Here is a 72,089-nt window from a genome sequence, read left to right on the forward strand (position 1 = left end):
GCGAGGCGGAAATTGTGTGTAATCCTGTGACTTCTTCGTATGCGCTCAATTCATGGAGTTCGCCTCTGGAAAAAGGAAAAGCAAAGGAGATTAAACCAAACAGATCTACAACTCAAGTATTTACAACACAAGCTACAGCACAGCCAGATAAAGACAAAGCAAAGTCAATAAACACAAAGCTAAAGGTACCCTGCATATTCTGCAAAGATGAGGAGCATCAGTTGTCAAAATGTCCCAGCTTCACAGAAAGGTCACTCGACAACAAACGGACATTTATAAAGGACAATAAACTATGCTATGGATGCTTAAAGGTGGGCCACAATGCAAAGGACTGTCGTCATCGCCATACATGTGACTACTGCAAGAGACGACACCCCACTTGTTTACACGATGAAAATCACAAGACAAATGAAAGACCTCAGAGCTCGACTAACGTTACTTCAGCCACAGAAAATGATGCAAATGCAGCCACAGCTCTGAACGTCACAAAGGTTGGTCAATCAAGTAGTACCTCCATGATTGTTCCAGTGTGGGTTTCCACTGCCCAGACACCGTCTCAAGAGCAGTTAGTGTACGCTTTATTGGATACACAAAGTGACAGCACATTTATTTGTGAAGAGATCACTAAACAGTTATCAGCAGACTCCCATCCAGTTAATCTAAAGTTAACCACAATGCTGGGAGTTCACATGACTGTCAAAAGTCAAAGAGTGTCAGGGTTGCGTGTGAGAGGTTATAACTCGGATGTTATTATTGACCTTCCTCCTTGTTACACAAAAGACTACATCCCATTTAACTATGACAACATACCCACAAATGAAACAGCAAAGCAATGGCCTCATCTGTCAGAGATCGTTGATAAGATGCCTCCTCTCCTGAGCTGTAATGTTGGACTACTCATTGGATTTAACTGTCCCAGAACTCTCGCTCCAAAACAGGTTCTACACGGAAGGGACAATGAGCCGTTTGCGATCCAGACAGATCTCGGATGGAGTATCGTTGGCAGCTCCTTGGTGCCCAACGAAGCAGAAACAAGTCTGTGCCACAGGATCAAGGTAAAAGAACTACCTCCTGTTACACCAATGGATGTGCTAAATGTTCTTGAGTCAGATTTTAAAGATGCAAAAGCAAGCGACAAAACGGTCTCACAAGAGGATCTCATTTTTCTCAACAAACTTAAGGAAGGAATACAGAAAAACAAACAAGGACACTGTGAGATGCCTCTTCCATTCAAACAAAGGCCACACTTACCAGACAACAAAAGGCTTGCAGAAATCAGACTCCAACACTTAAAGCGGAAGTTCAACAAAGACGAAAATTACAAAAGGAACTATGTTGCATACATGGACGACATCATTGAAAGAGGAGACATTGAAGAAATACACAATGAAGGAATACAAGGTGAAAAGTGGTACATCCCCCACCATGGAGTTTATCACCCCAAAAAGCCCACAAAACTGCGTGTCGTATTCGACTGTTCAGCCAAACACCACGGAACAAGTCTCAATGATCATCTCCTCCATGGGCCTGACTTAATAAACAATTTGTCAGGCATTCTCTTAAGGTTCAGGCGACATGCTATTGCTCTAATGTGTGATATCGAAAAGATGTTCCATCAGTTCCATGTCAATGAAGGGGACAGAGACTATTTAAGGTTCCTCTGGTGGAAAAATGGCGATACAAGCGCACAACCTCAAACCTACAGAATGAAGGTACACCTCTTTGGTGCAACATCATCTCCAGGCTGTGCAAATTACGGACTAAAATACCTTGCCAAAGAGCACTGCTACTCACATCCTGCAGGCTCACAGTTCATAGAGAACGATTTTTATGTCGACGATGGTGTTACGAGCACTAACACAGTGAAAGAAGCAATGCAGTTGGCGCAGGAGGCCAGAGAAATCTGCAGCAAAGGTAACCTCCGTCTACATAAGTTCATTTCAAATAACCAAACTGTTTTGGAAAGCATCCCTCCATCAGAATGTGCTGTAAACGTAAACACAAAGGACCTGACATTCAAGGATTTGCCTCAAGAAAGAGCGCTAGGCATCCAATGGAACATTGAAAAGGATTGCTTCAGATTCGACAACACACTAAAAGTCCAGCCAGCTACACGCAGAGGCATTCTGTCCACTGTTGCGTCAATCTATGACCCGCTTGGATTCTTAGCACCATATGTTTTAAACGGAAAAAGGATCTTGCAAGAAATGTGCCAACATGGAATAGGATGGGACGACGCCTTACCAGACACACTAAAGCCTAGGTGGGAGAGTTGGCAAAATGACTTTGCAAACCTTGAAAGGCTGAACATACCTCGCTGCTACATACCTGTCAGTTTTGGTGAGCCGAAAGAAATAGAGCTGCACCACTTTTCTGATGCAAGCTCAAATGGTTATGGACAATGCAGCTATCTGAGAGCCAAAAATGCTAAAGACGAGATTCACTGTTCTCTGGTGATGGCAAAGGCTAGAGTTTCTCCAACTAAGCTGACCACAATTCCCAGACTTGAACTCACAGCAGCTGTCGTCTCAGCCTCAGTCAGTAACATGTTAAAAGAAGAACTGCGTTATGATGCAAAGGAATATTTTTGGACTGACTCAAAGGTGGTACTGGGCTACATAAACAATGACGCACGTCGTTTCCACACCTTTGTAGCCAACAGGATCCAAAGGATTAGACAGAGCACAAGCCCCCAGCAATGGTTTTACGTCCCATCAGAAGTGAACCCGGCTGACAGTACGTCAAGAGGTGAAACGGTCAACGAGCTAATCAAGTCAAGCTGGTTTAGTGGCCCTGACTTTTTATGGAAAGAAGAACTGCCCACATTTCAAACTGTTGAGTTGGATCTAGTCATTGGCGATCCAGAAGTCAGAAAAGCCCAGACAATGTTAACGAAAGCCACGACCACCGTGAGTCTTGCTGAACGTCTAAGTAAGTTCTCATCATGGTCCAATGCAATCAAAGCTGTAGCACATCTCATAAGAAGAGCTAAGCAGGCCAAGTCAAGTGCTCCAGCTACAGTAAGTGAACAGGAAAATGCTGAATGTGTGATCATTCGAGATGTACAGAGTCAAACATATGGACAAGAAATAAAACTGTTAGACAAAGGAAAGCAGCTCCCACATCACAACAAACTGTTTAAACTGGATGTTTTCGTGGACACAGATGGTCTCCTCAAGGTGGGAGGGAGACTCCGACACTCAACAAGTGACTCTTTCAAACACCCAATAGTGATTCCAAAGGATCATTATGCAGCCAGGCTCATAATATCTCACTGTCACAACAAAGTGAAACACCAAGGAAAAGGATTCACCATAAATGAAATCCGTGCAAATAATTACTGGATTCCTGGGATGAGTAAAACTGTTGCTTCATTCATCCGTCAGTGTGTGACCTGCCGCAGACTCCGAAAGGCTCCAGAAGGTCAGAAGATGAGTGACTTACCTCCACAGCGCCTTGAGCCCTCTCCTCCATTCACACACTGCGGCATGGACTGTTTTGGCCCGTTTGTGACAACAGAAGGAAGGAAACAACACAAACGGTATGGACTCTTATTTACTTGCTTTTGTTCTCGTGCCATTCACATTGAGTTATTAGATGACCTGTCAACTGACTCATTTATCAATGCATTGAGGTGTTTCATTTCCATCAGAGGTGCAGTCCGAACAATCCAATGTGACCAGGGAACAAACTTTGTTGGTGCTCAAAATGAGTTCAAAGCAGCACTAAAAGAACTAAATGCTCAGAGACTAAGTACTTACTTAGCAGAAAGGCAGTGTGACTTCGTGATGAACGCACCACACTCCAGTCACGCCGGCGGAGTGTGGGAGCGTCAAATAAGGACTGTCAGAAGTGTGCTGAATACCACCCTGTCACTTGCTCATGGTGCACTCAATGATGCTTCATTAAGGACTTTATTCTATGAGGCCATGGCGATAGTCAACAACAGACCGCTAACTGTGGACAACTTGAACAACCCGAATAGCTTAGAACCGCTTACACCTAATCATCTGCTCCACATGAAGTCCAACGCACCGCTGCCCCCTCCTGGTGCTTTTCCAAAGGAGGATCTCTACGGCAAAAAGAGGTGGCGCCGCGTACAGTTCCTGGCGGAGCAGTTCTGGAGTCGCTGGAGACGGGAATATGTTCACAACTTCATTTCAAGACAAAAGTGGCACTCCCCTAAAAGGAACCTGAAAGTAGGTGATGTTGTGTTGGACATGGATGAACTATCGCCCAGAAGCGAATGGAAACTTGCAAGAGTTTTAGAGACTGTCACAGGGAAAGATGGATTTGTGAGAAGAGCAAAGATCTCATTTGGAGACAAAAAGCTAAACAACAAAGGTCGACGCTCTAATAAACCTTCAGTGGTAGAGCGTCCTGTCCAAAAACTTGTCTTGCTGTTGGAAAGTTCCTAATGTAACCATTCTACATGGGTTTTCATTTGAGAAAATTATTTGTTGTTCTAATGTAAACCAACAGTCATAATTTTGGTGGGAGTGTAAATAACCCTGAGTGCATTTTTGGTTTGTTAAATACAACTTCCTGTTTCATGTTTTATTTTGAAAGCGCAACTTCCTGATCTCGAGCGCAAATGTGTAGCTTTACGTCAACGAAAGGACACGGAGAAGGAAGTTTCACGGAGCGTAATCACTGTATTATAAATGTTTTACCCCTGGCAGCCCCTTGATAGAGGCACAAGGTTTGTTCACTTTGTAATGAAATTATATTTGACTGTTTTATGGTTTAAAAGGTTACAAATGTATTGATTTTATTGTGAAGCTAAGAAAAAAATGTTAAAGCTGTTACGTTTATGCTAGGCTAACGGATGTAAGAGTATGGCTGTAAGTTCACGTGCAATTTCTGTGTGTATTCCCAGCTCTTACGGTGAGATTGAGGGTTTACTGCCATTAAACCTGAAATCCATCAGTAAAGTGTCATCCTTCATATCGGGGGTATGCTACACCGGATATGACGCCAAAAAGAAGTCATTCGCTGAAAAGACGCACATTTATCGTTTCTTTTTTCCATCTTTCGTTTGTCAACAGAAGGAGGATTGTCTTCTCATCAGGTAAAGATTTGCCTTGTTGTCTATATAGAAACGATCATCCTGCTCTAATAAGAAGCAGTAGTTTATCAGTGTTAATGAGAGGAGGAGGAGTTTTGTGGTTAAGTTAGGAGCAATGAAAGTTTAAGTTGTTCTTTCTATCCTCCTTCCTTGTTTTGGTGTATTAAGTGTCATTTCTTGCCTTGTGAAAACTTACTGCAGTAACTTTTGGTGTGTTAAGAGACGAATGTGCCGACACTGAACTGCACCAGTAATCATATCATATTGTACTAAAATGTGACTATTAATTAATTTATTATAATCAGGCATCTTAATAGGAAGCATCTATCTGGGATGAAACCTTTTATCAGTGTATTCACATCAGAACATTATTAAAGGTTATGAGAGAAATTTTAAATGTATAACTTAATGCAATGAATCATTTAGATGTTTGTCAATAAAGTTAAATGTTTAAGTCTGTGCCACACATACAGAGGACTGAAATTGCATTTCGCTTCACATCTGCCTTTAAAAAAGAATTTCACAGATTAGATTTCAAGGAAAGAGACAAACATAAGCAAACACTATAATGCTGTAAGTAGGGAAATTAGAATTACTGCCCATAAAAGGATAGGACATGAATTAAAAAAATTTAAAATGGAGGTCCTTCTGGAGTAAAACAACAGTAGCAACCTTTTAATGAAACAGTTTTAGTGTTTAGGTCACCTGGAATGTTGTGATCCTGTTGAACTGATATTATGCTCCTGTAACTTGCCTGCTACCTTTCCTTCTCTCCTGCAGCCTCAAAACAACAACAACAACAGCAGCGCCGGACTGGACAAACTTGCTACGAGCCCAAATGTGTCCCCCAGTGAGGAACGTGTCCCAGTGTCTCCTCTATGAAGACACCGAGGACTCCTGAGCTTGAGACACCAGCCAAAACAACACAAACTGACCTGGTGAGTTCAACTCAGATTGAACTGCACATTTACAAAAGTCTCATATGATAGATGTTTGACTTATTTTTCTGTCGGGTGTTTTTCTTTTAGACACCCGATATTGAATTATCTGAACTGTGTGAAAATGTCCAGACCAAAGTTCAGAAGCACTCCATCAAGCTGAGGCTCCTCGGGTGCAGTATACCATTATGACTGGAAGTCTTCCTCGCTCTCCCAGCTTCAGAAAAAGACATTTTACTTTTTAAATTAATTGATAAATCAGTGATTATTTGTTCTCTGCGACTGTCTTTTTTGTCCTGATTGATGTGTGAAGAGTTATTTCCTGCTTCATCACTAACTTTGTTGTGTTTCTCTTATTTAAGGCATAAATAATCCTGTCACCAACAGAGCCTCCTGCCACCATGATGTCTGCAGCAAGTATTTTTTCTTCTTTTATGTCTGCTTGTGGATGTCCTGTAAATATTCAGAGGTTGGAAGAGCCACACCGCTGAGGAGGTCATTGTGGGTTGCTGACAATTGTGAAACACCTAAATAAATTGTGATTCTAAACAACAGATGCTGCTGCTGGTGTGTTTTTTCCTCAAGTTTTCCTTGCTGTCAATTCACCTGACTGAATGGTACATCAAGGCTTCATTTACAATGAGAAGAATTGACATATCCTTAGATATCACTCTGGTTGAGGAATGTCAATAAATGCCCGATAAAGGTCAAGTACTGAACATTCCTGAATTATTTCTCCCACTAAATTACTTGTAAAGTGTTCATGTAATTGGAGTCTTCGGTGTAAATATGCCAGTTTGTTGCCGCCGTCAACAGCAGAACAGGAAAGTACCATTGAGACGAAGATTCCTTCCGGAAGCACCAGCCTGCTTCTCCGAACTGAGGACGGGCTGACCGTCGTGGACTGGAACGTTCCTGCAGACACAATCCAACACTTCATGTCCTTTAAAAGGGGCTGTCAAGTTCAAGGACAAAACCTCAGAGAACGTTCAATATGGCAGAACCAGTGAAATGAGGCTTTCATTAACAAAGCATAAAATGATTCCGTTTGTTGTCCCTCAAAAACGTGATCTTTCAAATAGTGACGTGAAGATTGCTATGTTAGGCTCCTGGTCACACCCTCTACAGAGACACTGATGATCACCCATCTGCTTTGCATTACCGCTATATTAGGCTTTTACTAAACACTGGTTGTATTCCTCATTAAATTTGACACCAAATGATGGCTTTATGGAGCAATGAACACACACACACACACACACACACACACACACACACACACACACACACACACACACACACACACACACACACACACACACACACACACACACACACACACACACACACAGTATTATCTTTGGTGATATACTGTATATGATTAGTATATTTGGTTGGTGCGCTCGGTCCAAACATGGCGACCCTGTAGCATCACCACTAGATGGAAGTATCACCATTTGTGTCAGAGCCGCAGTGTCCACAGTAGAGATCCTGCAGGCAGATGGACGCACTGTGTCTCAGGTGTCTCTGCTCCTCACCTGGAAAAACTTTGCAAGGAAAGTTTAGTCAGCGCGAAGCTCAGACTGGAAAACGATTATCTGTAACTAAACTAAGAGAATCTAAAAGAGTCCCTGGAAAATACGTCAAGCTGGCAAAAAAAAAAGTCGGGGGGTGAAACGACTTTAAATGATTCAAGTATTTCTGCAGCGGTTAAAAGAAAGCGCGCTTGTTGTGAGTTTGAAGGGTAGCCTCCTCTTCTATCTCCATCTCGCCTTGTGCCATTTATTTTCAAGTTTGACCATCTTTCCTGTGAGTGCGCGTCGATGACTGATCGTCACTTTTCGGCGAGGTGTGCTTGGTGGAGCCTTTAACACGCCCTCTCAGGCTGATCCACAGTGGGACACACTCCGTGCACTCGCAGCTCAACACTGACAGTCGCCAGTCGGACTTCTGACACTCAACAATGCAGGCTGCTCCACAAAAGTCTGAAACCATATCTTTACGCACGGGACTGGTGGTGGCGAGGGGACTCGGGATTGACAGCAGCTGTGCGCCCACGGATCAGGCTACATGTCTTGGTTTGGTTGCATCCCTGTGGAAAGTCATTTGAGGAGGTCGGAGGGGACCTGAACAGCCAAAAGAAAATCGAAACTTCCCCGGCTGGATTGACCACAACCTGGAAGGCTCCTAACTGGATTAAGCTGCTAGTTTAATACGTGCCTTTAAAATCTTGTGACAATTCCGTGGATAATCACCCACAGTCCGGGATCGCTACTTTTTGGAGACGCTGGATGAGAATTACGCGGGATTCCGCTAACAAATGACAGCCTGTACGCGGTTTGTTGCTTCCTCTCTTCCTCCCCTCCATCGCACCGACCCGGCGGATCACTCCCCTCAGCAGGGTCGACTCGGGGAGTAAAAAGCCTCTCTTGTCTCTTCCAGTGCGCCAGCGTGCGTCCGGGGGCCACCGGGCCGAACATGTGGGGAGGAGGTTTCCAGATGTCCGTCACCGTGCTTGTGACTCTGCTCCTGCTCATTATAGACGTGAAAGCCAGTGGGGAGTACTGTCACGGCTGGCACGACTCCCAGGGAGTCTGGAAAGAGTGATTCCAGTGCCCGGAGAAAATTGACGGGGAGGACGCGATCATCTGCTGCGGGAAATGCGAGCTGCGCTACTGCTGCGCTACTGCTGCGCCAGCACGGACGCACGACTCGACCAGGGGAGCTGCGACAACCACAGGCAGGCTCTGGATCCCGGCACGAGCAAAGACAACAAGGACTCCGGCGCAGGGAAAAGGGAAAATGAAAAATAAATGAATTCAATTCAATAACAATGTTATAGTTGTGTTTGGCACATATATAGCAATAATCAAACCAACGGAGGTGGAACAGATAAATGAAGAAGAATTCTCAAAAAAAAAAAAAAAGCAAAGCAATAAGGTGATCCCTGAAGCATTTTTTTTAAAATTCAAACTGTCTCACTAAATTCCCCCTCATCGTGTAATTTATATGAGCTTTATGTTAGAAAAATATAGAAATTAGACAAAGTGACCTGTTGCTTCAGTGAAGCGCTTCAGTCTATCTCAGCATATTGCAAACATCATATTGATATTTTTAAGTGTGTTAATTGCACACACAGGATGTCTTCAATCTGATCTGGTAAACTCTAGAACGATTTGGCTTCCTCTCATAAAGCCAGCAGACACAATAGCTCCCTGTCAATGGGGCTCATCTGCCTCCTGCACCCGGCTGGCATCGACAGCTGCACAGGAGACAGCAGACTCCTCCAAAAAAACCCAGTTAACTGCACTCACAAATGGCAATCTGTGCCGTGCTGCTGCACTTTATAAATAGCTGTGTTTGTTCTGTAACAGTGCAACAAGGAGTCCGGGCTCAGATCACGCTGTCCCCACGGGGATCAAGTTTGGACTTGACCGGATCTTGGACAGTGCTTCACCCGGGGTGCTGACAGCTTAGTTCATACAAAACACAAATTGCGTTATGTGTCATTTCCTACCAGGCTGGTGGAGTCTCTTTCCAGGCATCAAGCACCCCTACACCCACTGCAGTCTTCAGTGCCTGAGGCCTTTCAAACCCTTCACACTCACATATAAACCACATTGACCAGAAGCCTCATTAACAAAATCAAAGACAAAACAAAATATACATACTTTACAGTGTACAGCACATTGGGTGACAATACAAACGTCTCTCTCAACTCATTCCTACATGTTCATGTGTGTGCTTAAATCTTCATCACACCTTAGATAATAAAAAGGCCCATAATTGTCCAAAATCAGCAACTATGGGACCTGAGAGAAAAATGCAACACAGGCTTGTTTCATGTTTCCCTGGAGGATATTATGCCCTCACTGGTCTTCTAGCTACAATCTGTCATTTGCTAATACTATCATGCCTTATCACTCCAGGAAGTAGTATATACATTTCATTCATAGGCCAGCGGCCAAGACAATTTAAAGAGAAGCTGCTTTTTTTCCCCTCACAAAGAAATAGGAAGTGTTTTTTCATGGAATGGCCCATTGAGTTTGTGCATTTGAAACATTCTTCATTCACTTGCAGCCTAATTCATCATGGAGGAAAGATACACACTGCAGTGTCATGGAATAGCAGGCAGGAAATGATTAATGTGCTCAACATGAAGCCCTGATTGGTGGAGTGGTGGAGGTTACACCAGAGCATCGCTGCTAGTATGATTTGCTGTTTTAAACAAAGAGAAGGTAAAGGTCAGAGACAAGGAACTGGCTCACTCCCCCTGATTTAAAGGACTAAACAACCTCCCATTCAGCTACATTATTCATTTGCTTTTGATTCATCTATTTTATCTTTGCATTGTTTTTAATTCTTGTTAAAGCACTTTGTGTTACTTCACTGTACAAAAAAGTGCTATATAAATAAAGATTGGAAATTAAATCAGTCCACTTTAATACCTTTCTTTAAGCACATGCCAAGAGCTGTAGTTCAGCCTGAGTAACTTATTTTCAAAGGCTTCGTCATAAAACAGCAAGGAAAAAGAAGAGTCACAAATATCTGCTGGCAGCCGGGCTTGAGAATGTCACCCAATGCAAACACACACACACACACACACACACACACACACACACACACACACACACACACACACACACACACACACACACACACACACACACACACACACACACACACACACTCACTCACTCATTAGCATCCGGAATATTATCAAGAGGTGTAAAGTAAAGAATGACATTTACTTGCGTTACTGTAATTTAGCAGGTCTTTCATGTACGTCTCCTCTTGTAAGCAGTAGTATGCGGTGGTGTTTCAGTCAGGGCCAGCAGTTAAGCCCTGCAGCCACACATTATGTCCTACAGTAAAAACACAATCCAAATCCAATATAAGGCCACAACTATGCATCAGGACTTAATCCACACCAACATAACAGCTGATCAACAACCACAACACATTAAAACACCACTATGCAGCTTCACCATCAGATCGATTTCTAGTATTTCCAAAAGGTTTGCATGGGGGGGGGGGGGGGGGGGGGGGGGGGAGTCTCGCGCACTACTGTCATGCATGTGTGCTTGTCTGTATGTGTGCATGATTGTATGGGAAACACCACTTTACAATTAAAAAACTGCACAAAATGCCAACGCCTTTCTAATCCAGAGAAAGTAAAAGAAAACTAGCACTCACTATCACGTGTAGATTAAATCCGTCGTACTGTAAAATGCTGCACAAAGCCTTTGTTGGTCTGAGTTAGCTCATCCATTTCTGGTGTCGGTCTTTTTCTTCTTCCACTCACAATTGAAAAAGGTCCTGAAGCAGCTCCACTATCGTATCATCAATCTTGCTGTTAAATGAACCGCCATCACTCCAGAGTAGCAGATAATAACAGAGTCATCACCACCTGCTCATGAGCCAATCAGTCAAGCTCATTTCAGTGACGATACCAAGACCAGGGCTCGGAACTCTGCTGGTCTGAAGACGGTCCGTCAATAACACCTCAACATCTGATTGGCTGATGATACTGTCACTCAACATTTTAACCCAATAGCAGCGTCCAGCTTCCATCAGAGGGTATCAATGAAGTTCCTGCTGCCCCCAGCAGAGGAAAGGAGCTGTGGTGCGTTTAGAGGACATAGGAGATTTGAGCTCCACAAAATATAACCAGTCGTCTTCTGGATAAAGTTGCTAAAGTCACTAATTGATTCCAGACTCAGATTTCAGAAGCACTTTTTAATTATGAAAAAAAAAAGAAAATTAATTTTTGACAGGGCGAGCAGTGCTATATTCACCATTTCAAAAAAAACCATGTATATATGTATGTATGTATGTATTTGACCTATCTATCTATCTATCTATCTATCTATCTATCTATCTATCTATCTATCTATCTATCTATCTATCTATCTATCTATCTATCTATCTATCTATCTATCTGTTGAGATTGTTGTCATTTTCCATAGGAACTGTTGAACTAAAATGTGTCTGACACCCCTGTTATTCAGGGTGTTTTTTGTTGTTTTTGAGAGGTTTTGGACCTGCTTTGGTGTTTATCTTGTGTCTATGAGCTTGTTTCATTATCGTGATCTAGTTAAGTGGCAAGAAATTGTGACAACTATCTTAAGAAATATGAAAAACATTGATTTACTGAGTCATTCATGCCTTGTCTTGTAAAGTCTTCTGATTGTCGCTATTGACTTTTTCAAATGTTACATGGATTCTTGAAAATCTTTTTTTGTGCAGTTTTTCTGGATACTCTGACACTCTTCCTCCATTTGGTCCTTTGCTGCAGGTTCTGGGGACGCTGTTTTTCCTGGTAGCCAGCATCCTGTACAAGCCTCCTCCAGAGTCTCCGCAGAGCAGCTTCGAGAGCACAGACCATGGAACCGGAGTGCTGAGCGACCTGCCCGTCAAAAACTTTCATTTTAATAAGGATTAATGGTCAGACACTTTAAGAGAATCGCAGTGGGAGAATCTACAGTCGTCTCCTCGATACTGTATTTTGTGAAAATTGTGAAAAATGTAGTGTCATCAGATTCGGCACTTTCCATATACATTTGGTAATCTTCAGGTTTGAAAGAGAAGAAAGAAAAAGTCTGATTGCTCCTTCAACCCGATGTATAGATTCGTGTCTAGGGACACTTTTGCCTCTTTTTTTCATGTCCCACAATATGAATTTCAAACTAATACATTTCAATTGGACTTATCATTTGTGTAAAATAAAGCTATCTTCTTGGAATTTGTGATGAATTTCTGAATGGGTTGTCAAACAGTAACAACACATTTGCTGAGATTGGAAAAACCTTCAGAAGCTAAAAATGTTGTCAAGGTAGCATTAGACTTTGTGCTCTGTTCCACACACACTTGTGATGAAACCTTCTGTGGAAAACTGCTTGAGGTCATCAATCATTGATTTTAGTACGACATCCAGACAGAATTGTTGCAAATGTGAATAACGGACCAGCAGAGCCAAGTGAATGTGTTTCAGTCGACTTCGAGAGTTTACACTCAAATTTCCAATAATGTAGTCAAATGCACACATCTTATATTCCGTTCTCTCGGAGCCTAAAGGGTTAACATTTTCAAATGAATCTTCATAAAAATGAAGCCGCAATGCATCGGGATGATTCCTGAAAAACAAATGCTTCGTGAAATGAAGAGCATCTCTGTAGTCTGTCAAAATTATTTTCAGATAGTATTTGATCCCAGAAATCTTCATGTGAACAATATTTCACAAAAACTTGAGAGATGGGAACGTGTGAATAGTTTCCCATTTTCTTTCCAGAAGAGTCTCTCAAAGTGTCGTTTACAGGCTCAATATAGTCCATCTTAGCCTTACAAGTGTTCTTTAATCATGCGTGGAGAACAGACAACATTCAAAGCTTTATCAAAGAAATCAGATGAGTGCAGAACTTGCTGAAGTTCAGGGCACTTGAAATATATAATCCACTTTTTTCAAGATGATAAATGAATCATAGTTTTCTTTGAAGAAAGAAAATGTGACATCATCACTAATACCTTGTTGGACTGACAAATGTAAATGGGTTTTCTCTCTGCATTTAAGGACCAATCAGAATATGTGTAAAATCCTCTAATATAAAGTCGGCTCCACTCTTTAAGGATCTCCACCACTGGGATCAGTCTCTGACCTTTGCTGATCTTGAGGCAAAACATGTTCCTGTATGGCAGAGTCTTCACTTGGACTGTTATTTTTATTAACCAAGAGTCTAAATACAAAGTGTCTATGCTTCCTGGACACATGTTTTCTAAAGGAATGGAATCAAGAGAAAGATGAGTGGAAACCAGCTAAACCACAGGTGATACTGAAATTTGATTCATTGCAAGTCCAATGTGTTGAATTAACTTCATAAGAGTAAATGTCCTTCGAGTGCAGTTGAGGCATAATGACCTTGTACAGGAGGTTCATCTTTCTGAGTAAAGTTACTGGAAGGTGTTTGTCTCCTTCTTGCACAGTGAAGTGTGTTTTCAAACATTTGTTGATCAGACAGTGCCACCTAGTGGATTTAGAACATAAAGACAGTGGTTCATGAAGCTTTATTGAAGCTTCATTTGGTCATCACTACTCACAATGCACCGCTGAAGGGAGGTCATTGTATTTTTCAGGTGCAGTGGGTATGCAATGCTAAAAGTAAAATGCATATTGAAGCTGTCATGAAAGCTTCATCAAGGCTGGTGCACTAACACACCGACACTCCATCTACTTTCACCACACTGAAGCCTCTTCTGCTGATCGTAGTCCTCTAGTCATCATCCATGAGTTGTATGGTTAGATAGGGTGTGGCAGCCTGCATAAGAGAAACATTCAAAAGTACATTGCAACTTTTAACTAATCTAAGTAAGCTAAGTCAATCCAGTTTAGAACCTGGATGCTCATTCTTCTCCCTCCAGAGCACTGAGGTTCTCCTCTGGTTCATTTCCCTGTCATCACATAAACACACATATGCATGGCCTCCTCCTCTCCACCTTTAAACTGAGCTTTAAGTACAGTAAAACTAAACTCCCCACAAGGTACAGCACTTCTCCCTTGGAATATTTTCACTATGAATCCTCCAGAGTTTGTGCGTTTCCAGTTATTACAAACCATAACCTGCTGTTTTTGCTATCATCTCCAGGAGCTAAATGAAGGCCCAGAAAGTATCAACTCCAAAAAGTACTAGGTGAATTTACCTTTGCTCACCTGTATCATTTACAGGAGTGCGAATTGCCAAAACATACTGTTTAACGCAAAGCCTAGGAAGTCACACATTGATTGTTTACATGTGTTTGTTCGAAACAGGTGTTTTTCTCTTCTAAATGTTTGCTATTAAGAGGCCGCAGAGGAGTGGACAACGTAATGTAATAATGAACAGACATGGACAAACTAATTCCCCTGTGGTGTGTTCTGGTATGGCACCTCCCCTCTGCCGTCTTTGTGCTCGTGACCCGCGGCCATCCAGCAGATCACAGGCAAAGCAGTAGTTGAGGAATTAAAGATAGTGTCCAACCCTTGAGGGCCTTTAAATAGACCACACTCATCACTGACCGTATCTCTACTGGCTCCTTTACACAGTCTGTGACCCTGAGTCTGTAAAATTCAAGCCCACACCCTGGCTACTGTCCACCCACAACCCTCACCACCGCCCTCAGTCCATGAGGTGATGAATGGAGAATATAGGCAGCCAATATGCCATTAAATACCTCTTATTTTATAGTAGAGGTTATTCAACATTTCAGCCAGTGACCCAAATAAGAAAATGATGGTCTCGCCTCAGGTCTCAAGCGTATTAAAATATATTGGTTTCCATGACATCCAGGGACCCACTGCCCGCGATAGGCCTGTGACCTGTTTTGGTTCCTGATATGAAGTTTCAAAAATTACATATAATGAGGTACTTGGCTATTATTAACTTATACAGTGCATTATAATGCTTTACATTTTTATTGTATTAGTTGATTCGGTCAAAAATAAATGATCCCTTAAAGATGTATCTCAATAGGATTGGTTTTCATTCGTGAGGTGTGAACTGGTGTCGCAAAGCATCTTGTTTAAAAAGAACTGTGTTGATCTTCACAGACAAAATCTGTTATCCTAGAAACAGATTATCCCCCCTCCAGTGATGACCAATGAACCACTGTCTTTATTTTCTAAATCCACTAGATGGCACTGTCTGATCAACAAATGTTTGAAAACACACTTCATTGCCAGTCTTTCAGACTGGATCTGCAAACCAAGAGCGCCATCTGGTGGAGTCAGGAAATATAGAAAGTGGTTCATGAAGCTTTATTGGAGCTTCATTTGGCCGTCACTACCCCCCTCCACTTGGTGTGTTAACAATTATCACTTGTTGTGTGGTTTCTATTCAGGCTTTGTGTCTCTTCCAGTCTGTTTCTCATCAGATTCTGTCTTGAGATATGTGCTAATATATTCCCTCCGAGAATAACAGATGAGAGATGTTCTATTACGTCCTGTTTTTGAGTCCTTGATTTCATTCCAGCGTGACGCCATGACAGGTCTGGAGCCACCTGGTGGGTATATAGAACTGTATGACAACAGCATAAAACACACTGCAGACTCTAGAGATTTGGTGCCTCAGAAGTCAAATCTTACAACCTGACATTTCTATCAGTACATTATAATCAAAGAAAAAAACACCATCAGTAGAAATGGTTTCATCAGACACGTCTGTGAGTGACAAAGTTCGGCTTCAGGCATTACAGGTGGCGACTCACTATTTTACCCTAAGGGCTGCTGGAGGTGATTCTGCTTGCTGTTGAGTGCATTCATTCTATTTAGAGAGAAATTACAACCGGAATTGTTTAATCTCACACAGTCGGTTGTTCACTGTTTGCATCTGATGACTTCTCTCATTTTGAAAGTATTCAATCCTGAACAATTTGATTCTGATCCTGAACAAATTCAACAAAGTGCACCAATGGTCAAAGTACAGCAGTTGTTATCCACTAAATTCAACAAGGGCACAACACCAGGAATGGTTTCACCAGTTCTCACTTCTCCATCTCTCAGTTCACCCACTGCTTCAAAAATGATGTAACCTAGCTGACGTTGGTGTTGGACCCTCTTCACTTTGTCTTTTGGTCATTGTTTTGATACAAAAATAAATAGTGGGCATGAGTTGGGATTTGCTATATGATTCACTGATATCATTTCTATTGACCGGGACTTATTAATCTTATTTACTAGCCTCCAGATGGAAAGTTCTTCATTGAACTGACCCATCAGTAGCAGCTGCACAGCAGGGCACTCAGGGGAAGCGAATGCAGGTCATGTGTCTTGCTCAAGGGCCCACGGTGCATGTTTTTAGAACAATGGATTCCTGAGTGGAGAAAATAGAAAAACTGCCTTGGCTTTTCTGAGTGGATGGACAAGATGCATGAAAATTGTTTTGGCTGGTGTGGACGGAGCCTCAGGGACAACTGACAATAATGTGATCTGAGCATGTACCCAAGCCAGGGGTCTCGGGACACGGGAGCCCTGAGCTTTCTGCTTGACCACTGCTGCATCGTGTCTGTGCTGCTGGTCGGGGGCTGCTCTGAACGTCTGTTTTTGCGTTGTGTCCACGGTCAGTCCCCACACCGCACCTTCTGCCAAACCACCGGAGTGGCAGAGAGCCTCCCCAACCTCTGCGCCTGAGCAGAAAGCACAGATGTGATGCAAAGACAGACCCTGGCACGGTGCACCAGAGTGCGACCGGCAGAGCGGACGCAATGCAGTGCAGCATCACGTCCCAGGTTTCTGTTCACCACGATGCAGCAGCGCTGACCGTGTTGAAACAGAACGCTGACCGCTGCTGCATCGCGTTTGAACAGAAACCTCACACGCGATGCAAAGACAGAAGACAGACCCCGTGCGGTGCACCGGAGTGCGACCCGCAGCGCGGAGGTGATGTTGCCAACAGAAACCTCGGACAGGATGCAAAGACAGACCCCGGTCCAGAGCCCCGGTCTCCCCCTACCTCACGTCCGCTCTTTCACAACCAACACAAAAGTTGAGCAGCAAAGAAAAGAAAAAAAAACCAACTATAGTGCAAAGCTGACCATGTTCACAGCAGAGGATTCATACAGCATATTAAAATATTGAGGGCGTGTAGTAAATCACTGACCAATCAGCAGACGGCTCCTCCCACTAAAGCCCCACTAGTTGCCTTTGGAGCGGTTGTTTCCGGAAAATCACAAATTCTTGCAGTGGAAAAAAACAAGCCAGGGGTGTCCAAACTCAGTCCTGGAGGGCCAGTGCCCTGCAGGATTTAGCTCCTCTCAGTTGCAGCACACCTGATTGCAATGAGGGGCTCATTATTGGGCTTTTTCCCAACCTTGGTGATGACATCATCATAAGATTCAGGTATGCTGAGCAAGGAGCGAACTAAAACCTGCAGGACAGGGTCCCTCCAGGATAGAGTTTGGACACCCCTGACCTAAGCTACAACTATTTTAATATTTCATGTCTTTATTGAACAAACTGTGGCTGGCACAGAAGTCCAATAACAGAACACCACTCGGGTTCAGATCGGGGAGGCCGTTCCTCCCAATCACCCCCTTCCAGGTCTCACTGTCATTGCCCACGTGGGCGTTGAAGTCCCCCAGGAGAACAATGGAGTCCCCATTTGGAGCACTATCCAGCACCCCTCCCAGGGACTCCAAGAAGGTCGGGTACTCTGAACTGCTGTTCGGTCCATAGACCGAGACAACAGTCAGAGACCTGTCCCCTACCCGAAGGCATAGGGACACGACCCTCTGGTTCACCAAGGTGAACTCCAACACATGGCAGCTGAGCTGTGGGGCAATAAGCAGGCCCACACCAGCCAGCCGCCTCTCACCGCAGGCAACTTCAGAACAGTGGAGTGCCAAGCTAAGTCCAAGCTGTGCATGGAGGTGAGCCTGTCTAGATCTCAACGGTATCTCTCAACCTCTTGCACAAGCTCAGGCTCCTTCCCCCCCAGCGAGGTCACTTTCCATGTCCCTAAAACCAGATTTTGTGTCCGGGGGATCGGGTCGTCGAGGCCCCTGCCATCGACTGCCACTCATTCCAGACTGCACCCGACCCTTACGGTAGCCTCTGTGGGTGGTGGGCTCACAGGAGGAAGAGGAGGAGGGGCTCATGTCATCCCTTCGGACAATGGATGAATATATTGTGAAAATATTCACATTCTTTTTTATGGATTTTGAAAGCGTTGAACAAGTTAACATTTCTGAAAAAATAAAATTCCATTGCAAAAAGTGAAATGTCACAAAGCCAAGTCCTGTATTTGCAGCTTTGTGCAGCTTTCATCCAGCATGTTTTTAAAAATATATGGTTAGTGTTGCTTTGTTGAATCTTCTTTATTAAACAGTCAATATATTAGCAACAATGACATTTGTGGGGGGAGGGGGCAAATACAGTAAATGCCTTAAATACACTATAAAGTTACTGGACCAGAAAAAATGTTCTTCCAATAAACTAATAAAGCAATACATGAAAACAAGACCATTACCACTAATTCCACACATTTTTAACCTTCAGTTTCCTAAATCAATCACACCAAAGTCGTTCTGTTTACAAGCAAACCAGAATTGTAGCCATTAAAGTCTATTTTGTTTTTGCTAACGTACACCTGCCGCTAGGGTTCCTGGGATATCAAAGATGGTGTTGTGACAGCTCAAGCAAAAATATCCACATTTGACCAATTTAGCTCGAAAAAAGCCAGGCGTTCTCAAAAAAAGCATCTTGAAGCCACGAGAACAGTCTTACATGTTGTGAAACTGATTGTTAATCATTTTTCCAGTGCAAATCAAGATCTCGCAAGATTGAGTAAAGAAACAGGATCTGGAATCGGGATTCGTCGAGCGTTTCTTTGACCGCAAGATGTCAACCAACCTGGGCATGTTTTGTGAAATATAAATGCTGAAAATATGTGTAATGACGAATTTCCTTCAGAAGGTCTTGACAACATATTAGAGATGTTCATCAAAAACTACAACTGGTACCTAAATTTGTCATTTTCCAAGTGTGGATTCAGGGAGAGGAACTTCAACAACATGCAGGCCACATTGGACCTTCTGGGAGGCCAGGTTTGGTCCCTGGGTTGTGTGTTTGATACCTCTCTTTAGGTTTTTATATGATCAGTTTTAATAAATGGTTTTCATCTAGAATCATGACCATGTTTGAGTTTGCGTTTACTTTATGTCAAACCTTGGTGCTTTTCAAGCAACATGACGTGGAATAATGTGCTGGCATCATTAGCTTGGTGCTAATACAGCAGGAGCTGGTGTCCAGCTATTGAGTGGTGCATCATTTATTGGAATTCATGATGGTGATTATTTCAGATTGAAATGGATGTGATCCTGAATTGTCCTGCTCCAAAGCTTGGCATTAAATGAGTAATGAGCCTGCGGACTGGGGGTGGAGCAGGTTGGACAGGCAACCCAGAGATAGAAAGTGCAGAGACACTGGTGCGTTCAATGTGTGCTTTAACTTGGCATGGAAAGTGCTGAAAATGTAGATATTGTTGAGGAAGTTTTCCATCAAAAATGGATTTTTGCACTGGTCTGTACTTCTTGGAAAATAAGTAAAGTCCTGGCCACGAAGAAGTGATTCGATTAGGTACAGTTGGATCTGGTTGAACTGCAAAAATGATACATCTTTAGTTCTGATTAAAAGAAAAGTAAAATGAAAGAGATACTGTTCACAGTATTTTTCTCTCCTCAAAGGTTTCCCGCTTGTTCTTCAAACATGCACATCCATCAATGAGTGAACGTGAGCAGAACAGTGGTTCCGTTCGCCGCCACCGCTGTTCCTGCAGTGTTGTCACAGGCACACTGCGAGGAAGAAGGGAAACAGGGAAAGTAATGGGCACAGATTCTTCAATTTAACTCCCTATCCATTTCTCTTGTCTCCACCTCTCTTGTGTCCCAGTCTATCTACCGCAACAGAGCTGACAGACGGAGAGGAACTGTGTCTCAGCTGTAGTGGCGAGAGGAAGAGGTTAGTATGTGATGGAAAGTCTGTGTCGGCCTCAGTCCTGCTTTCAGTCCTCTGCAGGAAACTTCGCATTACGACAACAAGTGAAACTGAACAGAAACCTGGGGAAACAATGCAAATGTCATTTCTTTTCAGTTTTTCTCCTTTTTTCCTTCTCTTTCCTCAGTGAAGAAAATGGGTATTGAGATATGATGCACAGTTTGTAATCATTTTTTATGGATTGATGGCAAAATCCATTACATTTATGTATATTCACAACGTTTTGAACACTGACATGAATTGAGTATTGATCATCATAAAACCATCTGTTAGTGTGTGAGATTCACTGACAGAAGATTCTTGAAGTTTATTGAAAAGCAGGAAGTGTAAGTGGGAGAGCACGAGTCACCATCATCAATGATCTGTGGACAGATGGCTGATTGACCAGCAGGACGGTCATGGACACCTCAGACATCTGATGTGTGTGGAGAGTCACTGCCAACCTGCCGTCAGACAGAACACTAAATTAAACTAACAGTTTCTCTGACAGAAATTTGTCAGACGTCCCAGGTTTAGGTTTTTCAGAGGAACATTTTGTTTCACATCACAGAATATCATCGACCTGGAAAAGAGTTTATCCCGGATTTGGACAACATTTATTTGAAATACAAAAAAGTCTCTTCAAAAACATATTACTTATACATGATCATTATGCAGATGATACACAAATCTATTTATCGATGAAACCAGATAATATTGATCAACCTCTCGATCTAGAAGCTTATTTTTAAGACAGGGGTCTCAAGCGCCCAGCCCGCAGGCCATGACACTATATTTTGTGGCCCCCCTTGATATGAAAGTATAACATTAGAACGGCCCTCTCAGGGAGCGGATCTCGGATGGTGGAGTGCGATGGAGTTGTGACGTTCACAAATGAACCAAATCTTTTGACCGGCTCATTAACATGAACCATGTCTCAAGTGAATTATTTCCATTATAGCTAATATTTTGTAATATTGTGCGGTTTTGTACTGCTTCCTCTCTCAAGACAAATGTGGCCCAAATATGTGAGGAGAAGTGCTGCCAAATTTCTGGCAGCAAGGAATAGGCAAGGGAAACCATGTTAAGAAAAAGTGTTCATGCTCTTCATTCAATGTTTCATTTATATTCAGGACACATCATGTTGAGAAGAAATCCTTAAAATTGTTAATGATGTTGGAGGATCTTTTGTACAACTTTGATTGTGGAATCCCTGATGGAGCCCAGCCTCACTCAGACTCTGCCACCAGCGGCCCCCATGTGAATTGAGTTTGAGACCCCTGCTGTGGATCAAAAGTAGGATTTGCAGAGTGAGGTCTGTGCATGGCCTTGATAATTGTGAGGTGATCTTTTTATTTGTTTCTATGATTAATTAGGATATTCTCCTGTCTGCTACTAATTATGATCATTAGTAGAGGATCATTAAATGATCTGATCTCAGTGTATGGGGGTAGTATTGTAGCAGAACTATTTGTCTACGTTTATGGAGCGTAGTCTGTCTGTAATTCAATCTGTCTGTCTGAAGTTAGTGTTGTTAATGTGTAAAAGAATGTGTCAATGTGAACCTGAACCTGAAAAGTCTACACATTCAAATACAAGTGCTGAGAATACAGACAACTCACCAGTTGCTAGTAGTGCATTTTCACAATTGGTTGTTTTTTGAAGTGACTCTTGCTGCACTTCTGCCGGTGAAGGATTCTACCCTGAGCTCAGGCTCACAGGCTCCTTCATTGTGCCCTGTGCTTCAGTAATTACCAACTGCCAGCCATCAGTCGGCACTAAAAACAACTTACATTTTTGCATACACCTGGAATATGATATTTATAGAAGACCCAGCAATCGCCTCACTAATTATAAAAAGTGCTAAATTATTGATTTGTACTCACAGTATGCGGCCGGGATTCCATCGTTGTCTGCACCATCCCCAATGTCACATACGCTCAATGAGCCTGGGGCAGGGTTAGGCATTCCTGGTCCTGGAGGGCAGCAGTCCTGCATGTTTTCAATGTTTCCTGCTCATACACACCTGAGTTATCATGACGAGGCTCGGCAGAGAGCTTGATAATGAGCGAGTCATTGCAGTCAGTTGTGTTGATGTGAGGACTACGGACCTCGAGGACAAGGAATGCCTTGTGTGGGGGTGTACTCACTTTTGTGAGATAGTGCACATATCACCCATCTTTATACAATACAAACAAACATTCTTTTATTTATGGATAGGGGTGGGATTTGATAAGTTATACTTCTTTCTTTTCTTTGTTAGGTGAGATATCTTTTGATTATGAACTGTTTATTTGATTTTGCGCATGTTTAAAATAAACAACACAATTTATAAAAGATTAAATTCCAAAATGCCAGAGTATAGATCAATGATTTTTCATATCATAATCATAAACTGTTCAAGTACTTATTCTCGTATGAAAAATACTGCATGGAAGATACTATTACTGATTGTTGTTAAGCCCCAGCCCAGGAGGGACTGGAGCACTACATATAATTACATCTCACACACACAAATATGACCATAGTTGTATATTATACAATCATTTGTGGCCATAAAAGCTCCTATATTATACATTCAGAAATAGCATAATCTACTGCAGTGCCGCTGTGCACACACCAGGACCAGGACACTCATGAATTACTTTATATGAACCACTCATACATGTGTTGCTTGGAGGGGTGCGCTCAGTTTCAACCCCCCGGTGACTCAGGGTGTCATAAAATGCACATGAATCACATGTAAGACAAAGACACATGGATACACAAACTGTAACTGTAAGAACAGACACAAATATACAAACTATAACTGACTGAGACAGTAAAACTAAAACACGGAACTACAACTAAGGCAACACATAAACAAAGTTACCAGAGGCACTTCCCATGGTCCTTTGTGCCGCCGCCCCTTCACTCCACAGTCGTCGCTACAATACAATCATTTATTGGCATCAATACTCAGGCTACATGTGCTATATAGATAAAAAAGTCAAAATGATATATACTGTACTACATTCAAGAAAGTAGCTTTTAATGTTGCGATTTTGACTAATTAACACATTCTGAATTTTCCTCAAGCATTTCATTCTGTCTCATTTTATTTTGAATTGTCACATTTTATTTTGAATGAGCACTTCCTGTCTGACAGTGGAGAGAGTCTGTGAGGTACCGGTGGGCGGATCGATCCTAATATGGTGTTTGTCTTGCTCCTATTGCAGAGTGTCAGTATCGCCCCCAGGAAGGAGAAGACGCACTGGCATTTGTTAAAAGGGCCAGAGCGGATTGGATTGATAGAACGGGAGTTGACCCCAGCTCCACCCCTATTCTTCTTCTCTCTTTCAGATCAGCTGTACTAATGTGGTGACACGCGAGCCGGAGCGGTTTAAACCCGTCTAGGCTGGTACTTTTTGTGCGGTGGAGACGGGGCTAATATGTTCTTGTTCTCAGTATGAAGGAACCTTCCAGGCCAGCAGACTGCAGAACTGGTGTCAGGCCAAAGCGGTGTACCCACAGGTACACCGTATTTCATTTTATACTGGCACATCCAGGTGTGTAGAGGATATGTTCAAAATGCATTTGAACTCTTTATAGAAATTACTTTCAAGTCAAACCGGACACTATGATATTTCACATTTCACAAATATTTGCATGCATATCTAAAATCAATCATTAGTGTTATGTGGTAAAATTATTATTAATTATATATCCCATCCAAAGATACAGCACAAAGCTTTTTGCAGTATATTTTTTAATGTATTTATTATTGTTGTTTATAAGGTTATGAGAAGAAATATAGAAATCACTAAATGTGCTTGAAAAGGGGACTTAGAAATTGAGTGAAAAGCTAGCGTGACCTCATTGCTGTAATTTTGTAAAATAACTTAAAACCATCAAACTAAGGACTTTGCAAACTAATATGATGTTGTTCAGACAGTTAAAGTGATCTAACAAGACATAATAGCTCTTTATCCCTCAGAAGGTCTGAATCTGACCAATAACTGCTGCTTTTCATTCTTTCACATTCACACAGCAAGAGTTTTCACATAAAGAGCAATCATTTGGCAAAAGCAGCTTAACTATCAACATTTGTTTATCAATCACAAATGTATGATTGACATTGTAAGATATTCAGACTTAAAGTTTCATCTTCGTCTTAGCATTTTACTTTGAATTGTGATGTTTCACTGTCCAAACTATTTTAGTGTATTGTTGTAATTTTGACTTTATTTCAATGTGATTCTTTTGGTTTTGTCTTCACTTCAGATAATTTGACATCTGTTTAGTTTTGTTTGTTTATTTGTTTTTAATTTGGCCCAATGTGAAAAGAAATATTTAGATTTTTATTCTCATCATTTTGGTACATTTTGTCGGTTTTGATGATCCAATAATATTTTCATTGTTTTGTATTTCCTCTCAAAATGTTGATTCCATTTTAACCTAGTGTGTGTGAAGGAAATAATAGCCAGCAGAGAAATGTGTGTGTGTGTGTGTTACAGAGACCTGTGACACAGAGGGGTCACACCACCATTATTTCGAATGACAGAGGTCATATACTTCCAGGAGTGGCGAAGGTGAGACTCTCATAATTAAAGTTGTTGCAGAAATTAAAGTGATGAACAATTTAATGGACCCAGCTGAATGTAAAAAAGGCAAAAACAGATTTAATCTGAACTAAAAAGTTCAGACAACAGCTTATTTTCGGCATGTTTTGTTCAGAAGGATCTAATGTATGCATGTATTTCTTCATAAAAACATGAATCCCACCAGAGAATATATTGAGAGTGTTCTGCTCTCAGTGAGACAAACCAGCATCGACACAGACTGAAGGTGGAACTTCAAATATTCAATGAAAACTCCCTCATTGTTCCTGGACAGAAGGGCCGAGCCTGGCCGGACTTTCAGGGCACCTGGGACCTCCCTGCTCAGATCCCAGGCCCCCGCATCAACCCCACCGCCCGGTCCCAGGAGGGTCTCAGCAGGCTGAAGGACTGGGGTCTTCAGCCTCAGCACAGGGGCAAGGCTCAGCCACACAGTGAGCGTCAGCCGGTGAGGAACAACACATTACAAACTGACTGTCAGAGTGGAAAAAGTACAAGAAAAACATTTATTTCATGCAAATCCTGTGACAATTTGACATTTTTCTGCAGATTTACCCCCCAAAAACTAATGATTTGTTGCATTTTTGGATGTGAGCAGATTCAACATGGAATCTGTGATTTTAAGACTTTTCACTAAATTTTGCATCACATATGTTTTAGTAAAGCCTTTAAAATAAAAATCTTGAATTTCATTAAGCCTTTTGGATTAATACCAAATAGTTATATGCATCGAGTAGAATAAAAAAACAAACTATTTATTATTAATTTAATTGCTACAAGAATGAGGGATCTCGTGTGTCCAACCCGTACATTGTGAAAGGAGTAAGATAATGTTATAAGTGTTACGGCTGAGAGCCGGTGTGTGGAGTTTCTGGAACCCAGAAGCAGAGCAGGTGCAATTAGCAATAGTTTATTTAAATTGCAAGACCTGGGAGACGAGGGAACGGAGACTCTGGGATGCAGAGTGAGCAGGCGAGGAGACTGCAGCAGGAGGAGCTGCACAGCGAGGCGGGGAGGCCGAGGAAGCTGGAAGCTGGAAGCAGGGAGTCGTGGAGCTCATGAGAGAAGCTGGTGACTGAACAGAGACACAATCCTCTGGCACCAGACCTCCTCACTGCAGGGCTGAAGAGGAGGAGCAATCAATTAGTTGATTCCCTGCAGGAGGCTCCGGTGCTGGAGGAGGTGTGGAGCCTCACAGTAAGACCTTAACGCAGTGTGTTTTCTGAGGGCCAATAAGGAGCCACAGGTTGGTGTTTAAGATTTATTTGTGTTTAAAACAACAGCAAACATTACAAACTTTTCAAATGAATGAAAGCACATACAAAGATTGCTGTACATCACAATATAAATTATTTGTTGTGTTTTTAAGTAGACCCTGTCTTACGCCATTGCTAGCCTCCTCTGCACCCTGGGCTACGCTTTCAGAATACTTGAACTCAAAATAATTTCTCGATACCTTAAACAGGCATGTAGAACCTGGTTCTACTGTGAGGAACACCGAATGAAGCTCGCTTTGACTGCAGAGCAAACAGACCAGCACCTTTATTAAACTCTGATTACATAATGTTAGTCAAAACACCAGCTGAGCGTCTGGAAAAAGTCTTACCTAGTATACTACATAGAGTAGTATATATACATACTATATACCCAGACCACACCAGTTTTCAACACCTTTTCTCCATGGACTCAGGGAAGGCATTCACTACAGTAGAATGGGATTAGCTTTTCAAGGCCTTGAAAAGATTGGGGGGGTGAGGAAAGAAAAGAGGGATGGGGTGAGGAGGGAAAGGAGAGAGAGGAGGAGAAGGTAGAGGAGGGGGAAGAGGGAGTGGAGGGAAAGGACAGAGAAGGGGAGAGGAAGGTGAGGAGGGGGAAGATGGATGGAGTGAGGAGGGGAGGAGGGAGAGGAGGGGGAAGATGGATGGAGTGAGGAGGGGAGGAGGGAGAGGAGGGGGAAGATGGATGGAGTGAGGAGGGGAGGAGGGAGAGGAGGGGGAAGATGGATGGAGTGAGGAGGGGGAGGAGGGGGAAGATGGATGGAGTGAGGAGGGGGAGGAGGGGGAAGATGGATGGAGTGAGGAGGGGGAGGAGGGTGAGGAGGGGGAAGAGGGATGGAGTGAGGAGGGAGAGGAGGGAAAGGAGAGAGAGGAGGAGAAGGGAGAGGAGGGGGAAGAGGGAGTGGAGGGAAAGGACAGAGAAGGGGAGAGGAAGGTGAGGAGGGGGAAGATGGATGGAGTGAGGAGGGGAGGAGGGAGAGGAGGGGGAAGATGGATGGAGTGAGGAGGGGGAGGAGGGAGAAGATGGATGGAGTGAGGAAGGTGAGGAAGGAGAAGATGGATGGAGTGAGGAGGGGGAGGAGGGAGAAGATGGATGGAGTTAGGAGGGGGAGGAGGGAGAAGATGGATGGAGTGAGGAGGGGGAGGAGGGTGAGGAGGGGGAAGAGGGATGGAGTGAGGAGGGGGAGGAGGGAGAAGATGGATGGAGTGAGGAAGGTGAGGAAGGAGAAGATGGATGGAGTGAGGAGGGGGAGGAGGGAGAAGATGGATGGAGTGAGGAAGGAGAGGAAGGAGAGGAGGGAGAAGATGGATGGAGTGAGGAAGGAGAGGAGGGAGAAGATGGATGGAGTGAGGAGGGGGAGGAGGGAGAAGATGGATGGAGTGAGGAAGGAGAGGAAGGAGAAGATGGATGGAGTGAGGAAGGAGAGGAGGGAGAAGATGGATGGAGTTAGGAGGGGGAGGAGGGAGAAGATGGATGGAGTGAGGAAGGAGAGGAAGGAGAGGAGGGAGAAGATGGATGGAGTGAGGAAGGAGAGGAGGGAGAAGATGGATGGAGTGAGGAGGGGGAGGAGGGAGAAGATGGATGGAGTGAGGAAGGAGAGGAAGGAGAGGAGGGAGAAGATGGATGGAGTGAGGAAGGAGAGGAGGGAGAAGATGGATGGAGTGAGGAGGGGGAGGAGGGAGAGGAGGGAGAAGAGGGATGGAGTGAGGAGGGGGAGGAGGGAGAAGAGGGGGAAGATGGATGGAGTGAGGAGGGGGAGGAGGGAGAAGAGGGAGAAGATGGATGGAGTGAGGAGGGGGAGGAGGGGGAAGATGGATGGAGTGAGGAAGGTGAGGAAGGAGAAGATGGATGGAGTGAGGAAGGTGAGGAAGGAGAAGATGGATGGAGTGAGGAAGGGGAGGAGGGAGAAGATGGATGGAGTGAGGAAGGAGAGGAAGGAGAGGAGGGAGAAGATGGATGGAGTGAGGAGGGGGAGGAGGGGGAGGAGGGAGAAGATGGATGGAGTGAGGAAGGAGAGGAAGGAGAGGAGGGAGAAGATGGATGGAGTGAGGAGATATGAGTGTAGCTGCTGTAGCAGCAGGTGGAGGTGTGACACTTCAGTTTGAGGTGGAGGTGTGACACTTCAGTAAGAGGTGGAGGTGTGACTCTTCAGTTAGAGGTGGAGGTGTGACTCTTCAGTTGGAGGTGGAGGTGTGACCCTTCAGTTGGAGGTGGAGGTGTGACTCTTCAGTTAGAGGTGGAGGTGTGACACTTCAGTTGGAGGTGGAGGTGTGACACTTCAGTTTGAGGTGGAGGTGTGACTCTTCAGTTAGAGGTGCAGGTGTGACACTTCAGTTAGAGGTGGAGGTGTGACACTTCAGTTGGAGGTGGAGGTGTGACACTTCAGTTTGAGGTGGAGGTGTGACTCTTCAGTTAGAGGTGGAGGTGTGACTCTTCAGTTGGAGGTGGAGGTGTGACTCTTCAGTTGGAGGTGGAGGTGTGACTCTTCAGTTAGAGGTGGAGGTGTGACACTTCAGTTAGAGGTGGAGGTGTGACTCTTCAATTGGAGGTGGAGGTGTGACTCCTCAGTTGGAGGTGGAGGTGTGACACTTCAGTTGGAGGTGGAGGTGTGACTCTTCAGTTGGAGGTGGAGGTGTGACTCTTCAGTTAGAGGTGGAGGTGTGACACAGTTGGAGGTGGAGATGTGACACTTCAGTTAGAGGTGGAGGTGTGACTCTTCAGTTGGAGGTGGAGGTGTGTCAATTCAGTTAGAGGTGGAGGTGTGACCCTTCAGTTGGAGGTGGAGGTGTGACTCTTCAGTTGGAGGTGGAGGTGTGACTCTTCAGTTAGAGATGGAGGTGTGACACTTCAGTTAGAGGTGGAGGTGTGACTCTTCAGTTGGAGGTGGAGGTGTGACACTTCAGTTGGAGGTGGAGGTGTGACACTTCAGTTAGAGGTGGAGGTGTGACCCTTCAGTTGGAGGTGGAGGTGTGACTCTTCAGTTGGAGGTGGAGGTGTGACTCTTCAGTTGGAGGTGGAGGTGTGACTCTTCAGTTAGAGGTGGAGGTGTGACACTTCAGTTAGAGGTGGAGGTGTGACACTTCAGTTGGAGGTGGAGGTGGAGGTGTGACACTTCAGTTAGAGGTGGAGGTGTGACACTTCATTTGGAGGTGGAGGTGTGACTCTTCAGTTGGAGGTGGAGGTGTGACTCTTCAGTTAGAGGTGGAGGTGTGACTCTTCAGTTAGAGGTGGAGGTGTGACACAGTTGGAGGTGGAGGTGTGACTCTTCAGTTGGAGGTGGAGGTGTGACTCTTCAGTTGGAGGTGGAGGTGTGACTCCTCAGTTGGAGGTGGAGGTGTGACACAGTTAGAGGTGGAGGTGTGACACTTCAGTTAGAGGTGGAGGTGTGACACAGTTGGAGGTGGAGGTGTGACTCTTCAGTTGGAGGTGGAGGTGGAGGTGTGACACTTCAGTTAGAGGTGGAGGTGTGACACAGTTAGAGGTGGAGGTGTGACACTTCAGTTAGAGGTGGAGGTGTGACACAGTTGGAGGTGGAGGTGTGACTCTTCAGTTGGAGGTGGAGGTGTGACTCTTCAGTTAGAGGTGGAGGTTTGACACAGTTGGAGGTGGAGGTGTGACACTTCAGTTAGAGGTGGAGGTATGACACAGTTAGAGGTGGAGGTGTGACACAGTTGGAGGTGGAGGTGTGACTCTTCAGTTGGAGGTGGAGGTGTGACACTTCAGTTAGAGGTGGAGGTGTGACTCTTCAGTTGGAGGTGGAGGTGGAGGTGTGACACTTCAGTTGGAGGTGGAGGTGTGACTCTTCAGTTGGAGGTGGAGGTGTGACACTTCAGTTAGAGGTGGAGGTGTGACACAGTTAGAGGTGGAGGTGTGACTCTTCAGTTAGAGGTGGAGGTGTGACTCTTCAGTTGGAGGTGGAGGTGTGACTCTTCAGTTAGAGGTGGAGGTGTGACACAGTTGGAGGTGGAGGTGTGACACTTCAGTTAGAGGTGGAGGTGTGACACAGTTGGAGGTGGAGGTGTGACACTTCAGTTAGAGGTGGAGGTGTGACACAGGTGGAGGTGGAGGTGTGACTCTTCAGTTAGAGGTGGAGGTGTGACACAGTTAGAGGTGGAGGTGTGACACAGTTGGAGGTGGAGGTGGAGGTGTGACACTTCAGTTGGAGGTGGAGGTGTGACACTTCAGTTAGAGGTGGAGGTGTGACACAGTTGGAGGTGGAGGTGTGACTCTTCAGTTAGAGGTGGAGGTGTGACACAGTTGGAGGTGGAGGAGGTCATTTAATTCATTAATAATTCTTTTAATGACATTAATCACAGCAATCAGATTAGTGACGTCTGCCAAAGGTTCGATCTCTCAGTGACCCGACTTTGGTGAAAATCTGTCTTTTGGCTTTGACGCAATCCTTGAAAGTCTATAAAAGTAAGTCCTGGTCCAGAGTCTGGACTTGGATCCCCTCTAGAACTTCCAGGAATCCTCCAGGACCTGCTAGCTCTCGGTGGTGAACATCCACAAGACCCATGTGATGGCTTTCCTGCAGATCTGGCAAAGAGACACACAGACAGGCAGACAGACAGGCTGGTGATGTTCTTCCATGACGTGATCAGAAGAAGATGTCTGACGTCCACACAGGAAATGACACGTATTCCACATTAAGGTCAATTGCCTCTATTCATTTATTTAATTTGGTGATCATGTGATTTTATTTCATAATTTCAAAGAACATAAGATAAGACAAAATACTGCAAAATGAAAATGTTCTATGTAAGTTCTTTTGATCAGATGACCACCAAACTTTAGTGTTTCTTCCTCTGATCAAAACGCTCCTGAGGACCAATCCTCTCATGAAGGCCACTCGTTACTGGTGCACTGATATCTTGTTAACAGACATTCAAACATGGATTGATAACCTTCTTGGCGGCGGTAATCATTATTTGACAGATCACAGGTATCTCTATCATAGGTGGTAGGAACCATGTGTTCTTCTACATAACAACGTTATTGAGGCAAAATTGTAGGTAAACACTTACGTCTAGTGTTAAACTCTTTTTTATTTATAGAAAAAAAATCTTTAATAGAAAGAAGTGAAAACATTTTCCATATGTTTTTATTTCATTTAAAATTACTTTATATTTTAATATGTAGATCTTAAATAAATGTTTGCTCATTCATACTGAAAGTCACAATATATATTTCTTTAAATAACATTTTATGTTGATAACACTTTGAACAAATCCCTTTGACATCCTTTTCTTTGTTTGTGATTGTAAAAGTGCCACGAAATGTTGTGGTTGATGTGAATTAAACTGTTTGAGATGACTTTGTTGTATCGGCTGAAATTGAATCCAATGGAAATGAATCTAACTTAATAGAAATGCTCTGGCTGTTTCAGAGCAGCAAGCGGTCGGTGTCCCAGAAGAGTGGCAGTGACACTGGGAATGGAAGAGTCCTGAGTGGGAAGGACTTCTGTCCAGCAGCTGAAGGAGCGTCCACGTCTCAGACTGACCACACACCTGACCACACCTGACCACACACCTGACCACACCTGACCACACACCTGACCACACCTGACCACACACCTGACCACACCTGACCACACCTGACCACACACCTGACCACACCTGACCACACCTGACCACACCTGACCACACACCTGACCACACCTGACCACACACCTGACCACACACCTGACCACACCTGACCACACACCTGACCACACCTGACCACACACCTGACCGCACACCTGACCACACACCTGACCACACCTGACCACACCTGACCACACACCTGACCACACCTGACCACACACCTGACCACACACCTGACCACACCTGACCACACCTGGCCACACCTGACCACACCTGACCACACCTGACCACACACCTGACCACACCTGACCACACCTGACCACACCTGACCACACACCTGACCACACACCTGACCACACCTGACCACACCTGACCACACACCTGACCACACCTGACCACACCTGACCACACACCTGACCACACCTGACCACACCTGACCACACACCTGACCACACCTGACCACACACCTGACCACACACCTGACCACACCTGACCACACCTGACCACACCTGACCACACCTGACCACACACCTGACCACACCTGACCACACACCTGACCACACACCTGACCACACCTGACCACACCTGACCACACACCTGACCACACCTGACCACACCTGACCACACACCTGACCACACCTGACCACACACCTGACCACACACCTAACCACACCTGACCACACCTAACCACACCTAACCACACACCTGACCACACCTGACCACACCTGACCACACACCTGACCACACCTGACCACACCTAACCACACACCTGACCACACCTGACCACACACCTGACCACACCTGACCGCAGAGCTGCAGCAGCATCAGGACCAGTGAGCAGAGCTCAATGAAAACAATAAAACATTTCAGCAGCCTCACATTTCACTGGTTCTACTTCAGACATTCCAGCACATGATGCACACCCACAAACAAATATGTGTCCGATACGGCCTCAGCGTGGCTGACGAGCGGTTTGGTCAGTGAGTACCGTCAGTGAGTACAGTCAGTGAGTACCGTCAGTGAGTACCGTCAGTGAGTACAGTCAGTGAGTACCGTCAGTGAGTACAGTCAGTGAGTACCGTCAGTGAGTACAGTCAGTGAGTACAGTCAGTGAGTACCGTCAGTGAGTACCGTCAGTCAGTGAGTACAGTCAGTGAGTACCGTCAGTCAGTGAGTACAGTCAGTGAGTACCGTCAGTGAGTACCGTCAGTCAGTGAGTACCGTCAGTGAGTACCGTCAGTGAGTACAGTCAGTGAGTACCGTCAGTGAGTACCGTCAGTCAGTGAGTACAGTCAGTGAGTACCGTCAGTGAGTACCGTCAGTCAGTGAGTACAGTCAGTGAGTACCGTCAGTCAGTGAGTACCGTCAGTGAGTACAGTCAGTGAGTACCGTCAGTCAGTGAGTACAGTCAGTGAGTACCGTCAGTGAGTACAGTCAGTGAGTACAGTCAGTGAGTACCGTCAGTGAGTACCGTCAGTCAGTGAGTACCGTCAGTGAGTACAGTCAGTGAGTACCGTCAGTCAGTGAGTACAGTCAGTGAGTACAGTCAGTGAGTACCGTCAGTCAGTGAGTACAGTCAGTGAGTACCGTCAGTCAGTGAGTACCGTCAGTCAGTGAGTACAGTCAGTGAGTACCGTCAGTCAGTGAGTACCGTCAGTCAGTGAGTACAGTCAGTGAGTACCGTCAGTCAGTGAGTACCGTCAGTCAGTGAGTACAGTCAGTGAGTACCGTCAGTCAGTGAGTACAGTCAGTGAGTACCGTCAGTCAGTGAGTACCGTCAGTGAGTACAGTCAGTGAGTACCGTCAGTCAGTGAGTACCGTCAGTGAGTACCGTCAGTGAGTACAGTCAGTCAGTGAGTACCGTCAGTGAGTACCGTCAGTCAGTGAGTACCGTCAGTGAGTACAGTCAGTGAGTACCGTCAGTCAGTGAGTACAGTCAGTGAGTACAGTCAGTGAGTACCGTCAGTCAGTGAGTACAGTCAGTGAGTACCGTCAGTGAGTACCGTCAGTCAGTGAGTACAGTCAGTGAGTACCGTCAGTGAGTACAGTCAGTGAGTACAGTCAGTGAGTACCGTCAGTGAGTACCGTCAGTGAGTACAGTCAGTGAGTACAGTCAGTGAGTACCGTCAGTCAGTGAGTACAGTCAGTGAGTACCGTCAGTGAGTACCGTCAGTCAGTGAGTACAGTCAGTGAGTACCGTCAGTGAGTACAGTCAGTGAGTACAGTCAGTGAGTACCGTCAGTGAGTACCGTCAGTGAGTACAGTCAGTGAGTACCGTCAGTCAGTGAGTACCGTCAGTGAGTACCGTCAGTGAGTACCGTCAGTCAGTGAGTACAGTCAGTGAGTACCGTCAGTGAGTACCGTCAGTCAGTGAGTACAGTCAGTGAGTACCGTCAGTGAGTACAGTCAGTGAGTACAGTCAGTGAGTACCGTCAGTGAGTACCGTCAGTGAGTACAGTCAGTGAGTACCGTCAGTCAGTGAGTACCGTCAGTGAGTACCGTCAGTGAGTACAGTCAGTGAGTACAGTCAGTGAGTACCGTCAGTCAGTGAGTACCGTCAGTGAGTACAGTCAGTGAGTACAGTCAGTGAGTACCGTCAGTGAGTACCGTCAGTGAGTACCGTCAGTCAGTGAGTACAGTCAGTGAGGATCAGCTCTGTGGCTGCTCCACCTCTTTCTTTCTTTTATTTTCACACGTGCCCAAAACAAAAACTTACAAAGTGCTAAAAGTGCATTGGAGGATTGAGGAGTGTGTCTCCTCCAGCAGCAGAACAGTGAATGATGTTAAAAGCGCCTTAAATACACTTCCCTCAACTGGGTGAAACCATTAAAACTCCATAGGTCATAAAAGTTAACATTAGTTAAGATAAAATCCTCCAAACCAAAACCCTAACTATAGCTTAATGAAACAAAACTCCTATTAACCAATACCTCTAAAACCAAACACCTAAATAGTAAATTAAGTTGTAAACCCTACTAAAACTATGTGCAACCCCCCGCCTTGCTCCTCCTCTTGGTTCAGTCCGGAACCTTCCTCAACGTGTCCGTCCCAGGGGGAATCTTTTACTGGGACACCAGCCTGAACACAAGACAAGGTAAGTGGAAACGCCTCACCCACATCTTCAAACATTCCCAGCACACATCAACAACTAAAAGAATAAGATCATCTTAAATACGCATATTGCACATTGCTCCATTCATTGTTGTGTTGTTTCTCCACAGGTGGCCGGACCGACCCACAACAGAAGATTCAATGAGTTAGAACAACAATTGTGTGCAAATTCATTTATATATGTGCAAATATCTTGATCTTAAACGGCTGTGTGCTTCTTAAAGTGCTGATGAACATTTAAAGTGCTGAATAAAGTTCTGTGAGTGCATCAACATAAAGGAAGGAGCTTCCTGTTGGTTAGTGTTGGATGCTCCATGTATGCAGGTCATCAACAATGTGTCCCATCCTCATGGTTCTCTGCTGGACGCCTCGTGGGGGGACTGCGCTCCACACTTTGTCCTCCACCTTGTTCGGCTTCCAGGACTTCTGCTTTTGCTGGAGCAGTAGCTGCTTCTTTCTCTATTTCTAATATCTCTAAATACATTTCAAGCTTTACTATATGCTTTTTAATTCCCAATTGTTTTCAACTGCATGAGGCTTTAGCATTCATGGCTTTGGCGGAGACTCGTGCTAAGATGGCGGCTTCCAGTACGCTGGACTTTGAAGATTTCAAAGACTTGTTTGAGTATTTGGAACTGCAGCTCGCTTTAGATGATGTTTTGGGTTCAGAGAAAGCTTTTTCTTCTACTTTCTCCTCTTGGTGGTTGTCCATCGTTATGTTGTGATTTTTATCTTCCACCCACTGCTGTTCTACTTTGTGGGGTGTTGGACACTCTGTGTGTGCGGACGCAGGTCAACAGCAAGCCAAACTCCATTCTTCATGCGCCAGCAAGCTGAGCCTCTTGCTCCTTTGGTTACAGACGGCGAGCAAGTCAAAGACTCACTGAAAAAGAGTAAATTAATCCGTTCAATAAAGCTGCCAAGTCTGGAACTGAAGACTTTTTCTAAGATTGTAGAGAATTGTGGTAAGAGGGAGACAGGCCTGTAGTTTGTGAAGAGATGTTTCATGTTTCTCTCCTGTAACAGTAGGTATACTGGACTACGTGTCCCACAATGCATCGCACCCTTCGGGGAGTTGAGTGTTTCCTGGTTACTGAAGAATACACGTTTTCTCAGCAAGAGTCCACCGTGTCCCGTGTCCTCATTATACATGGTGTCAGAAGAGGCGAACTGCAAGTCTCCGTGGCATTTTCAGGTGCGCTACAGTGTAGTAAACTTGCGGAAGAAGTTTTCCGAGAGTTTTTCTGAAAATGACCGGGACAGATCACTCCGGCGCTAGCCGCTAGCTGGCTGCTAATACACGGCCCGCACTGCACATGTCGGCAGAGGGAGAAGCGCAGAGAGCCGGCGCATCAAGTTCGGATCCTGAAAGTGAAGAAGAAGCCAGGGATTCAGCAACGGAGATGGCGACCACTGTGCAGTTAAGTCCCCCAGAGTCATTTGACTTTTCAAGCCCGGCAGAATGGCCAAAGTGGATCAGAAGATTTGAAAGATTTCGTATTGCAACAGCTTTGGACAATAAACCAGATGAATATCAGGTGAATTCACTGCTGTATGCTATGGGAGATGCTGCAGATGACGTTTTGGCAGTTTTGCCATTAACTGCTGAAGACAAAAAGAAATATGATGCAGTCAAAGCAGCATTTGAGCATCATTATGTGGGAAAACAATGTTGTTTTTGAGAGAGCACAGTTCAACTCCAGATGTCAACAAGATGGTGAGAGTGCAGAATCATTCATCACAACTGTACACAAACTTGCACAAAACTGTGGATTTGGAGTGCTTAAAGAGAAACTGATTCGGGACAGAATTGTAGTTGGGATAAAGGACAAGAGACTGTCAGAACAGCTACAAATGGACTCAGAATTAACTCTTGCTAAAGCCATACAAAAAGTCAGACAGAGTGAAACTGTAAAGAAGCAGCAAGCAATACTGCACAGCAGCTCTGCAGAGGATAAGACGCACAACATGGATGCAATAAAAGCAAATGTGAAGAAAGGAGGAACTCATAAATGGCAACAGTCAAAAAACATGCAGAAGCCACAACAGCAGGTCGAAAGGGAGTGCGGCCGCTGTGGTCGAAAGAACAAACACTCGTGGAAAGACTGTCCAGCCAGAGAGGTTCAATGTAGGAAATGTCAGAAAAAAGGACATTTTGCTGTAGTTTGTCGCAGTAGTGAGGCTGCAGGATTAAGAGAAGTCACAGAAAAACAAAATGATACAGACAGTGAGGATTGTGTGTTTTTGGGAGAAATTGGTACAGAGAGGTCAGAGCCTTGGCTTGAAAAGGTCAAGCTAAATGGTGAAAACATTCAGTTTAAACTTGACACAGGAGCAGATGTTACGTCTATTCCGGAGAGACTGTACAAACCAAACAGAGACGGTAAACTGCAGGCACCCAAAAAGACACTTTTAGGGCCAGGCAGTTACCCACTCAAAGTAAAAGGCTACTTTGGGGCACATTTGAAAGCAAAAGGGCGCTGTACAATGCAGAACATCTATCTAGTCTCAGGCCTAGTCCAGCCACTGTTAAGCAGACCAGCATGTGAAGCATTGGGGTTGGTATACAGGGTGGAAACTGTGAGAGAAACTGAGACAGATTTCAGAGCAGCGTACCCAGAGGTGTTTAAAGGCTTGGGCCAATTGAAAGAGCCTTACCACATTGAGTTAGAACAGGGCGCCATGCCTGTAGCTCTTTCTGCTCCACGACGTGTTCCTCTCCCCCTCAGAGATGCAGTCAGAGAAGAGTTAAACAGAATGGAAGAAATAGGAGTTATTTCGAAAGTCACTGAGCCTACAGAGTGGTGTTCAGGTATTGTTATCGTTCCCAGACCAGCCAAGAAGCCACCCAGGATATGTGTGGACCTCACACCCTTGAACACAGCAGTGAAAAGAGAACGACATATCCTCCCAGCAGTGGATCAAACTCTCGCGATGATGAAAGATGCCAAAGTGTTCACAAAGCTGGATGCTCGTTCCGGATTTTGGCAAATCCCCCTCACACCAGAGTCGCGGCCCCTCACAACCTTCATCACGCCTTTTGGAAGGTATCAATTCAACCGCCTTCCATTTGGCATAGCATCAGCCCCCGAGCATTTTCAAAGGAGAATGTCGCAGATGTTAGAGGACTTTGATGGAGTAATTTGTCATGCTGATGATGTGTTAGTGTACGGCAGAGACAGACAGGAGCACGACCAGAGACTGCACCATGTGCTCCGAAAATTCCAAAAAGAAGGTCTCACTCTTAACGAAAAGTGTGAGTTCGCCAAGAATGAGATCATGTTTGTTGGACACAAAGTTTCAGCAAAAGGCATCGAAGCTGACCCAAACAAGGTAAAGGCAATACAGCAGCTGCCACAGCCGAAGTGCGTGGAAGATGTGCGGCGTCTCATGGGCATGGCTAACTATCTCGCCAAATTCATGCCACAACTTGCTACCATAACCACGCCGCTGAAGGAGCTGCAGAAAGAGAGAAATGAGTGGATATGGGCTGAACCACAGGAAGATGCTTTCCAGAAATTAAAAGAGATACTTAGCTCTCCTGAAGTTCTCGCTCAGTACTCCAACACAGCAGACACAAGAGTCGCTGCTGATGCATCGCCATACGGTATCGGAGCTGTACTCACGCAAAAGCAGTCAGATGGCCTGTGGCGACCAGTGACGTACATTTCAAGAGGGTTAACCGACACTGAAAAGCGCTATGCGCAAATAGAAAAAGAAGCACTAGCAGTCACGTGGGCGTGTGAAAGACTTTCATCCTACCTTTTGGGTCTACAATTCACACTGATAACAGACCACAAACCCCTGGTTCCTCTTCTGAGCACAAGAGGCTTGGATGACCTTCCTCCGCGCATCCTAAGGTTCAGGCTTAGGCTGCTTCGCTTCTCATTCCAAATTGTCCATGCTCCAGGAAAAAACCTCGTTACAGCTGACGCCCTCTCACGCGCTCCAGTTGCGGGTCCGCCCTCTGCAAGTGATCTTCAGCTGGAGAAAGAGGTGGAGGTTTTTGTGGATTCGGTTATATCCTGTCTCCCTGCGACGGACAAAAGGCTGGAGGAGATAAAGCATGCACAAGACAAAGACGACCTGTGTAGAAAACTGAAGGACTATTGTCTTACAGGTTGGCTAGATAAATGTAAGCTCGATCCAGAGGTCAAGGCATGCTGGCAATACAAGATGGACTTGCATGTTGCTCAGGGTATTCTCATGAAAGGAGAAAGACTTTTGATCCCCTCAACTTTGAGAGCAGACATTTTGCAACGTCTTCATCAAGGCCATCAAGGGATTTCCAAATGCAGGGCCAGAGCTAAAGAATCGGTCTGGTGGCCTGGTATCTCTGCACAGATAGGCCATATGGTGGAAAGTTGCGAAACATGTCAAAAACACAGACTACAAAGGCGCGAACCACTTCTGTCCACTCCACTTCCAGATCGCCCGTGGCAGAAGGTTGGAATGGACCTGTTCGAGTGGTCAAAGAAACATTACATTTGATTGTTGATTTTTTTCTCAAGATACATAGAAGTAACACAACTGAAACACACATCAGCAGAGGTTACTATTGAAGCTGTGAAAGAGGCCTTTGCTAGGCATGGAACTCCTGAGACTGTGGTATCAGATAATGGGCCGCAGTTTTCCTCGGAACAGTTCAACCACTTTGGTAAAGAGTACCAGTTCACGCATGTCACGAGCAGCCCCAGGTACCCCCAGGCCAACGGCGAGGCAGAGCGAGCTGTTCGCACCATCAAGGATCTGTGGAAAAAGGACAATGACTTTAACAGAGCATTGCTGGTGTACAGAGCCACCCCGCTGGAACATGGGTTCTCGCCAGCACAGCTGCTCATGGGTAGAAACCTCCGCACTGCTCTACCTCAAACCATGGCCAAGCTGGCTCCAAGGTGGCCTGACCTGCAAACATTTCAGAAAAAGGATGAGGAGAGGAGGCGTGAGCAGGCGAAGTACTACAACCGCAGACACCGTACTAGACCACTTCCAACATGAACACCTGGACAGAAGGTTTGGATTACAAATGAAGGTACTACAGGAGAAGTCGCCAGACCGGCCAACACTCCCAGATCCTATGTGGTAGAGACTGACAGGGGATTTCTAAGGAGAAACAGGAGTCACCTCAGACCAACAGGGACTTTCACAAGGTCTGGTCGAGTTGTGAGACCTCCTGAGAGACTGGACTTGTAAATGATGTACATATTCATTTGAATGCTGAAAAGAAATAAGAATGTTTAATTTGCTGGTGTTGCATGTGTTCGTTGAAACAGAAAGTGGTTTGAAAGAAAAGAAGAAAAAAAAAGTAACACAAAGAAATGTTCAAATGTTTGGTTTGCATTTTCAGTATACAGCACTTTAATGGTTAAGCTGTCAAACATGCCAGTTCTGTGAAGCATGACTTTAGCTAAAAGGAGGAGGTGTAACAGTAGGTATACTGGACTACGTGTCCCACAATGCATCGCACCCTTCGGGGAGTTGAGTGTTTCCTGGTTACTGAAGAATACACGTTTTCTCAGCAAGAGTCCACCGTGTCCCGTGTCCTCATTATACATCTCCTGCCTTGAACAGAGGAATCACTTTAACTTTCATACCATCAGGAAATTGTCCAGCTTGTACCAGAAGTTACTGATGTATGTTAACGGCTTAGAGACACTTTCAATAACACTTTTTAAGGTCTTCATATCCATGTCATAATAATGTGTCCAGGTTTTATTATTACACCCTCTAACAATGTCCAGTAGCTCCTTCTCCTCCACAGGATTGAGGAACAGGGACAGAGGATTTGTGTCTATGAGCTCACAAGTATAAATCTCAGATTTGCTATTTTTGCAGCCAGGTTGGGTCCAACATTTACAAAGCATTTATTAAAGGTATCAACTACTTCATTCATATTATTTACAGTTTTATTCTCATCTTTGAAATACTGTGGATAATTGATCGTTCTTGGTTTACTTCTAATTGTACTGTTTAAGACGTTCCATAAGCCTTTAATATTATTCTTATTGTTATCTAACAACCTATTATAATAATCCTGTTTACATTTTCTAATTATACCTGTCAATTTGTTTTTATATTTCTTATGTTTGTTCTCTGCATCTTTTGATCTATTATTTATAAATATTTTGTAAAGTGAATTTTTTTTCTTGGATGCATTCAACAATCCTTTAGACATCCATGGGTTTTCTTTACACTTTCTGTTTATACAGTATTTTTTCACTGGGCAGTGTTTATCATATAATTTTTAGAATATTTTTACAAACTCATCGTCCTTATTAGTATAATTCAAACTCCAGTCTTGAGTTAATAGCTGCTTTTTAAATGCATCAATAGTTTGACCCTTCTAAACCAATATTTGTTTTCCTCTTCATTATTTGAACATCCATTTTTGTTCACTACAAAGACTGGAAGGTGATCACTGATATCATTTATCATTAATCCACTGACTGGATCACATTCTATTTCATTTGAGAAAATGTTGTCAATCAAAGAAGCACTATGGCTTGTTATTCTACTCGGTTTAGTTATTAGAGGAAACAGACCTATACTGAATTGTGTGTAAATAAAAGTTTCTTCTTGTACTATAGTGTGCTCTTATCTTTATTTGTGGTCTAAAATATGTTTTTATTTAATCAAAGCACTTCACTGCACATTAGTGTATACGTGTGTGTGTTTGTGTGTGTGAGGAATAAAATACTTGACTAAGACTTGACTCATGGTTTTACTGTGAATTGCACATGTTTTGCACAGATCCATTCCTCTTAACTGTTGTAACCCCTTTTTCCACTGGCTCGCAGCACTAAATGGAATATTAGCTTATTACCATTCAATACACCTGTAACATGTGGCAAAAAGGGAACACTTCAAATAATACACACACACATAATCTTGAACATTCCAAACTGTATTAACAATATATATTTAAACACCACAAAGAAAGGAAAAGAACCGGTAGAAAAGTATGTGTTAAAGTCTTAATGTCAGATAAACAGTGCACTGTTTATATAGTATTTTGAACAAGCTTGTTTTAAGTCACGTTGGCCGGCTTATCGTTGGAGCTCATTAACAGGAGAGCAGCGCCCCCTAGTGCTGCGAGTGTGACTGAATCCTACCCGGGGAAAATCCCTCCGTGGGATATTCAGCAGAAATCCAGTTTCACCTGGTCAGCAGGAAAACTGGGTCCGTGTCATCCAGCACAGTGACAGCAGCGTCCAGCAGAAACTCAGCCGATCCTCGTTGTCTTCTGACGTCCACCCAGGCAGTCGCACTCCAGACCACGACAGCCGTGGCTAAGCTAACAGGCTACTGAGCTGTTCATCAGAGTGATTTCTCACACACTCCGTCCGCAAGTTACACTTCTGAATCACTCGCTCCAAACCTACAGCATCCACGGACTACTCACAGTCCAGCTGAAGAACAGGAGATGATCCAGTAAGTGTTACTTCCACTTAATTGTCGGCGGGAAAAACTCGTGTACCCAGCTTTTCCCTCCGTCGTTCAAGGTTCTTTCCGGAAGTCAAGCTTTTCCGTCACCAAAATAAAATATTAACAAAATAAGATTCCGTCATTCAGTCTTATAACACAACAACCATGAATAATATTTTAACACAAAATACAAACAGTTTTCTTAAAGATCTCGTAACATGAACTCAAAGAAACAAATACACTGATATTTATCAGGTTATTACACTCTCCCCCCACTAAATAAAAAGGCATGCCCTCATGACTTTGTACCTTTTGCATCAAACACACACCTTAACTAATCATGTAACAAGAGGTGGGCCAATCCACTTAAAGCAATAGGAGACATACCTAACTACAGGAGTAGCAGTAATACTGGGGTTCCCAAATGTGTCATAGGTTAACCTGAGAGGCGGTCGTTTGAGTCTCGGAGGACGTCTGGTATCCGTACATGGATCGACGTCAAGCTCAGTCTCAACGTCTGTGTCAAGTTCTGCCTCATTGTCATGAGTCTGTGTAGGCTCAGGCTCTTCAATTCGCTCAGCAGTCTCCGAGTCTCTCTCATCGTCACTCGTCTCTGCACACATCGTCTGTGGCTGTTCACTCTCGTCCCTCCACAGAACATCAAGGTCAAGACTAGGCGGCTCAGAGGTTTTCTCACCCACTCTGTTTTCTAGACCTCCATCATCAAACCACACCCCATGTGCCTCATCCTCTGAGTCAGAACTCTGTATGTCATTTGCAGTCGGACTCCCTGTTTCACCGTCCAGCATGTCTTTCGGTGCCGTCGATGGTGTCTGTTCGCTGTCAGATGGGTCAACATTCTTACCATGTCTCTTTCTCCTCCTGCGCTGAGTTTGAATAGGAGGCTCAGCTTCAGGGTCAGAAACTGGGTGAGTCACAGTCTGTCCCAGGGGCAGAAGGTGGTTTCGATGGAGGGTCTTGGTGGGTCCCTCTCCATCTGCTAGTCTTAACCGAAACACAGGCAAGTTAGACATTTGACTCTCCACAATGTACGGGTTAGAAGCCCAGCGATCAGCTAACTTGTGCTTCCCTGGCAACCCCAAGTTTCGTATCAGAACCCTATCCCCAGGCAGCAACTGTGTGAAACGGATCTTGTGGTCATATCTCCGCTTATTGTCTTTGTTCTGCTTGGCAGCAGCTGCTTCAGCAATGTTATATGCAGCTCGTAACTCCTCCTTCATATCAGCAACATACTTGAGGTAGTTTTTCTGTCTAGTACCATCACTCGATGTCCCAAAACAGAGATCCACAGGCATTCTGGCCTCACGTCCAAACATCAGGTAATAGGGCGAGAACCCGGTTGCCTCATTCGGAGTACAGTTATAAGCATGGACCAAGTGTGCAACATGCTGACTCCACCTCCTCTTTTTGCTTGGCTCAAGAGTCCCCAGCATATCTAGCAATGTCCTATTGAATCTCTCAGGCTGAGGATCCCCTTGTGGATGGTAAGGAGTAGTTCTAGATTTGTCAATGCCGAGAATACTTAACATCTCCCGAATCAGACAGCTCTCAAAGTCACGCCCTTGATCACTATGCATCCTTTTCGGCAACCCATAGTGAACAAAGTACTTCTCCACCAAAACCTTTGCCACAGTGGCTGCTTTCTGGTCCTTTGTGGGAAAGGCTTGAGCATAGCGTGTATAGTGATCGGTTACAACCAGGACATTTTCGGTGTTACTAGAATCTGGTTCAATGGATAAAAAATCCATGCACACAAGATCTAGGGGACCATCACTGTGCATATGGGACAATGGTGCAACTCTCCGGGGTAGAGTTTTCCTCTGAATACAACGTGCACATGCCTTACAATAGTCCTCTACTGCAGTTTTCATCCGAGGCCAGTAGAAGCGGTCTTTAATTAGGCCATAAGTCTTATCGATGCCTAAATGACCAGAGTTATCATGCAAGGACTTCATCACCACCTCCCTGTACTTCTCAGGCAAGATTAATTGTGATCGATGGGATTTACCAGGAGGACTTGTAACTCGATACAGGACACCCTGTTGCATCTTGAATCTATCCCATTCTCTCAAGAGCAATGGACAAGTCCCATGTTTAGTCCTATCAACTCGTGCCATATCTCCATGCCGAAAAGCTCTCCATACTTCTCCTATGGCAAGATCATCTTGTTGAGCTTCAGACAGCTCTTTTTGACTCAATACTGGCATTCCTTTAGTGCTCAGGGTGGACAAGTTACAAAATGCCTGCGGGAGGGCATGTACTGAAGGCACCAAGTGATCAACTGCTCTCATAACACAATGATCCATCAACTTAGTTACTGCACAACTCTGACACATGGCTCTCACACTCTCAGCAGAGATGTTTTGCCACTTCTGTTTTGAAAACTCGGTAGGGTGTGGCCGACGAGACAGTGCATCTGCGTCAATGTTCTGGACCCCAGACCTGTACTTTAGACTGAAGTCATAGGTAGACAAGGCTGCCAGCCAGCGGTGGCCTGTGGCATCCAATTTAGCAGATGTCAGCACGTAAGTCAATGGATTATTGTCTGTCCTGACTTCAAACTTAACTCCATAAAGGTAGTCATGCAACTTGTCCACTACTGCCCACTTTAACGCCAGGAACTCGAGTTTATGAACGGGATAATGTTGTTCAGAGGGAGATAAGCTCCGGCTTACAAAAGCAACTGGTCTCAGCCCCTCACCCTGATCTTGGTACAGCACACCACCTAAACCTTCTCGGCTAGCATCTACGTGCAGAACATAGGGTAGCTGTGGGTCTGCAAAAGCTAATACAGGAGCTTGAGTAAGTCTCTGCTTCAGCATCTCAAAGGCTGCCTCACATTTATCATCCCATCTACTCCCAAAAGGCTCAACTGGGTTAAGGTAGTCCCTGGTCTTGTTCACCTTTGACTTCTTGACAGTGGGCGGATATCCAGACAACAATTTGTTCAAAGGGTGAGCTACTTTGGAATAATCCTTCACAAAGCGTCGGTAATATCCACAGAACCCAAGAAATGACCGCAAAGCAGTCACTGTGGTTGGTCTGGGCCATGTGGTTACTGCTTCAGTCTTTTTAGGATCTGTAGCCACACCATCTTGGGAAATAACATGTCCCACGTATGTCACTGAAGGTTGGCAGAACTGACATTTGTCCAATGACAACTTAAGGCCCTCGTCTTTGAGTCGGTCAAGCACTTTTAACAACCTCTCCTCATGTTCCTCAAGAGTGGCCCCAAACACAATGAGATCATCGAGGTAGACCAAAACTTCCAGCAAGTTCATGTCTCCAACCGTTCTCTCCATTATGCGTTGAAAAGTCGCAGGAGCCCCTGACACTCCTTGTGGCATCCTTTCAAATTGGTAGAAGCCAACCGGACAAATGAAAGCTGTTTTTTCTTTGTCGGCTTCACTCATTGGAATTTGATAATAGCCACTTCGCAAGTCAAGCACACTAAACCACTTGCTGCCGTTTAGACAAGCCAATGCATCTTCAATCCTCGGCACTGTGTACTGATCTGGGACAGTACGCCTGTTTAAGGTCCTGTAGTCGACACACATCCTTATTTTACCATTCTTTTTTCTCACCACCACTATAGGGGAGGCATAAGGGCTACGTGACTCCGTAATGACCCCAGCATTCTTAAGTTGTGTTAAATGCTCTCTCAATGCCTCAACATCAGCAGGTGGCAGCCGACGAGACCTCTCTCTGAATGGTTTATCCTCTATGGTTTTAATGGTGTGGTGAGTGCTTTTACTGCGTCCCACATCGAACTCATGAGTGGAGAAAACTTCACTATGTGCCATCAGCTTCTTTACCAGCCGCTCTTTCCATTCCTCCGAAACAGGAGAATCTCCGAAATTGAAAGACGAGGGAGTCACCTCATCTATGGACTTATCTCTGGTCTCATTGCTCGCTGCATGTGACAGCATCACCTCTACAGGAAACAGATGAGCAATTGGCGTCCCCTTGGTCAGGACAACTTCTTTAGCCGACACGTTTCTGACAAGCACAGTCATTCTCTTGGACGTCACTACAGAAGACGCTTGCAACTCTGACCTTACCAGAATCTGCTCAGGAAACCTTGAATCATCCAAATGTTCATCAGGTGAATCAACAAGAATTGCTTGTGTAGTGGGGATTCCCTGAAACTTTGGAACACCTGTCACTCTAGCCACCCCGCCAGGGCGCAAAATGACTGGTTTTGCTTGAGTAAACCACACAATCCCTCTTTTGTCATCATCATCACTAGGGAGTGGCAGGCAAACTAACTTTTCAAACACATTCTTGAAAACAGGATGAATACGCAATGTGCTCAAAAAGTTATCTCCTCCTTTTTCTTTACAACTCTTTAGTAATCGTCGCACAGTAGGTGTGTTTGTGCCGACAATAATGGATGCCTCGCCTTTAACCATGGGGTCAGGACAGACCAACACAAGGGCATCAATGGCCTCAATCACTCCTACGTCAGCCTCCATGAACTCCAGCTTAATTGACAAATAGCCATCGTAAGGGTAATCAGATGGGCTAAGACCCCATATTTGCAAAGCACTGATGGATGTCAATGGCAGACGAGTCAGGTATTTGTCATAGAAGGACCTGTACAACAAAGTAACTTGAGAACCAGTATCAAGGATAGCTTTAGCATAAACGCCTTCAATCTGTACTGGTACAGCTGCGCTCGGGCCTACTAAGCCTTCGGGTATAGTATCTACCACCTTCCTGTCATTGTTAATGCACTTGGCGGAGCGTGTCTTTACCACCGGGATACCAGGCCGCTCCTTTACTGGGTCCCGTGGTAGTTTCCCGCTGTCTTGTTTAGTTTGATCAGGCGATTATTGACTTTCTTGAGGTTCTCCTCACCATCACAGTGTCGTTTGAAATGTCCATCCTCACCGCACTTGTAACAGAAAATCCCTGGTTTGTCCTCATCATAGCGGGACTTTTGTAACTGATCACCTTTTCTGAATGTCCCTCGAGCAGGGATTTTAGCCTGTGTTCCATAAGCATCTGATGGAATTACAACTGCTGCGGCCTTAAGGTTCACCATTTCGGCTTTCATGACACTAATCTCTTTCCTCAGCTGTTCTACTTCAGAGTTTTCTTTAGTGTCATCGTCTGGTCTGGGAACCGAAACATTACCGGACAGAACTGCGCTTTTGACATTATATCTGCTCTGAAGCATATCTTCCTCCTCCCTCACTTCTTTTAACAGTTCACTGAAAGTAGGAGGTGCTCGAAGCTTATGGGTCATGCGGATACGTAGGCCAATCATGTCACTGGGTAACGCACCCCTCACAACCTGGTCAATGCGAAGCTGATCCATTTCAGAAACTTTGATCCCGCCTTTCCTAAACACACAATGCAGCAATTTATCCAGCCTGAGCAAATAGCTGGAAAGTTTTTCACCATCATTTTGAAATGTGTGTCGGAATCTCACAAGAAGGTCAGAAGTACTCTCAGTGGGTCCAAAAGCCACCTCTAAAGCTTGCATATAATCATGCGAAGCAGCTGCTGGGTTCTGCGTTTTCAGAAATCTGACAATGTCTGCAGCAGGCCCCTTTAAGCTTTCCACAATTCTCTGTTTCTTCACAGCATCACTGCACTGCCACTCTTCTAACAAATGCATTGTCTGCTCAGCCCAAGCATCATACTCGTCTTCTCCACTAGGGATAGGTTTGATCCCAGAAAACAGGCGAAGCTTGCGGTAGCTATGAATATCAGCAGGGCCAGGGTTACACTTGTCCACAATGGAACTAAGAGCATTGATCAGTGCTGTGTTCAAATCTAGTGGGGATGGATTCACTAACCCCTGTATGTCAGTAACAGTCCTGCCTTCCTGCTCTAAAAACGACAGCAGTTTAGCTCTAAACCCTTCCTCTGGTCGGGAAACAGGAAGTACATGAACAGGCCAGGGTCCGGCTTCCCCAGGAAGTCCAACACGGTCAGGCAAGCTTTGTTTTGTCAAGTCAGTGGAAGTCCGAATTAGCAAAAACTGTGTCTTGGAAGCAGTGTCTACACAGCGATCAACAATCTCAAATTTTCCAAAAACTTTGACTTCACTTAAAGCTCTAAGCAGTACATCGTCTGTAACATCAGAAGTAATGTCACTCAGCACTAGTGCATTTTCATGTGCTAACTTTTTTCTCTCACACCAAGCTTTGATCTCAACAGCATCCATCTTGATGGTTATAAAAGTTACACAAAATGTCTATGATTACTAAAAACACATTTAGACATCAACAGAGCATGAAAAACAAATAAACAATCCCGGACGAGCCCCCACAAATGTAACCCCTTTTTCCACTGGCTCGCAGCACTAAATGGAATATTAGCTTATTACCATTCAATACACCTGTAACATGTGGCAAAAAGGGAACACTTCAAATAATACACACACACATAATCTTGAACATTCCAAACTGTATTAACAATATATATTTAAACACCACAAAGAAAGGAAAAGAACCGGTAGAAAAGTATGTGTTAAAGTCTTAATGTCAGATAAACAGTGCACTGTTTATATAGTATTTTGAACAAGCTTGTTTTAAGTCACGTTGGCCGGCTTATCGTTGGAGCTCATTAACAGGAGAGCAGCGCCCCCTAGTGCTGCGAGTGTGACTGAATCCTACCCGGGGAAAATCCCTCCGTGGGATATTCAGCAGAAATCCAGTTTCACCTGGTCAGCAGGAAAACTGGGTCCGTGTCATCCAGCACAGTGACAGCAGCGTCCAGCAGAAACTCAGCCGATCCTCGTTGTCTTCTGACGTCCACCCAGGCAGTCGCACTCCAGACCACGACAGCCGTGGCTAAGCTAACAGGCTACTGAGCTGTTCATCAGAGTGATTTCTCACACACTCCGTCCGCAAGTTACACTTCTGAATCACTCGCTCCAAACCTACAGCATCCACGGACTACTCACAGTCCAGCTGAAGAACAGGAGATGATCCAGTAAGTGTTACTTCCACTTAATTGTCGGCGGGAAAAACTCGTGTACCCAGCTTTTCCCTCCGTCGTTCAAGGTTCTTTCCGGAAGTCAAGCTTTTCCGTCACCAAAATAAAATATTAACAAAATAAGATTCCGTCATTCAGTCTTATAACACAACAACCATGAATAATATTTTAACACAAAATACAAACAGTTTTCTTAAAGATCTCGTAACATGAACTCAAAGAAACAAATACACTGATATTTATCAGGTTATTACACTGTAAAAACTCACCTATCAACAGTAGGGTGAGTTAGTTACTCACCGCTGTGTGAACATAAAGATCACCGGACGGGAGAACTGTGGCTCTAAATAGCACTGCTGGCGTTACGACGGCTTATTGACCGCCATCTAGCGGCGGGGAGGAGACACTGCAGGCACCCTTGTTTACCGCCATCTAGCGGCGGAGAGGAGACACTGCAGGCACCCTTGTTTACCGCCATCTAGCGGCGGAGAGGAGACACTGCAGGCACAGTTCTGGAACACCCGCAGGGAGAAGATTGAGGGGGTTCCTCTGGACATGGAGGAACAGACCCTTCAGTACTGGACATGGAGGAACAGGTCCTTCAGTACTGGACATGGAGGAACAGACCCTTCAGTACTGGACATGGAGGAACAGGTCCTTCAGTACTGGACATGGAGGAACAGGCCCTTCAGTACTGGACATGGAGGAACAGACCCTTCAGTACTGGACATGGAGGAACAGACCCTTCAGTACTGGACATGGAGGAACAGACCCTTCAGTACTGGACAAGGAGGAACAGACCCTTCAGTACTGGACATGGAGGAACAGGTCCTTCAGTACTGGACATGGAGGAACAGGCCCTTCAGTACTGGACATGGAGGAACAGACCCTTCAGTACTGGACATGGAGGAACAGGTCCTTCAGTACTGGACATGGAGGAACAGGTCCTTCAGCACTGGACATGGAGGAACAGGTCCTTCAGTACTGGACATGGAGGAACAGACCCTTCAGTACTGGACATGGAGGAACAGGCCCTTCAGTACTGGACATGGAGGAACAGACCCTTCAGTACTGGACATGGAGGAACAGACCCTTCAGTACTGGACATGGAGGAACAGGCCCTTCAGTACTGGACATGGAGGAACAGGCCCTTCAGTACTGGACATGGAGGAACAGACCCTTCAGTACTGGACATGGAGGAACAGGTCCTTCAGTACTGGACATGGAGGAACAGGTCCTTCAGCACTGGACATGGAGGAACAGGTCCTTCAGTACTGGACATGGAGGAACAGACCCTTCAGTACTGGACATGGAGGAACAGGCCCTTCAGCACTGGACATGGAGGAACAGACCCTTCAGTACTGGACATGGAGGAACAGGTCCTTCAGTACTGGACATGGAGGAACAGGTCCTTCAGTACTGGACATGGTGGAACAGACCCTTCAGTACTGGACATGGAGGAACAGGTCCTTCAGTACTGGACATGGTGGAACAGACCCTTCAGTACTGGACATGGAGGAACAGGTCCTTCAGTACTGGACATGGTGGAACAGACCCTTCAGTACTGGACATGGAGGAACAGGTCCTTCAGTACTGGACATGGTGGAACAGACCCTTCAGTACTGGACATGGAGGAACAGGTCCTTCAGTACTGGACATGGAGGAACAGACCCTTCAGTACTGGACATGGAGGAACAGGTCCTTCAGTACTGGACATGGTGGAACAGACCCTTCAGTACTGGACATGGAGGAACAGGTCCTTCAGTACTGGACATGGTGGAGCAGACCCTTCAGTACTGGACATGGAGGAACAGACCCTTCAGTACTGGACATGGAGGAACAGACCCTTCAGTACTGGACATGGAGGAACAGACCCTTCAGTACTGGACATGGAGGAACAGGCCCTTCAGTACTGGACATGGAGGAACAGGCCCTTCAGTACTGGACATGGAGGAACAGACCCTTCAGTACTGGACATGGAGGAACAGGTCCTTCAGTACTGGACATGGTGGAACAGACCCTTCAGTACTGGACATGGAGGAACAGACCCTTCAGTACTGGACATGGAGGAACAGACCCTTCAGTACTGGACATGGAGGAACAGGCCCTTCAGTACTGGACATGGAGGAACAGACCCTTCAGTACTGGACATGGTGGAACAGGCCCTTCAGTACTGGACATGGAGGAACAGGTCCTTCAGTACTGGACATGGAGGAACAGGCCCTTCAGTACTAGACATGGAGGAACAGACCCTTCAGTACTGGACATGGAGGAACAGGCCCTTCAGTACTGGACATGGAGGAACAGGCCCTTCAGTACTGGACATGGAGGAACAGACCCTTCAGTACTGGACATGGAGGAACAGGTCCTTCAGTACTGGACATGGAGGAACAGGTCCTTCAGTACTGGACATGGAGGAACAGGCCCTTCAGTACTGGACATGGAGGAACAGGCCCTTCAGTACTGGACATGGAGGAACAGACCCTTCAGTACTGGACATGGAGGAGCAGGCCCTTCAGTACTGGACATGGAGGAACAGGCCCTTCAGTACTGGACATGGAGGAACAGACCCTTCAGTACTGGACATGGAGGAACAGGTCCTTCAGTACTGGACATGGAGGAACAGACCCTTCAGTACTGGACATGGAGGAACAGGCCCTTCAGTACTGGACAAGGAGGAACAGACCCTTCAGTACTGGACATGGAGGAACAGGTCCTTCAGTACTGGACATGGAGGAACAGGCCCTTCAGTACTGGACATGGAGGAACAGACCCTTCAGTACTGGACATGGAGGAACAGGTCCTTCAGTACTGGACATGGAGGAACAGGTCCTTCAGCACTGGACATGGAGGAACAGGTCCTTCAGTACTGGACATGGAGGAACAGACCCTTCAGTACTGGACATGGAGGAACAGGCCCTTCAGTACTGGACATGGAGGAACAGACCCTTCAGTACTGGACATGGAGGAACAGGTCCTTCAGTACTGGACATGGAGGAACAGACCCTTCAGTACTGGACATGGAGGAACAGGTCCTTCAGTACTGGACATGGAGGAACAGGTCCTTCAGTACTGGACATGGTGGAACAGACCCTTCAGTACTGGACATGGAGGAACAGGTCCTTCAGTACTGGACATGGTGGAACAGACCCTTCAGTACTGTACATGGAGGAACAGGTCCTTCAGTACTGGACATGGTGGAACAGACCCTTCAGTACTGGACATGGAGGAACAGGTCCTTCAGTACTGGACATGGTGGAACAGACCCTTCAGTACTGGACATGGAGGAACAGGTCCTTCAGTACTGGACATGGAGGAACAGACCCTTCAGTACTGGACATGGAGGAACAGGTCCTTCAGTACTGGACATGGAGGAACAGGTCCTTCAGTACTGGACATGGAGGAACAGGCCCTTCAGTACTGGACATGGAGGAACAGGCCCTTCAGTACTGGACATGGAGGAACAGACCCTTCAGTACTGGACATGGAGGAGCAGGCCCTTCAGTACTGGACATGGAGGAACAGGCCCTTCAGTACTGGACATGGAGGAACAGACCCTTCAGTACTGGACATGGAGGAACAGGTCCTTCAGTACTGGACATGGAGGAACAGACCCTTCAGTACTGGACATGGAGGAACAGGCCCTTCAGTACTGGACATGGAGGAACAGACCCTTCAGTACTGGACATGGAGGAACAGGCCCTTCAGTACTGGACATGGAGGAACAGACCCTTCAGTACTGGACATGGAGGAACAGGTCCTTCAGTACTGGACATGGAGGAACAGGTCCTTCAGTACTGGACATGGAGGAACAGACCCTTCAGTACTGGACATGGAGGAACAGACCCTTCAGTACTGGACATGGAGGAACAGGCCCTTCAGTACTGGACATGGAGGAACAGACCCTTCAGTACTGGACATGGAGGAACAGGTCCTTCAGTACTGGACATGGAGGAACAGGCCCTTCAGTACTGGACATGGAGGAACAGGCCCTTCAGTACTGGACATGGAGGAACAGACCCTTCAGTACTGGACATGGAGGAGCAGGCCCTTCAGTACTGGACATGGAGGAACAGGTCCTTCAGTACTGGACATGGAGGAACAGGCCCTTCAGTACTGGACATGGAGGAACAGGTCCTTCAGTACTGGACATGGAGGAGCAGGCCCTTCAGTACTGGACATGGAGGAACAGGTCCTTCAGTACTGGACATGGAGGAACAGACCCTTCAGTACTGGACATGGAGGAACAGGCCGAGGCTGGTCTGCAGTAAAGAAATAATCCTGGACGAATCAGAAAATAAATCACATTTCAAGTCATTTAAATTAGTTTTCTATAATATTGGAGATGTGAACATTTTGTGAAGAAATTGTTGACAAAAGACATGAAGGTTATTTTGAATGCCACACAGATGACTGAATAAAGAACAATATAATTGTTTTGACTTTTTGTGTTTTCTCCTCTGTATTGTTGCTTTATGGAGTACTTTATATTTCACTCCAACTGTACTGTGGACATCTCAGAGTGAAGGTAGTATATTTATTGACATTCCTCCAGGTGTAAATCTATATGATCCAGCAGAACGAGCATCAAAACAACACAATAATTAATGAATAATGGCCACTAACACAATAAGACAAAAGAAAAGATCAAATGGAAAATGGAGTAATAGACATTAAAGTAATAGTGAATACAGTTTAAATGATAACAGTGAAAGGACATCATATGTATCACAAGGTAGAACACTTTACAACAATAACTATGACATGTTGGCTTATAAAAGAAGTCATTTTAAGAAAAAGAGCATTTTTAACTGACTGCACTCAAGCTGATTTATTATACAAACATACTTGGCGTATGTATCATAAGGTATTTTAGAAAAGTGAGTACACATGTGCACAGCAAACTCTGCCAACTGTGGAACACCTCATGATCCTTTTTCCATTTGTGCCACCTTCCTCTTTCATACAGCCACTAGCCGTCATTTTATTCACATCTTCACTCTGTCAGTGCCAAGGGAGGTTTTGTTTCTGTCTCCTCTGATGTCTTCGGGGAGACACTGTAGCTGTAATCAAGTATGAAGTTATTAGGGCTTCCATCCAGCTGATTAATAGTGAACAGCGACTGTACTTCACTTATATAGCACACTTTTACTGCTTGGCCCATTTCCAATTACTGTACATGATCAGTCACATGAATACACTTATGCACACACTCACAAACCAACACCACTGGATACTGCCACTCAAACTCTATGGATGGGATCAGACAGGATTGAACATCTGGACACTCCAGACTGCATACAACCAAGCTCTGTCAATACATATCCATAAAGTGTGCATCTTATCATCTTGTCCTTCCTGGTGGCTTTCCCTCTTTGCATCTGATTCTCATTTTCCCCAGTAAGAATGAAAAGAAACAAAACATTCTCATGTGGGATAAACATGAGAATGCAATATAAGTGGGAAAGCAGAGTTGCAGAGATTGTGCAGTATGGAATAAATCATTGTTTTAATACAAGAGACAAACACAAACGTCTTCAACCTTGACTAAAAGGAAGTCAGAGAGCTGGAGCCTCTACGGCTGCTTTCTGGGAGCTTCTTCACAACATTTAGTGCACAAACGAAAAACTACTACTTGAATTCTGGTTTTGCAAACAAAGTTCTGGACACATACCTTGTTAAAAAAAAAACCTTCAGAGCTTTGGAGACCAGTGGTAGTATTTGAATTCAGTTTTGTGAAGGAAGTGGGACAGGAAGTGTAGAAAATCCAGGCAGACATTTTCTAACCCAACCCACCAGAAGTAAAAAAGATTGTATCTGTATTGTTGAGCTCAGTCTCTCAGCAGACGAGGGTCTGGGGTCTCCAACCCTGCTCTGTATGTGTCACTTTAAATAATTGTGCCATCAGGCATGTCACTTTAGTGTGTTAGCAGTGGGAGGGGATGCATAGTTCCCCAACAAGTGTTTGTGGTCCGAGATGAGTGAAGTAGAGAGTAGAGAGCTTTATTCCTCCCCAGGGGGAAACACAAACTTACAACAGCTCAAGGTAAAAGGTGCAGAACTTATAAAACTAAGGAATTAAAACATGTAAACATATGTAAATATCTAAACAAGAGCAAAAAGAGCACAAAAAAAGAATATGTAAATATAAAAATATTCAATCTCCTTCGTCTTAAGGTTGCTCACTCATGTCAACTTGTATTGCTGCATGCACCGTCTCCAGGGTCTCATGAACTGTGAGGACAACTTTGTGTCAGGGAGCTGCTCCTGTAAGTACCCACTTTGTTTCACTAACTCTTCTAGCTCTGCAAACAATTATTTTAATAATGGATTAATCCTCAGTCAATTATTTTTTCGATGAATCAATGAATCGTTAAAAAAAAACATTTCATATTGTAGGACCAGTTGACATTGAAAGAACCAAACATCAAATATGATTATTAAGCACATAACCAAACCAATACAAAGATGTATACAATATATCTGCATATATACACGTGAATATAAGATGTATACAAGATAATTGTTAAATAACGTTTAATGTACTTCAAGGACTACATAGTATAGTTTCATCCTGAGTGACCAGACTGGTAAAATATTGTTATAATAACCTTTAAATTTACACTTCCAAGTGTTTCTTTGTTATATGTGACGTTGCAGTAATTACATCCTCCGCTTTGCACTGCTTGTTTTGGTTCGTTTCCCCGCATCTCAGCTGCTCCGGTGCCGGTTAGCGGCTAGCCAGTTAGCAGCTAGCCGGTTAGCGGCTCGCCGCCGGAGGTCGCTCCGGTGGCGCTGCAACTTTCGTGTTGTTTCCGGAGCAAACGCCAGTCGGCTCCGGTGACGTCTCCCCGCATGGGAGCGCGCTCCGGCGGCTAGCCGGTTAGCTCGAGTGCCGTACCACAACTTTGCCGTTACCGGTCGAGTGAAGCATAAATCACGCGACACAACGAATCGATAATTAAATTCGTTTTTCACTCTTTTAATAATCGAATTTAATCTATTATTAATCGGTTGTTGCAGCCCTAAACTCTTCTGCCTCCTCTTCTTTTTGGTTTTACGGCAGTTTGCACCCACATATGTTGCATTTCCATCCAGTGATGCCGGTAACGTGTTAATTAGTTACCTGTTACTCTTATATAAACACTTTATTCAGTAGTGAGCAATCTAACGCGTTACTATTTCCAAACCAGTAATCAGATTAAAGTTACTTCTCCCTGTCACCTGTGCTCTGTGGGAATTGAACCTGTGAACATCTGTCCACCCCTGGCTGGTGTGTGTGTGTGTGTGTGTGTTTCACTGTAACACTTGTTGGAGGGTGTTAAACCATCAGCCAGATCGGCCGCCAGGCTTCAGTCCATCAGCTCCATCGTCTCAACTCAGTGTTTTGTGTCCCACAGCTGAAGGGACGGTCATGGACGAACCCCAGTGGTCGGACGCTGAGGAGGTCAGGAGCGTTGGGCTTCTGTCTGAGGTCAGGGCGCATCACTTCCTATCTGTGTGTGTTTCACACAAGATTGAAACTTAATGTGAATAAAGTTTTTTTTTTACTCTTTCTGACAGGATTATGGCATTAACGACGAGGACGCCGTCCCCCAGATCCTCCCAGCTGACAGTGGCTCAGCGGCAGAGGCCCTGCAGCCCGCCGACACTGACGCTCCCACAAAGCGTCGTCGGGTCAGCACGTCCGAGGATGAGGACGAGCCAGGTAAATACCTGGAGCAGCTTTTTTTCTTTCATTCCCACTGAGTTTCTGGTGAAACGACGTCAGTAGCTGGTGGAGTTTTTGAGAAAGCTCTGTCTCTCTGTCTGTCTCTGTCTCTCAGCGTTGAAGCGGTCTCACTGGGACAGTGGCGACAGCTCCGACAAAAGTCGTGTGGCGAAACGCCGCGAGCGGAAGGAGGCCCTGTTCGGCAGCGACAGTGAGTCTGAGGACGAGGAGGAGGCAGAGGTGCAGACCTCGCTTGGCTCCCAGTCGGCGCCAGTCTCTGGCGTGACTTCCAGCCTCAAACAAAGGCTGAGGGAGGCGTGTCAGCAGATCCTCTTGGTCCAGACGCCTCAGAGACCGATCACTGGAAAAGACAAGTAAGTCCACCTCCGACCACCTGACAACACCTGAAGCTCCCTGAAGACCACCAGAACCTCACCTCCTCTTCCTCCCCCTCCCCCCACAGAGCTCCGAGACCCGAGGACACTGACCGGGCCCGGGTCCCGATGCCCTCCACCAGGGTCTACCTGGCCCGACCCAAGTGGAATGTGGCGGGAAACTCCAGCAAGGTGAGTGACACTCCACAAGTTGGATTTTTGCGAGTGCTCTGGGGGAGCTTGGTCTTTCAGTGACGGTGCTGGAAATTTAAGGGTCTGTCCTTCATTTTCTATTGTAATGCTGACAATACGCGCACGTGGCACCGTGCACGTGACAGTCGTACAAATACATTCAAAGCTCTGCTATTTAAAACAATATCATGCAACACAAAACCAGATCAAAATGAAAGGTTTACAATCCTGCCACTTCAACTCACCACTGAATGTAAACTTTAACAGCAGAATGTCACTGATGGAGCCTCGACAGCAGCAGGAAGCAAAACACACTGCAAGTTTTCATTTGGGCCTCAAACACAAAGACACTGACTCCTGCTGTCACCAAAACCTCCACTGGAAGAAACATATTTAGTTCAGTGGCTCTAAGGACATTAATAAACACTGTACAGAGAACCAAGGCTCAGAATTCAGATCTTAAAAACCAAACAGGCAATAATCATCAGAATAAAATAATACGGGATTGTTTTCCCTTTTATGTTTTTTGCAAAAAGCCTCCATGTTTCATTATTATTAATAAGCCACGCTGTCAGCAGGAAAAATGCACTCTCAATAACAGGAAGTTGTAAGTTCAAAGGTCAATGGAATCACATCGCTTTTTATTTTAAAAATAAATTAAAAAAATACATGTTTTATTTGTGTACTTACTAATTAACCAGGCAACAAATTATAATCTTCACACAAAACAACTAAAGTCCCATGTCTTGGCTCTCCTCGGGGGAGTTGCAGCTCACCCAATCCCCCCGGCGCCGCCTCTGGCAGGGTGGGTGAGGCTCCTTGAGGAACCAGCCTCTGAACCAGCTTCTGTTTCCTCTTGCAGGGTCCGGTCAGTCAGGGTGTTTCTCCCCGAAAGAGGGCGATGCATCGCTATCGCTCCATCCGGTTCCTGACAAAAACCAGCGCCAACAAGATCAGCGTGGACGGGAACCGGATGCCCCTCTGAGGAGCAATTGAGCAATCAGTGTGTAAATAAAGTATTTTTTTTAATCAAGCTTGTATCTCCAGATTTATTCTGTTAGCTCGTGGCTGTGCTAGCAGCTCTCAGGTGTTTGAATGTGGGTTTTGTTGGTTGTTTGTTGTCTGTGGCGAGCTCCCGTAGCACCTGTACAGGAAACAGGCAGCATGAAGCACCACAAAGTTTTCTTCATCAAAGCTGAAAGTCCAACCACCTCGCTCCTCTTTCCAGCAGTGTGTGAGCGTTCCCACAGTCGCTAACTCCACAGTCCTTTTAGCAGAAGCTTTTAGTAGAAAACAGGAAGTGATGCGTGTCGCTCAACAGCCAATTGAAAGCAGGATGACGGTGACGTTGTCGGCGCACCGCCTCGCTGGCCAGCCACTGACAGGCGGGATCAAACCGCTGCTCCTCACCCTACGTCTGCTCCTCCTGACGGGACGGAGAGGAGGACCAATCAGAACGGAGCTGCTGGCGTCACTGGTCCGAGGAAGTGTGTGTGTCACCTGAAGGATGGCCAGAGGAGACTGGACGCTTCCTCAGCTGAGAAGACATGGAGAGAGAGAGATTTCCCCACACACACACACACACACACACACACACACACACACACACACACACACACACACACACACACACCAGGTGAAGTCCATGAGCAGCCGAGGGAACGCCTCCTCAGCTGACTTCTCATGAGCCGCTGCACGTCACCGTCACGTTCACCCACAGAGGCCAGCCACAATTTAATTTGATTAAGTTAAATAATAATAATAATAATCCAGTCAGTGACAGATGTGACACACTTAAATATGTGATCACATATTTGTTATTGAACTTGTTCATATTGTTTTAGAAACCGTATAAAAACCCGTAAACGGGAGCATTTTTAATGTGAATGCATCTGTAAAGTTTGGTTTTGGATGAAATCCAAATCTCTCAAATCTCAAAGCTCTCAGAGGACGCAAAGGGACAGTTGGATCAGGACATAAGCACCTGCAAATGGTTTTCAATTCAGTGTGATGAATCAACGGACTGAAGCGACACTGCTCAGTCAGCAGTGTTCATAAGAATGGTGTTTGAAGACTCCTCTGTTAAAGAGGAATTCCTCACATTGCTACCTTTGAAAACAACAACCAGACGAGTGGATATTTATGATGCAGTGAAGAACTACTTTAGCAACAAAAATGTGTCATTAGAAAAATTGGTGTCTGTTCGGACTTTTGACTTTCCAGCCCTCCAAAAAGGCTTGTCAAGCAGCACACAATGGTATAACTCCTGTTTTTCTGTTTTATTTCTTTACTTGTATACTGCACATCTTCTCACGGGTACATAGGTACACAGGTACACAGGTAATAAACCTGGAAGTGATAAAATACAAACAATCACAACATATTCATTGAACATCATCATTTAAAGAAATAACCTTCTTCAGCCTAGATTGTCATTCACATTCATTATAGCGGAGATTGCTCAAAAGACTACAATACCCAGAATGCCCCGCTCCTACTGAGCATGCTCAAAGCGACACTATCGCTCACGTGATGTAAACACTTGCACGCTCGTGCTTACAAACTGCGCCCGTGTCTTTCAAACACAATTAACGGGACTAACTATGTCACTCAAACACACAACACATCAAACCTATCGTGTTCATGTCAGCCGCCAGGTGCGCTAAATAACTAAGGTCTCGGCCCGAGCTAACGCTAAAAGCCAAATGCTAGCTAAAGTTACACATTCTCGCCGAACATCCAGAGCTATAAATAACTTTCTACTACGTCACACACGGCAGCGCGAGACAGAGAAACATTGTGGCACACGTTAATGAACAGAAATCAACATGCAGTGTTATCAAGTCACATGATCAACTACATACCAACGGGCTGTGTGCTCCTGACAATGGTCCAGGTAAAAGAGGAACTCGCCAGGGGCCTCATTTATAAAACTGTGCGTAGGATTGACGTCAAAATTGGCGTACGCACGAAACACAGAAAGTGCGTACGCACAAAAATATCCTGATTTATAAAACAGTGCGCACGCACGTCCTACGCCGATTTCCCTTTATAAATCACAATCCACTCTAAATGTGGCGCACCTGTGTGCGGGTCAGACCACGCCCATATTGGCCTATAAATATTCAGAGAAACGCCTCTCATGAATATTGATTCATGACTGACAGCATGCCGAAAGCAGAAAGAAAAGCCAAGAAACGCAATTTGACCCAGTGTGAGGTGGAAGTTCTGGTCGGGGAGGTGGAGAAGAGGAAGGCGATATTATTTGGTGGACACAGTGTTGGGGTCACTAATGGGGGTCACCAACGCCAAAAAGGCTGTAGAGTGTCAGCATGTGGCGGATGGTGTCAATGCTGTGGCCTCAGAAGGTCGGAGTGTGGCTGAGGTGAAAAAAAGTGGTCCGACATCAAAGTAGACACAAAAAAGCGCCTGGCGTCACACTGGCAGAGCGTCTGTGCCCCGGGCGGGGGGACGGGCCACCCGGAGCTCACCCCACTGGAGGAAACACTGGCGGGGGTCATCGGGGAATCCCTCCTGAGTGGAGTGGTGACGGAGGTGGAGGGGAACACCGCCGCCTGCCCTCCAGGAGCCCGATGGTGCGCTCCACAATACTATAGATTCTAGGTCCTCTCCTCTGCGCCTTGTGGGTGAGGAAAAGGGGTGAGCAGCCACCGCTTGAGGGTTAGGGTTCTCCACTGTCGCCTGCAAGGTCGTGAACGGGTTAAACACTACTACAACATCGCAAGTCTCAGGATTTCCACATGAATTCTCCGTACCTAGAAGCCACCCATCACGTACAGCCTCCAGTCTGCGCCCAACACTGCTATATGGGCTATATGATATAGGATGTTACACTGCATTCATATCAGTGGAAACATAATACTGTTGTCTTACTATTGTCTTAATCATATGTTTCCTGTGTGCACTCCAGGGAGTATGTTTGTTTATTCATTGTAGAAATGTTATTGTTTACTCTCCACTTCTTGCAAATAAACTGTCCATATATGAGGTCATATAACTATTTATTTTACACCATCAGTTTCACACAGTTTCTCCCGTTTCTTTCTTCTGCCATCAGTGGCGCAGTTTCTCCTTCCCCCAGTTCTGTGCGTACGCCTGGATCAGAGTTGGGTTAGGGTTAGGGTGACCCAGGGTCAGAGTTGGGTTAGGGTTAGGGTGACCCAGGGTTAGAGTTGGGTTAGGGTTAGGGTGACCCAGGGTCAGAGTTGGGTTAGGGTTAGGGTGACCCAGGGTCAGAGTTGGGTTAGGGTTAGGGTGACCCAGGGTCAGAGTTGGGTTAGGGTTTGGGTGACCCAGGGTCAGAGTTGGGTTAGGGTTAGGGTGACCCAGGGTCAGAGTTGGGTTAGGGTTAGGGTGACCCAGGGTCAGAGTTGGGTTAGGGTTAGGGTGACCCAGGGTCAGAGTTGGGTTAGGGTTAGGGTGACCCAGGGTCAGAGTTGGGTTAGGGTTAGGGTGACCCAGGGTCAGAGTTGGGTTAGGGTTAGGGTGACCCAGGGTCAGAGTTGGGTTAGGGTTTGGGTGACCCAGGGTCAGAGTTGGGTTAGGGTTAGGGTGACCCAGGGTCAGAGTTGGGTTAGGGTTTGGGTGACCCAGGGTCAGAGTTGGGTTAGGGTTAGGGTGACCCAGGGTCAGAGTTGGGTTAGGGTTAGGGTGACCCAGGGTCAGAGTTGGGTTAGGGTTAGGGTGACCCAGGGTCAGAGTTGGCGTGGTGGACCGCACATTTTCCCGTCAAGTTCTCTTTTTATAAATCCCACGGTTTGCGTAGAGGGTGGCGTACGCATTCTTTTGTGCGTACGCAACGTTTATAAATGAGGCCCCTGGACTGTGAATTGCAAGGCAAGGGGAAAACATGTGATTAGTGCTGTCAAAGCTTTCAAGGCAAAGTTGGGCCTGTTGCTCCAACAAGTGAAGAAAAGGAAAATGCAGCATTTCCCTTCTGTGCACAAAACGCTGGAAGAAAATTTTGCTGCATCGAGGCCATGGACCTCCAGAAATACACAGACCTCTGGACCAGGCTGGGTCAGGAGTTTGAGGACAGATTCACAGACTTTGTGAGCCTGGAGCCCTGTGTCACATTGATTTCAAACCCTTCATGGACGTGGACATATCTGAGATTTGTGACCAAATGAGTGAGGCGTTTATTCTCAGTACTGTTGATTTGGAGATGGAAATTCTCAGTCTGCAAAATGATATCCAGCTGAAGTCACACAAGTCTGCTGAAGACTTCTGGAAACTTGTGGATACAAAGAAGTTCCTCAATATCTGCACAGGAGCCATGAAATGTGCTGCTCTGTTTGGCTCAACGTATCTTTGTGAATCTGCCTTTTCTGACTTGAACTTCATCAAGTCAAAGTTCTGAACTCGTCTCAGCGATGCCCACCTGGATGACTGCATCAGAGTGAACCTCTCAGGATACACACCACATTATAAAGACCTGATCGACAGCATGCAGTGTCAAACATCTCATTAAAGGTAAGTAAATAATGCTAAATATTTACCCGGCAACCACAAAATACAAGGTGAGGAGAAGTAGCTCGTGACTTGTTTTATTGTTTGAAAGTAGCTCTCATCTTAACAAAGGTTGGAGACCCCTGCCCTAAATGATGCATGTCACCATTGTAAGCAGAGGAACAGTTTCCTGAGGGGAAATGATGCTCAATAAAAGTTATTGTGAGGAGCAGAAAAGCAACATGGTCTTGGTCATATTTTTGCCCAGCCTTCCATTCATTAGACTTTTTAAGTTTTTTTTTCTATCTTTTGTGTTCTAATCGTAGTGCCGACTCTGCTTTCTGTTGATCTGGTAAGAAACCTAAGAATTTTGTCAGTTGAAGTAAATCGCAGGAGATAATATTCTGAGACTAGTTGGCCAATCCAGCAAACCCTCAAGTAAGTACTATTTTAAAATATAGCATCAATGTCCACCATTGAGGCTGGTCCCCGTTCTCTTCAAACTGACTGTGTGGCCTTCTCCATCACTTCTCTCTGTCACACTCATTTCTTTCCATCTTGTTGAGGCTTTGCCCACCAATCAGATCTGTTAATTGCAGTGCAGCAGTTAAGGACCCCGGATGGCTCACATTATCTTTATTTACCGGCTTAATTGTCACACTGATGGCAGCCTTGAATGGAGCTATGCAGCACTGAAGACTGATGACTCCCTCAACTGAAACACTGGACACCAGGGACATGTTAATGTATAGAATGACATATATGGGGTGAGGAAAATGTAAGGAAAGAGGAAGAGCATTGAAAAGAGTACTAGAGAGGTTTATGGAGTCAAATAAAGAGTTTAGTGAGTTGATGAAAATGGAGCAGGAGTGGACAAATGATGAATCAAGATGTGAAGCTGATGAAATGCAATCGAAGGAAATGTTTTGAATTCGTGCATCCAGTGAAAGTCAACCACCCGCTGTTTGTGTCGGTTAAAACTGAAGGGAGAGGGAAAAAATAAATTAAAAAAAGGCAATTTATAGATGTAAACGCGTTCCCAAAAGTTGCTTGGGGGCTGCTGTCAGCAACCATCTGAAGATGTCAAGAAGATTTAGGATGGAGGTTCAGGATCGATTGGTTTCCCTTCATCCTTTTCACTTCTCATCTGCGCTGATCTGCAGTCGAGGATGGAGAAATATCTAGGGCAAGACTGTCGGAGGTGAAATCTGGGGGAAACTTGAAAAAGCCCCCCCAAAAAAATGTTGTTTCCTTGGAACTGGCATGTTTTTTTCTTTTAAAATGAGTCATTCCAGAAGGGAAGCAAAAGTCTTTATCACCCGTTTCACTGTAAACTTGGATTATGAATATTCAGTGTGTCTTCCTTTTGAATTTACTTGTATAGTGGCATGACTTGGTACACAGCTGAAAATACTCCCCCCCCAAAAAAAACAGGTGGGCGGTTTAAATCCAGGTGTAACCAAGTGCTTTAAAAAAAAAAAAAAAAAACCCTCTTCATCGCCTGTTCAGGCCTCCTTCCTCTTCCTCTGCTCCAGGTCGGATGGCTTGGAGCACATTGTTGTGTGCTTGTGCCACAAAGACGGGACGAATTCACACCTCTGAGCTGTTAAAAATAATACACACAAAAAAAAAATCGGTCCTGGCACAGAAATGTGGCTGCAACTTGTGCAACTTCAATCAAAAGACGCTTGTGTGGGCTGATTTTCCATCGTGTACAGGGCCACGCTTATCAGTCTGAGCCGGCAACTCCACAGCAACAGGTGACTGTTAAGAATGGAAGCTTTCCAGCCAGTGTTCCATCATCCTGTCCGGTGCGGCGCACAAAGTCCTGCTCCGGTGTGAAACGGGGGTTAAAGAGGAAGTTTGACGTGTTTTGGAGACACATGTCATCGCTCTCTCGCCCCAGAGGTAACTTGTGACTGGGCGTCAAATGAAGCAGGAATCGGGGGGAACAAACATCCGATGCTCATTAATGGACGGGTTTCATCTCGTTTGCTCTAATCCCTGAAGAAAAAAAACCAAACAAAACGGCAACTTCACACTGCCAGGTGAGGAAGTTCCTGCTCCCAGTTATAGAAACCATTGAACCTCCAAATACGTCCCAGAATTGTGGTTTTTTTTCCACTCTGGACTTTGCAGGTATTAACATAATGAGATGCAGCACGCTAATTATTTGGCTTTAGAGTTGTGAGGCTTATTTACTTTTCTTCTTCTGCACAGAGTCGGATGGAGCTGCGAGGCCTGATGGATGAATGGATGGATGGATGGATGGATGGAGGCCTATACAACTGGAACAAGAGGTGACATGTTTCATGATGCTCCATCAGCTCCAGCCAGTGTGTGTGTGTGTGTGTGTGTGTGGGGTGGTGTGTCTGACTCTCAAACTGGGCTGAAAGCGTTCTGACCTCTGACCTCTTCCACCACGCAGAGTTTGGTCCTGCGGTTGTAATGCCAGCCTCTCTTCACAGTATTCAATGGAGGGAGGTGATGCAGCCATCCACACCTGAAATCTACCAATTAGCCACAGCAAATTCACTAGAGTCAAAATTCTAGTGTTAAGCATATTTAGTGTGAAGTGTTCAGGTTCTGGTGTTGATTCTGATAATATCCACTCTGTGCTGGTGAGAAAACATAATATTGTGGTGTTACATCACAGAGTTGACGGTATTCAACACCTGTGAGTGACACTTTTAACATCCGGGAATTTTGGGAGGTGGCTTGTTAAGGAATATGAGGCAGCCATTTTCTTTCAATGGTCTCAAGCACATGGATGTGGTCGAGCATGAGAAGGTAAGACTGATTAGTAAAACTTAATTAATGTTCGTCATGTCATTGCAATGTTTACTAAAATGTTCTTATGTTGGTTCATCAGCTAAATTTGGAGGCATAATGAAACTTAATTGCATTTCTAACGAGTTACCGCCGTCGTTTTTGCTGATAATGTTAAGCAGACATGCCCAGACATGTAGACGGTTAATGTTCGTTTCAGTTCATCTTAAGACACTGTGGGTAACATTAAGGTAGATAAACTCTTTTTAAAATACGTTTACGCTGTTTGGGTCCAATAATAATTTTTAACTCTTATCTCCAAACTGAGTTTCAGCTGAAACGGCCCGGGTCAGTTGTGCAGGGGTTTTGTCTGCAATATTAGGCGCTATCTTTTCATAGATATTGCCGTTAATCAGTTAATGTCATGGAATGAACTTCATGCTGGTGAAGTAAGCTTATTACACGGCCTTACGAGTGAAATAAATAATAAATAATCACCCACAATGATTCAGTAGCGACAAGGATTACGCGGTAAAGTTTTAACTTTCACTTTCACTTTCACTTTCGGGGCCGGCCTGAGAGAGAAGCTGGACAGCGTGCTGTGGTTGGTGTAACGCTTTGAAAGTCCAGCTGTCTTGCTTATGTTGCTATATGTTGGCAGGGCGGATCAGAGCGCCGTCCATAGCTGCTCTCATGTGTCCAGTCACAGACGACTGACGACTTTCGGGGCGGCCTGAGAGAGGAGCTGGACAGCGGCGCTGTCTTGCTTATTGCCAGGGCGGATCAGAGCGCCGTCCTAGCAACGGTCTAATATACTTGACGACGGTCATTATACAGAAATATCAGACCGTAGAACGCAGCGATGGACCATCAGAGAGCAGCATTCAATAGAGCCGTGTAATAATTATTGTTCATTTATACTAGTTCGTGTTTGTTACAGCGTTTAAAATATGACCCTTCGAACGTAACATGTATTACCAGCCTTCACCTGCACCTCCTCTAAATGTATTCATTAATTTGATGTCTCTTATTTTGTAGTGATCAACAAGATACCAAGGGTCCAGATTCAAAATGTCAGTCTTCAGGTGAGTAAAGTTGGGCTGAATGTTTGCCTTTTTTTAATTTGTCATAATGCAAGCATAGCCATGTAAACGTAGGTACTTAAACAATGGCTATGTTAAAGTCCCCCAGGATTATGTTTCAGTTGTGAAGGAGTCCGGCATTCAACTGGAAATGCTATACAGATATTAATCCTCAGCATAAGTCATGTTAGTAAGTTTACAGAAGATAAGTAATGGCTGATTCAAAATAGACTGAGAACAGTTCATTAGTATTAAGCTGTAAATGTAATTATTTCTGGACATTAGCTAATTTTCTGTCTTTAGTGCATAGACTGTCTGACGACCACTCTTTAGTGAAATCACAAAGGGAACAGTAATGGCAAGGTATATGCAGGTGCACCTGCTGTATGTGATACTTTTCAGTAAAGCCTAAAAATGCATGCTATAATAGGAAGCTAGCATAACGGGATCATTCTGTGTTTTTCAGTGCGCTTGTTTAACAGGATACTAAGATACAGCAGTCATCATAAGAAGTGTGAGGAGCAGTACGTTAAGTTCCAGTCCTGTCAGACAGAAAGGGAACATCTGCATACCCACCAGCTTCAGTTTGAAAAAGTATATTTTGGTCCACCAGAGTATTTGAGTATAGTGAAAGTTTTTTGATTGTTATTTAGGCCATAAAAGACAATTATTGATTTTTTAAATTAACATTGTTCCTGATTTAAATGAAGCCCTCTTGTCCCTCTTTTTCTCAGGCTCGTGTTGTAGATGGCAAAATGATCATTAAGGTGCAGTATCAAACCCGCAAGAAATACATTAAATTACAAGCTGCTGATTTTGAAGAATTCCTTTTTGAAGGTAAATATCCAAAACTGGTATATAACTAACCAGTAATTCAGACTGAATGAAGGTCATTACATCTTATAATTTAAACAATTTTCCATGTTATGTTGTCTTTTAACCTCATCACTTAGTGAGAGAGAAGTTCTCCATCACTGTGGATAAGATTACTGTGGAAGATGATTCAGGCACTGAAGTGGATCAAGCAGTGTTTGGCGAATTATGCCAAATGGAAGGGATTTGCTTTGTTATCAAGGACAGTCAAGACAATGGTAAATAAAAAAAAAAGCTTGTTTTTACATCGCATTAACAGTAGTGCTCCTTTCAGATGCATCTGTTGCATTTAATTATCTTGCTTAAAATGTTAAGATTAGCATATAAAGTATTAAGACACCTGATGGTTAAACTTGAAGTGCTAATTGAATGCTTCAAAATGATTGTCTTTATACCAAACAGTGGGGTATAGTTTTATAGCTGTTTGTAGCAGTTCAGCTAAAATGAATGAGCTAAAACAGAAGGTTTTCTCTCTGGATTTTTATCTGTTCAGGGAGGATATATGCTTAGTTTTTTGCATGTGTGATTCCAAAATGTGATCCACAACCATGCGACAAATGAGGTAAATTGTTTATGATATCCTTTGTTTTTAGATTCAGGCACGTCATCTCCTCCATCCACACCACGATCCTCACACAGTGGGAGTTTCCTCTCCGTGTCCATTAGTAGCAGCGACAGTGAAACATCACGACCACCCAAGCGAATGAGAGTTGATGAAGAGGCATTTCAGAGTTCTTCAGCCAGAGATGTAAGTGTGTCATCAGATGTTTAGTTTAAATCATATCTACATTTTCAATGGACTAGGCCAGACTGTTTGGCCTCGTCAGGAAGTACACATTGTAATGAGTGGCAGTGTAATACAGTGTTGTTACAATTTGTTTAGCTGATAAAACAGATCCTGCAGACAAAACCAGGAGGAACAACAGTGATTGAAGAATATGAAGAAACTGGGACGCTGTGTGACAGTAGGAGGAGGCAGATGGTTCACATTCTTGCAGCACACATGGTTGAGACAGAAGGGTAAGTTCAGGATACCAGGGTTAGGCAGCTAAAGGCTATTTAACTTCATTTTGTTGTTTTTTTACCCCATTTAAAATCAATTTTCTATACTCAAGGATTACAAAACTGTAGGTAGGCAAATGGTTTTGGTCCAAATTACTGATAGTTTGCCATTAGTAATGGCAAATTGTAAAAGGACATCAGTTGTTTGAATGCGATTGGAGAAAAAGCAGCAATGACAGTAATGAGCTCAACTCTGCGCTAGATGATGTGAAGTTATGTGGTAATCGTTCAGCCCTATAAAGCAAAGGTGCTTGAGCATGTAAGCAAAGAACAATTGATTAATTTCCTTTTCTTATTCTTTCTTTGTAGGAGAATCCCTCAGCGAGTCACAAAAGAGAAATATGCGTTGGGAATTGTCACCTTGTTCCCTGCATTAAAAGATCCCTTCTCCAAGAAAGGATATGTAAGTTATCTTAATCACATACTTTATTTACATACATACGTATTTTTGCATTACGAAATAATGCTAAAGCGTGGATGTGCTTGACACAGTACAGTACCTCTTTTGCTTATTTAATCCAATTAGGGTTGCATGGTAAATATCTGGGCTGATATTGGCTGATAGTGCCTATCACAGCTGTATCGTTATTGCCGTATATTAGCCGATACATTTCAGCTATAATATCTGATTTGACAGGTTATGTCTGAGCATTTCACTTGAAGATTGAACATTTAAAGTTTTTGACACGCTTGACTAGTAGTTAGATTTGGTTCGGTCAGAGCTATGGAATATTAAATTATCCATCTTTGCTCACTAGATCTGAACATTCTTACTCTCAAGCATGCATAAAACTACAGATTATGTGAACTTAATTTTTTTTTTTTATATCTGTTAATCTTCTTTGTATCGGCCATGAAAAGAGTATATATCATATTGTGCATTCCTAAATAAAATAAGTTGTCAGTTTATTAGGTCCACCTAGGTAAAATGGATGCAGTTAAACACAGCAGCAATGAAGGGTCTAATGTTCAGTAGTTTTTTAAGCTGCTTCAGAGAGGTGTCTATTCAACATTATGGTCATTCTCAGCATAAGACAGTACAAACAGCAGCATTTAAAATTAGCATAAAATTATATAAACAGTTTAAACAAAAACTGAACATTAGAACCTTCGTAATAGTAGGATTTATTGCAGGCCTGTGGAATTGGACTGTATTAGTTTTACCTAGGTATGTAGCTCTGCCATTTAGTAGCAACCGTAGCCACATGGTTGCTACTAAATGCATGGCATAAATGCTTACTCTAATGCTATTGATGTCTGTGATTACAGGGGATGTCTGTTTCAGAATCATCCTAACTGTTCAAATGCCTGACTTTTATTTATACTATGAACAAATTGTTCTAAGCGCGTTCCTGCTATTGCTGATTATGAAATTTAACTTGTGTCTCTGTCCTTGGTAAGGAACATTTTTACGACAGCCAAAGTGGCTCTGGATTTCTGGCATGGCGGCTCAAGACAGTTCAGAGAAAGACAAAACTTGTGTCCAAGGAACCACAAACACAGACAGCAAGAGGAGGTGGTCCAAGCCGGGAGAGACAGCTGCCTCAAATTGGTAGTCAGTTGGACGAAGTGCGTTGTAAAGAGGTCATGTCCTTGATGAACCACACCAGTGACAGAGAAATCATCCTGCAGAAAATGAAGGAGACCTTTGAGTATAGACAGCGCCTCGTCCACAATCCTGATGAATCGCACACCGTACTCAGTGTTTCCAAGGCTGCTGGACACAAAAGGGCTGGTAATTATTGGCATCCTTTTCTGTAACCACAATTCATAGCTAAAAGCTTAGCATGTGCTTATCAGAAGTGTAATTTTAACAAAAAACGTTGCTGCAGATACATCAAGACTTCAGCCTCCTCTTTGGACCAGATACAGCTGCCAAACTCCTTGAGAAGTGGCATACATCCTATAAAAGAAAGGTGATCCGAGAAGCAGAGAGCCTTACTACCACGCCAGTGCTCCAGAGTTTGCTGAGGTCTGTCAAGAATCAGCACAATGATGAATCCTCAGAAGATCACTCAGGTATTCTATTAAATGCCAGCTGAAATGATTTCCAAGGCATTGTCATACACAGTACTTAAAGGGATAGTCTAGTTTCTTTTGAGTGGGTTTGTATGAGGTATTTGTAGATACAGTAGATGGAGGTCGACACACCCTCAGCTTTGAGAAGCAGAGAGGAGTACCAGCAGATAGCTAAGCAATGTACTGCTGTGGACAGGCTCAGCAGCAAAACTTATTTAACCACTTAAAAAGGTCCACCCAAACAAATTAATCAGTTTAAGTGTACACTATATTTAGAAATATTTTATTTTTATTGTAAAATATTTTTTGATATGCCTTTGCTGTTGCAGCCGTGTCTGGAGTGTCCGGAGGCATTATGTTTTCAGGTTGTCAGTCAGTCCATCCATCCACATCAGAACATTGCTTAGCTTCCGAGGTGGTACTCCTCCGCTTCTCAAAAGTGGGGGGGGGGGGGGGGGGGGGGGGGGCCGACCTCCATCTACTGTAGTTAATACGCTGACTATCCCTAATTACTAAGTACCTCATACAACCCCACTTCAATTCCGGGTGCTTTGGGTCCAGAAACCCTTGGAGGGTCAGGGACAGTAGGTTCAATGGCCTGGAAATTATGCTTGTGAAAGTAAAATTGTAAAATTAAACTCGCAACTTTTTGTTGCTTCTTTCAGGGTGGGACAGTGATATGGCATCTTTCCTGCTACTCCTGCATATCCTACCACCTCAGCCTATTAAAAAGAAATCACAGAAGATCAGCGCAGCACAAGCCATGGACCATCTAGTTGTGTTTCACAAGGCATGTATTTGGCCACAGTATATTATGTAGCTGGGAAATGTGGCACGGACTAAAGACTATTACAATGTAACATGATATGTTCTTTTCTCACAGTCATGTAGAAGCCTAGAGGAACACCTTGAGAAACAAGAGGGTCATCGCCAGCCATACCTCCTTGCTTCTGGAACCTGCAAGCAGGCCATGAGCACTTACTATGTTGTGATGGACAAGAACCTCATCCCCTGCCAGGGAACCACGTCATTGGCAGCCTTTGATGAACTCTTCAAAGTGCAC

The sequence above is a fragment of the Blennius ocellaris genome (assembly GCF_963422515.1).
Source record: "Blennius ocellaris genome assembly, chromosome: 5".
Taxonomy (NCBI): domain Eukaryota; kingdom Metazoa; phylum Chordata; class Actinopteri; order Blenniiformes; family Blenniidae; genus Blennius; species Blennius ocellaris.